The sequence below is a fragment of the Lactuca sativa genome, chromosome 8 (assembly GCF_002870075.4).
Source record: "Lactuca sativa cultivar Salinas chromosome 8, Lsat_Salinas_v11, whole genome shotgun sequence".
In the NCBI taxonomy this organism is placed as follows: domain Eukaryota; kingdom Viridiplantae; phylum Streptophyta; class Magnoliopsida; order Asterales; family Asteraceae; genus Lactuca; species Lactuca sativa.
In genome coordinates this window covers 6,495,076-6,567,164 of record NC_056630.2, presented here as the reverse complement: position 1 = coordinate 6,567,164, position 72,089 = coordinate 6,495,076, and the positions used below count along the sequence as shown (strand labels likewise).

The window sequence follows — 72,089 nt, the reverse complement described above, 5'->3', positions numbered from 1 at the left end:
ATGAGTTCTAAATGCGTTTGGACACCCATTAAGTCATAATAGCAACCTCAAATTAAATGACTTAATTTAATAGCGTAAACGGAAATGAATTTGAAAACGACGAATTTATTAATGGAAAGGGTTACAATTTTGGAAACGAACTTCGGGTTGTCACACTAAACCTTTATTTCAGTTCTTATTTGATAGATCTAGGGTTTATAGCTTTGGATATTCAATTGCATGTTTATTAGACAAACTAGATCCAAAAGCTATTAGGGTTTGCATGTACACCATATGATTGATGTATTGCTCAAAACCCATCAGTGGTATCAGAGCCTAGGGTTGTTTGTTTGATGTATTTGATACTATTATGGTCTATTCTTGCTTAAAAATCGAAAATTAGGGTTTCTGGGGGCTGGACTCGCTGAGTCCATGGCTGAACTCGACGATTCCATGCCTGACTAGACGAGTCAGCTGGTCAGAAAGAGGTAATTTCGAGATTCTGTGCTTCTTTGGCTGTGGGATAGTTACCAAAACGTTTTTTATTGATATATATCAGATTTTTATGATATTGGGTGATTATCTTTGCCAAAGTAAAAGATAACTTCATATTAATTAAATAATTATTTCCTTATATGATTAGATTTAATTATTTGAATTATTTGGTGAATTATCTTGCAAGAGATTGGACTAGGTCAAATTAGATAACTACAAATTAGTTGTTAATTGCCTTATTTGAATTTTGTGATCTAGAATATTCTTGATAAAGTTTGGAAAAGTTTCAAATTTTCCCCTTTAGGTTTTATAGTTTAAATTTGAACTTAAAAGTTTTTGTTTTTGAAATTTAAATAAGTTAAACCCTAATGTTTTGAAAAGTGTCAAAACTTGCCCTCAAGTTTTGGATTTTAAAATTAATTAAAAGTCTTAATTTGAAATTTTAAATTCTAAAACCCTAGTAATTTGAAAAGTTCAAATCACACCCTTATGGTTTTATTAATTAATTAAAGTGTATAATTAAAAGAGATTTAATAAACCCATAAAGTTTTGGTTTACATTTAAATAAATTAAAAGTATAATTTGCTAAATTAGACCACTTAGTATTTTAAAAGTGTGAAATACACCCTATACTATATATAACATTAAAAGTCTAATATTATATATATGTATGAGTAAAAAGTCAGTCTTAACGTTAGTAGGCCTCATTCACGAAGCTGGTCTATAAGGAGTGTTTAAGGAAATTGCGTATAAAATGACGATTGAATGGGTATCCACTCTTACCCACCGCACTCTTGACTAGTGGCGGGTCGTTAGCCGAATGGGTAGGATAGGACAGAAACCTTCCATTATAAGTATAATGAAGTACAAAGTAACTAAATGCTTATACAAATTCCCAAATCATAGTTACTTTAGGCAAAATGTGAAATTGTATGCTAATCCATGGATTACACTCCGTACCCTTGTCAAAGGTTAGTGGAGCGTGTATGGTTAATTGGCACACTAATTTTGGGATGACATTGGTAGCGAAGGTTTTTCGGATGCTTATCATAGATCAATGGAGCGCGTGTAGCTAACCGTCACATTGATTAGGTGATAGTAGCATTGGGTGCACCACGTGATTCGTATGGTTATTCACACCTTATTTGTGATCCTCGACATCCCAATCACAAATAGTAGGGCATAATAGAGATTAAACATGCCATTAAAAAGTTTAATGAATCTCAAAAGATCTAGAAGTTTCAATTCATTTAAAATTTAAACTTCCTTTTCATTTTTCATGGTGGAAATTGGTAAATCGTCATTTACCTACCTTCAAATATTCTGCGACTAGATTACTGCACCCCTCTTCTAGGTTGTAGAATATTGTGTTAGATCTTAGCCTTAATAACTCATTTGGGTGTTTTATTAAGGACTTAATCAACTTAACTTGAATTTTCTCCCGTTTTGTAGACGTCAAGTTCTGACAATCATGGTCTTCCCAAATCCCTTGGAACAAGTTTTCCAAATGAAGATGATGTTCCACGATATGACCGAGGAACAAGAGATCATGCTTCACTTCCTCCACCTCCTCCAATTGTTCTCCCTAAACCACAAGTTCGAAGGCTTGAAAAGTTCAAGCTCACTCAAGCCCTTTTGGCAAGTAAACACGAAGATGGGAAACCTGTGTGTGAACACATATTAGAGATGAAGTCACACATTGATAGGTTAAGGATGTTGGGTGTCGATATCTCAAAGATGTTGGTTGTTGACTGGGTTCTTCAGTCACTTCCTGAATCATATAGTAAGTTCGTAAGAGAGTACTATATGATGGAACACGACGTGACCCTAATTGTTCTCACTTATTTGCTTATAGCTGCTGAATCAGCAATGATTTGGCGTGCTGGTCAAGCAAATTTATCTGGTGAATCAAACTCCCAAACTTCAATGGACACTGGAAATATTGGAAGTGCAGAAAGAACTAAGTCTGTGATTGTCCGATGTGTTGTGCCAAAGGAGTCCATTTGCTTTTATTGCCAAGAGAATGGGCATTGGAGACGAAGCTACCCAAACTACCTGAAAGATCTAAGAGATGGGAGAGTCAAGACGTATGGCTCTGCTTCAGGTAAAATCCATTAACTAACTCTTTTAAGTTCTTATTCTAGATTCTTAATACATGATGTGATAAGATTACATTTTGATGTTTTGTAGGATCGAAAAAAAGAGAGGAAGCTTAAGGGAAGAAGTGAGCTGAATCTAATCGTGAAGAAATGGATTTCGATTGCATTGCTTGAAGATTGGATTCTTGAGCTACTACCTGGAGTTAGAATAGATTTCTAAGAAATATGTAATAACATGGTTTTTCAATCGAATTGCATCGTAAGGACAATTTTTTCCGCAATAAAATGAATTTTGATTTTATCTTATTTATTTATCCTTGCAATGGCATGTATGAAAAATTGATGTTTGATGGTTTCTATTATTAGCAATAAAGGATTTGATTCTTAATTATGTTATTTGTGGAAATGTCCAAATAGGGAGAGCTTCTCATCACCCAAGTTTCAATTGGACAAAAACTTGGAATCATACAACTTGGTTACGTGATGAATGAGAGACTTCATACTTGGAAATTAGACTAATTCTTTGACAAAGTGTCAAGTGAAGGACTAGGAGATCAAGTACACTAGGTTGTGTGTTGATCAAGTCCACCACAAGAATAACAAAAATATTCATCATGATTTACTAAAGTTTAGTAAATATGATTATACTTATAAGATTAAGTGTAATTCTGAGTTGATTGAAAGAGTTTCAATGAATAGTAGAACGAATAAAGAAGGACCAATTAGGTAGAAAGTTAAAAGTTTCTCCATTCTAAGAAGAAGGGAGAGTACCTTTTATTGTGAGTCTTAGTACATTTGTATGTCTAAGAAGAGGAATTAGGAATACGGAAATGGTTAAATCAAGAAGTCAATCATACTTCGTTCCAATATCGAATCTTAGATTCATACTCCAAGATTGTGAATTGAGTGACAAGTCTTTAGTAGGTTTATAAAACTCGACAAATGTGGAATTGGAAAAATTCTTCTTATTCCTGCACATTTGAAATTGGTAAGTTGTATTGTCTTGGATAAGACAAAGACCAACTAGAACCAATTATGAGAAGTGTTTTGTCTTGATAAGAACTACACTAACTCTTGAATATTTGTTTTGTCTAGAAAAGTTTTCTGACAAGAAGATCATATATGTCAAGAGGTCAGTGAGAGTTTTAATGATATTGAAAAAGGTTTCAAGAACAAATCAAGAATAAACCTTATTAATCATCACTAGCACACGACTTGAGGTTTACAGCATATCGTGTTGACATTATTTTGTTTATGTGCCATTCCAATTGAGTTAATTATGTATGTGAGTTCTATGAGTTCTCATTTGAATGCATAAAGACAAAGCGCCTTAATCGATGGAAATTACAAAGGATAAGTTGCTAAACTACTTGGAAGACATGGTGGGCACTCGTGTTACCATAAGGCTAGAAATCAAGAAAGTTTAGTCCATATGAGTTTGGATTTGTTGCAAACTTGGTTTTGGCAAATTCACATGGATAGGAACACATACACCATAAAATCTAAGTGTCATAAGATTCCCTCCTTCATGAAAATGACTGTGAGGAAATGCTTTCACTAAGAGAGATTTTAAGAAGATAGCAATTGTAAAAATTGTATTCTCAAATTCGATTATGGTTACGACATCCCTTTCCATAGTTTGAATTGTGAGATTTGTCAATTAGTCTAACATTTGGGACTTATTGATATAAGTTCTTAATTGTTTAGACACACATATGTGTTATCTAAGGCAAAGGTGTTTAAGTTTAAGAAGCTTAGATAAAGGCTTATCGAACCATCTGGTATTAGAAATATGAACTTCATAAATTCAATAGGCACCGTTTTCTGGAAGTTCAGTTGTTTTCTGAATACATGTCAAAGCTAGTGGGAGCGGGAGCATAAGTGTTATGCTTATTTGATAGTAATCATCATGATAGTGGGAGCATGAGTGTTATGCTTGTATGATTATTATGGCAAGTATTGCAAGTTAGCAATATTAATTATAGAAAACAAAGATTCAATTTGCAAGGTTGCATGGGTTGAAAAGTTGTTTTGCTATAATTAAGGGAGAGAATATTATACTTCGTTTCAAAATCTAAAGCTTAGATTGAGAATTTTTAATATTTTAGTCAAAGGATACATAGCGTGTTCTTAAATTTCGATTATGATTACGGCATCCCTCTTCATAGTTCGAATTGTGAGAACGTGACACATAAAATATTATGGCAGAAGATTGATAAAGTATCATATCTTTATGTAAGACATTATGCATCGTGTCCCATACGCTTCAGGTATAGGATCGATTGCAAATGCTATAATATTTGACCATTCTAAAATTTTCCAAATGTCTAGCGCATTAAGAGGGAAAAAGGACTAGAATCGGTTTTGACTAAAATAATTAAACAACTATCAAAGGACGATCCAAAGTTCGCTGATGATTGGTCGCTTGTGAGTAATTGGAAGTAAGGTATTGGATGGACCATATCGACATTATTATGAATAGAAAAAGATTCTACTAAGAATGAGTTGTCTTATGGCAAATATGGAAATGTTTCCATATTGGGTGTTGGATATTGAGAGTCTTTGTCTAGATTAGAAAATTTTATGCAAGCAGGATGTTCAATGGAATGTACTTTGAATGTGAGACTTCACGTCTATGGAGTTGTCTTGTAACAATTTCCGATAGAGTACTTTGTAATTTCATTGGCCAAGTCTTGGTGACTTTTGTGCTATGACTTTGCGAAAGGATCGTTACATAAAATGTTAGAATCTAGCATATTCTAGTAGTGGCAAGAACCTTGTGTTCTAACACTAATGATAGGGATTGGGAATTGTGAAATGAGCATCATTAAAAAAGTTTTTCAATTGATCTATTTCACAAAGTAAGGACCATAGGAAACATAGTGTGCATGCTTTGTGCATGGGACAACTATTGTTGTAGTTTGAGTAATAAGTTGATTTTCTGAAACAGTAAACGATAAATAATGAGTAATCAATATGCTGGTTAAATAGAAGTGTTTTATTTACTCTCACAAGTTTGGGGCCATATAGGATTAAGTATTATTGTTGTGTTTCAGTTTGCATGTTTTGACTTCCAGAATAACTGGGTTATTTGAACCTCCATTGTCGATCATACGTTGGAAGTAGGTATGAAAGAAGACTGTCATGAATCTGTCTGTAGATTGTCTAAAGTGTTTAAACATAGCACAAGTTTGCTGCAGGGTTCATGAGTGCTTTGATAAGACTAGAGTATTGGATTAAACCCACGCTCATTTGGATCACTTCATGGATTTATCACGGGTGATTAGTGAGACGATAATATTGTATATTCTTGAAACCGAGACGTGTGAGTTGTTATTTCTTGGTCGGTTGCACATTGATAATAAGTAAACGCACCAGTAACTTGGTGTCATAAAACTTATTGTTGTGTGTGATTCGATCAGTAAATGCAAGCAAGCATTTGGTCCCCTCGATGATTTAGTGATGACACCTAAGCGCTTGGCCAAGCCGGGACTAAGTTGATATGTTCAATTATAGTTTGTTGTCAGTCGTCATAAATTGGATGTCGGGATACAATATAGAGAGAATGATTGAAATTCATGTCTTATGTCAATACGATATCTTGAGAATGGGGGAATATATGATCCCTTATCCAAAGGACACACTATCTGATAAGATCAAAGTTGACAACGGCTTTTGAAAGCTACGATTGTTGATCAGGTTCTGAAGTCATACAGAAAATAGTTATTAGACTTATCTAAGTGGGAGACTGTTGGATTAGTGTCTAAGTCCATAACTATTTTGGTATGTACTTGACCCGATTATGAGCATGGTCCTTTTGGGTTGCCTTCACCATAGCAATATGTAGGATGAATTAAGGAGAGAAAGGTTTAATTATCATCTATTAATATATTATGAGAATAATATATTAAAGGAGAAATCATATTGTTTAATTAATATTAGTCAAGAATTAATTGATAATTAATTATGTAGCTAAAAGAGATTAATTAAACTTAAGAGACTGGAATTGTAATTATAAGATAATTGCGAGAGTGGGCTAATGGACTCCATAGAGTGGAGTGGACGAAATTTATGGGGGGAAGCCTATAAGGTTTCATCCATGACTTTAAGGAAAGAGATCCATGGGCTACTTAGGGCCTAAGCAGTCAGATTAGGGTTTCCTAGTTGAAAACCCTAATAGCCTACATGTATATATAGATCCCTAAGGCCCCAAAAATGTGGTAAGGAGTTCCTCTAGGGTTTCTAGACGTTTTGGGCAGCCTCCTCTCTTCTCCTATTCATCCAAGTTGCTTAGTGGTGTTTGTGACTCCATTAGAGGTGCAACACTTGAGGCACTAAGCTTTCTAAAGCCAATCAAAGCAAGGAACAGGGCCGGTCCGTTGGGTTTCAATGCCCAGGGCAAAATAAATAAATCATGCCCCTATATTTTAAGATATATATAAAAAATAGTTATGAACAAAATAAATGAAATATAATAACTAAAGAACAAAATAGCTAGCAAATAATTAGCAATTAAATATGTTATTTTGTTTTAGACAATATTTATCAACATACCCACTTTGGTTCCAACCATTGTAAAACAACCTACCTCATGTACCTTTAAATAGATTGACAATTCCAAAATCTAATAGGTTGATGTATTAGATCAGAAAGAGAAGCAAATGTAACTGATAAAGAAGTAAACTTAATGTCGCACTTGACTTTGCCAACTTTGAAGAACATATGATTTAAAATATTCTCTTTAAGTGTAAAAGTAATATTGGTTTGTAAAACCTGGTTTCCATTTGGATACAAATATTGTCTCAAAGTTTAAACATGTAAATAAAAACACTGATATGATTTCCAGTCAATGAGTTAAGGGATCTTACCAAATATAACAACTGGAATAGTTTTATAAATGGAAAACACATATATTGTAATCTGATTAGGTACACTGTCTATAAGTGCATAGTTAGTTTAAGTTAGTTAGGTTATAAATATTAAAATTAGTGGGTACTTTTGTGCACATCAAGTTTTTGGCGCCGTTGCCGGGGAACGGCACGTTTATTAGTTTATTTAGTTGCATTAAATTAATCGACCCCTTTTTGTGGAATAAAATCTGCAAAAAAGGAGGTTAACTGGTTATTTATTTTTGCTTATTATCTTAGCTTAGTTGATGAGCATATAACAAAAAAAAATTGTTTTCTGTTTCTGTCACAGAATTCACGACGTGAGTTTTAATAAACTCACGACGTGAAAGCTGTGATTTCAGTTTTTTAGTATTTTCTTATTTTAGTTCAGTTTTACGTTTTTAGTTTAGCAAATTGCAGGAGTTCATGACCAGAGGCTCAAACACACCCTTGGTGCTACCACTTGAAGATCCCGAGTCTGCAATTCACAAGAAAAAGGCGCCCTTACAAGAATTGAAGTCAGCTTTTTCAAGGAAGTCAGGAAAGAAGACAAGAGAGTCAAGTTCATCCGCGAGGCACAAGAGCAAATTTGAGCACTTGGACCAAACACCCGTCCAAACCGAGTCCGAATACGATACTGAGCCGAAATTTGAAGAACACACGAGCGAACCCGAGAACGAGCCAAGGAACGAGATGGCAGCAATTGAAGAGATGTCCATGGGAGCTTACATGAAGCGGATCCAAGAAGATATGGGTATCGGCTTAGTCCAACCCGCAATACCTGCCACTGCCACATTCGAGTTGAAAGGGCACATCTTGACTGCACTGAAGGATATCCCATTTTTCGGGAAAAATCATGAGGATGCTTTTAAGCATCTAGATGAAGTCAACGACATTGTGGATTACTTCAATGTCCCAAATGTCAACAGAAACACAATCTTGCTTAGGATGCTTCCCATCACTTTCAAAGGAGCTGCTAAGGAGTGGTTAAAGTCACTTCCACCGGGTACAATTACCACTTGGGCTCAAATGCGTGAGCAATTCCTGGACCAGTTTTGCCCGCCATCCAAGATAGCCAAACTCAAGAAGGTGATAGCCAACTTTGAGCAACAGCCGGGGAAGTCATTATACGAAGCATGGGAGCGGTACAAGGGCTTGCTCAGAAATTGCCCTCAGCATGATCTAAATGTGCAACAAGAGATGTCAATCTTCTATGATGGGGTCAACGTTATGACAAGACAACTCCATGATTCTCAAGGACCTTTGACAAAGAAAAATCCAAGGGAGGTTAAGGAGCTGATTGAAGAATTCGTGAAGCACTCTCGCAAATACCACAACCCTAGGCAATATGGAATCAAAAGCAGTGGAGGGTCCCAAACTGAAGAAATAGCAGCTGTGATGTCTATGCTGAATAATTTGGACCGAAGGATAACACAAATGGACCAGTCAATACATGCCATAAGAGTGGGTTGCGATAGATGTAGTGGTCCACACTTGACCAAAGATTGCAATTTAGATGAGTTTGGGAACAGAAAAACTCAAGTGTGCTACTCAAGCAGGGATAAGTTTGATGAGGATTGGAGGAAACCGAAGAAGGAGTGGTTGCCATATGAAGAGTATAAGAAGCAAAAAGAAGAGAAGTATAGGCAGACAGGTCGAGGCTTTTATCAAAAGGAGCAGCCACCAGCCGAGAAGAAACCCGATCTAGAGACTATATTGATGAAGTTTATGGAAGCTTCGGAAAAAAGACACGATGCCACTGATTCTGCTATTAATGAACAACAAAATTTAATTAAGAATCAGCAAGCCTCCATCCATAACCTTGAAGTTCAAGTTGGTCAACTAGCCACTCTAGTTCATGAGAAGTTATCCCCGAAAAATACCGAAACAAAGACCCAATCTCATGTAATGGCCATAGACACCGAAGAAGAAGCCATCTTTGAGTTCCTGGAGGCATTGGAAGAAGAACCACAACAGCCCGATCCAAAGATGAAGAAGACTAAACTCGAAAATCATGAAGCTGCAGAGTTCCAGAATTCACGACGTGAACCTTGTATGTTCACGACGTGGGCCCGTCATGAACAGAAAAATTATGTAGTTGGTTCGGTTTATCAGCCGCCTTTGCCTTTTCCTTCCCAAGCGAACCTTAGTCCACTGGAGAGAGAGCATAGAGAGTTTGTCAAGCATGTGAAGGGGATTCCGATTAATACTCCCTTTGTCGAGTCCTTATCCAAAACTCCCGAGCATCAAAAATTACTGTAAGATTTGATAGACACTCACAAGCAATTAAAGAAGCAGTCTAAGGTGGTTCTAAGTGAAGAAAGCTCACAAGCTTTGTTGGGAGAGACACCAGAGAAGATGGGGGATCCTGGATGCCTCACTCTTCTGTGTGAGTTTGGTAATAAATTGAAGGTTAATGCTTTAGCCGATTCTGGGGCTAGCATTAATTTGATGCCTTTTTCATTTTATAAAAAATTGGAAATTCAGAAGATGAAGGCTACAAAAATGACGATTCACATGGCGAACCGTTCAGTGACACACCCCCGGGGCATAGTGGATGATATTTTGGTAAAAACTGGAAAATTTGTTTTTCCAATAGATTTTGTAGTAATGGATATGAAGGAAGATCCCGATGTTCCAATTATCCTTGGTTGTCCATTGCTTAACACTGCTGGAACTTTGGTTGATATCCGCGAGTCTAAGCTCACCTTGAGAGTTGGAGATGAAAAAGAAGATTTTGGGATAGAAGATGGATTCCCAAAGGAACATGTTCAAGAAGAGGTGTTCACAATTAACAAAGACAATGAACTAGAAGAACTTGAGAAGCTTATGGAAGAAGAGATCAAGGCAGTTCATCAAGTCAAAAGAACAAAACCTAAAGCATCTGTTCCATTTTTGGTTGAAGTCATAGCCTACAAAAGTCCACCTTCTTGGGTGAGCAAAGAGGACGAGGAGATGACAAGTGATGAAGAGGAGGTCACTTCAAGAGTGACAAAGCCGGTGGTGAAAGAGGAGGAGGATGCGATGGGGTGCAAGGAAGAAACTAAGGGCACAAAACGCAAGCTTGAAGAAGAGGTGAAAGTTAAAAAAGAAAATTCAAAGAAGGCATACGAAAGGCGAGTTCAAGCTTACAAGAGGAGATTTAAGGAACAAAAGATCCTAGTGGTGGATTCTTCCGAGGACTCAACGTAGGAGGCACGGAGTCCAGCTCAAGACTCCAAGAAAAAGAAGTGCTTCTTGGGAGGCAACCCGAGTTTGGTTTGCAAATTTTTTTTCTTTTTCTTTTTGCATTTTAGTTTTAAAAACTAAGATCAAGTCATCCAACTCTATTAGAACATAATGTAGGGACCTTAAAATGGAAGAAGTAATAATTGAGAACTTAGTTCAAAGTCAAAAATTGATTTTTCTCTTCCAGACTTAGTTCATGACGTGAATTGTGAATGAACCGGACACATAATCCATGATATGGCTTAGCCCATTAGACTAGTAAGCCTAAGATCAGTCCGTGAGTACATGGCCGAAACTTAAGCCCAGACACTATTCATGACGTGAATTTTCAAAAGTACGGGACCACAAAATAAACCAGTTAACCCTTCAATTGTTTATTCTTCACGAAGTGGAAGCAGAAATTGGTCCCCCCTTGGTCCCCATTGCTGCGATTTTAGCCGACAACTCCACTAATCTTCCTTGTGCTTACGTAATACTTCCAACAAAGGTAATAATTATTGGTTATTAAGTTCAATTTTTGCCCTAATAGATGAACTTAGGGTTAGGGTTTGTTAATTGAGTGAAATGACGAAATTTATTCGTTAAAATAACCTTTGAATGTTCATACTAAGTATTTGGAAGTAGTATAGGAGTAAAACCCATGGATATTTTGACTGGATTTTTCCCTGATTGTTACAATTCTGCCTTCTGGGATTGCGAATTCACGACGTGAATCTTACAGGATTCACGACGTGAATTCTGGGGCTGAACATAATTCATTTTCCTCTATGTTTAATTTGTGGATATTTGTTTTGGTTGTTTTTTCCTTGTTTTTGCAGGAATGGCTCCAAGAAGAGAGGTTCCAGCTGGGGTTGCGGGTTTGCACCCGTTTTACAATTTTCCCGCAACAACGCCCCGTGATGTTTTGACCCGTTTGAACAACAGATTGGGATGGATTCACAACAGGGAAATTGCAGTTGCTCCAATAGTCAATTGGACAAGATTGAGGGAAGTAGGGCTCGTAGACCGGGTGGGCCCGTTTACCTGATCTGGTTGGCAGAATTTGTTTCGGGTGCAAGAGCAGGTCTACAAGGAGTTTTGTGTCGAGTTTTTCGCAACGATGACATTTCAAGAAACGATTCAAGATCCACATTGGCCACAAGCGTTGGTATTTAGATTGGGGGGTGAGTACCGGGAGTGCAGCCTGGTTGAGTTTGCTTGGAGAGTAGGATTGTATGATCGACAGGAGGCTATGACTCCCGAGTTTGGCATGTTTTTGAGTGGGGCTGCTAGAGGATATGCGGAGGGTGTCACGGGGTATTCTTTTTGGCATAACATTGCCTCCGGGATGTTTAATTCCAGAGTATCTCCCGAGAGCAGTATTCGGTCCCCGATCCATCGTTTACTCCACCGGTTCATCACCTATTCCATCAACCATAAGAGGCATGGCGACAAAGTGACTAAGCAGAACTTATTTTTCTTATGGTGCATCTTACAGCCTGGTGTCTGTTGCAACATCCCGTATTTTCTAGCCGGTTTTCTGGCCGGGTCTGCCGCGAGTTCGCGCCCTGGGAGCCCTATTTGTGGGGGGCATTTTGTTACTTGTTTGGCCCGTTCTTATCATTTAGTTGTTCCCGATATTACTAGATCCATGACGTGTGTGGACGAGCATGACTTTGGTATGGGATATTTGGAAACTATGCGGGTGGTCAGAAATTTTGGATCGCATTGGGGCATAGTTCCATCAGATGTTAAGGGTGATGATGAGGATGATCAGCCAGCCGACCAACCTACGCTAGAGCCGAGACCGAGGCGCAGGAACGTGAGAGGAAGGGGAGACCGCGGGCAGCCGATACACCCACCTGCTTCCATGGTTGGTGCACCTTTTGGGAGGGATATGGTTGGTTACTTTGACCAGTTATCGTTGAGTGTGAATTGGATAGGCGGCACTATGGAGTGTAACATCCAAAATTTCAAAACAATTAAAACTTTTCAAAATCACCCATTTTTTTAACATTGTTGCAAAAAGGTTTTCAATAATTTATTAAACAGAGTAATTTCCCAGGTTCATATCATAAAACACCAACACGTGGAACGGTACGATCACGCCCTTGCCTTGTTACAGACTCTTGAGAACCTGAAACACAAAACCACAACTATAAGCCCGAAAGCTTAGTGAGATACCCCCAGAATACCAACCACATATACGCCTTCCGGCCCATAACATATCGCCTTCCGGCCCATAACATATCGCCTTCCGGCCCATAACATATTGCCTTCCGGCCCATAAGCATAAGATGCATATATAACATAACAAATAATCGTATAGCAGTTCATAGACAACAATCGATCAACAGATCACATATCATAGCATTACTCTAAACAAGATACCGGTCTAGCCGGTCACTAGCATAACATTACCCTATGAATCAGTCAACATACTAAATGCATACATACGCCTTTCCAGGCCATGACCTTCCGGTCCTCATAGCAATGCCTTCCGGCCCATAACATGTAATGCCTTCCGACCTATATCATAACAATGACAACTACCCGGATTTCCATCCGATAAAAAGGGTCGGCTTTGGTGCCATAAACCCTAGCGATATAGTGAGGATAACTCACCTCGAAACTGCCGACTGAACAGATAGCTCAAGCTGCTCCGATCACTGATACGATCTCCACCTCTGGACAGTCACCAATGCACTGAACTCAAACAATAACAAAAATTACCAAAATACCCCTGGAACCACTGGTAAATCCTTGGTCAAAGACAAGGTCAAGGTCAACCCCTGACTGACCCTACTCGCCGAGTCAACCCTATGACTCGCCGAGTCCCCATATTCAGAACTTCACTCAACCCGCGATCTAACTCGCCGAGTCACCCCAAGACTCGCCGAGTTCAACGACTCTGAGTCCACTCGCCCTTAACTCACCGATTCCTTAAGACACCCTTTCTACACGTCGAGTATCCCCTTTTACTCGACGAGTTCCTCCTGGAAGAATCGCGGGGCCACCCCGACTCAACTCGCTGAGTCTGAAGAACAACTCGACGAGTCCCAGTAAATCTTCAAGCTACTCGCCGAGTCTGTTCATCGGACTCGGCGAGTCCATGCCATGCAACCGCTCAAACTGCTTTCTAATGGCAGAACTGCTCCGACCATTCATAGGCCTGGCCTTCCTAGACTGGTCCATCACGTAAGGTCCTCATTTTGGTGCTTATGATACACCCCATGATTCATAACATACATATTGACCTAAGGCGTAAGGATTCCAATCCAAAACCTTCATTAATTCCCGAAATGTACAGGCATGGGACATTCTGGACCTCCAAAGGTCCCAATACAAAGTCACAATCGTTTGGGGGACTAGGGTAGCATTCAATCTAATCACAAAAGGGTTCCACAAACCCTAATTCCATAAACACATCAACATAGCAGAGCATAACTCGAATTCTTACCTGAATAATGTGCCCTCTGTGTCCCCAAATCCTCAGAACGTGACTCCCTTGCTGTTCCTTTAGCCAAGCCCTTCTCTTCCTTGCACAACAACACTTCCAAGATCAACAATGGCCCTTGAACTTTGCTCCAGATGCACCCAATCGATTTAGGGTTCTTCCCAGAAGGCTAAAATGAACAATGACGGCCAATAAGTGCCTCTTATACGTCCCAAACCTGAACGGTTAGGGTTTTCGCTAAACAGCGCAGACTCGCCGAGTCCATATCTGGACTCGTCGAGTCCAGTTGCGAACCCGCGACCCGGTCTGCGATCCTACTCGGCGAGTCTAGGCTCCAACTCGCCGAGTCCCCTCTTAAAACACCCCAGAAACATAATTATTACAATACTTGAAATTTCGGGCTGTTACATGGAGACTGTTGTCCGACATCTTGGGGTGGAGCAGCCGCCTCATTTAGGGTATCATTACCCGATTTGCCCACGATGGTCGGAGTATGGTGGACGCGGAGGTGATGGAGTTGGACCCAGTGGAGCACATGAGGAAGAGGAGGACGATTGATCGTTATTTATTTTTATTTTAGTTTGTTTTTAGTTTGTTTTTATGGGATTGTAAGAACTACTTTGAATATTATGTTACTTTTATTCTCCGTTGTTGGTTGTTTCTCAGAAATTGCTAGGAGCGCCTTGAGAGGATAGCGAGTTATGAATGCGTACGTTTTTAGCCGGGAGTGTTTAACGCCAAGAGTCGAGACCCATATTTTCAAAAAAAGTGTGGGGTGAGTCAAGAGAGTGGAGAGTCAGCAAAAAGAGTCATAACCTGATGAATTTAGAAGAGTCTTAATACATTAAGACATTAGAAGAAGAATTGGCAATGTTTTTCTGATTGCCCGGTTTTCACGACGTGAACTTTTATTATTCACGTCGTGATGCATTTATCAGGAGGTTCTCATAATACGCTTGGTTTCAATCTCACGTCGTGAATTGTCTCACACTCACGTCGTGAATATGAGATTTTTACAATTTCAAGGCCCTTGACATTTTCGTCTTTTATGGGTTGATGCTATTCTTCTTGTCGAAGATATTCAAGATTATTTTGGCTCATTTTTATCACCATACAATGTCGCGTATGCTTTCCCACATTGGTCATACTACTTTTGGAGATTTACACCACATTTGAAGACGATTGAAGGCTCGATTTCCTGTTTTGCCAGTATACTCCTTATTTCGCAAGTTCAAGATCCAAGTTTCTATTTTTGGAGTCCATATTCAAGATGCACGTTTTTCCACACTTTTGGAGATGTTCACACCACTATCCCAGGGGAGTCTGTTCCTTTTTCTCCCTTTTCTTTAATTTTGATTTATTTTTATGCATACAATGAGGGCATTGTATGAAATAAGTGTGGGGTAGGGGTAGAAAAAGTAAATAGCTAGATAATGATAGAATTTGATAGTAAAATTGAAATTTTGAAAATTGAAATTTTTAATAATTGAATCTAGTAATAATAATTTGAACTGTAGTTGCTAGTGTTATGTGGGATGATCCGATAAAAGTTCAAATGTTTAGTTGAGCCAATATACGTTATAGTGCATTTGTGGCCTCCCTTATTTTAGTGAAATCATGGAACAAAAAACATAACCCCGCTTGGTTTGAGGGATGCAATATGTTTAGCAGCCTAAACCTGAAATGTATCCAGGAAAATTATTATCGTTAGCCAATAAAGGTTGAGGTTGAGCGCCTCTGCTTAAGCATGTAGGTTTTGAGTGAAAAAAGTGAGGTACATGTAAAAAAAAGAGAATTACGAGTAAAGTTTGAAGAATTTTGGAGCAAATAAAGTGAAGATCAAAAGATCAAAATTCCAAGAAATTTCAAAAAGTTGAAGATACCAAAAATCAAACAACAAAGGTGGTGAATTCAAAGAAATCAAAGATCAAATTATCAAGGAAGTGAAGAATTCCAAAAGAGCTCCATAGTGGTATCGTAGATTGTAATTCTTGATTATGTATGCTTAGGTTGCTCAACTAAAAATACCTTGAGGATAAGGAGGTTTTCTGCGGATGGATTCGGAGGGTTGCATAAAATGAGCATTGTTCGGAAAAAGTGGGCGAGTGTTTATGAAGATTGTGACTATTTAAAGTATGGGGGGGTACTCTAGGAAAATTTTAGACACAAATGCATGCATTGAGGTCTTGGCATAATGGCTGAGTTGGAGTCGAATTGTTCTATGTGATGTTAGTAATCAAGGGTTAAGTTTAAATTTGCTTGAGGGCAAGCAAAGTCTAAGTGTGGGGTATTTTGATATTGCCATATTTATACTTAATTTTAGGCAATATTTAAGTACATTTTTATTAAAAAGTTGGTAATTTGTTTAGAATAATGGTACTTATGAGCTTAAATGTTATTTACAGCCAAAAAGAAGACATTTTGAAGAAATGGGACTAAAAACGTTAAAGAAAGAAACTTTGGGAATTAAAAGAGTAAAAGTGAAGTAAATCTGGAAAAAGATTATTCACGACGTGAGATTTAAAGGATTCACAATGTGAATTGTTGGTTCTAGAAGATATGTACGCGGGTGAAGGAATCCTTGACGGGCACGGTTATCTACAACTCACGACGTGAATTTATGGATATCAGCAACTATATAAATCCTTGACAATTACGAATAGAGAAAACTTTTGGCTGGAGAGAGGAGTTCCAGAAGACGATTTTAAGGAGAGGAAAACTATGGGAAAATACATTCAACATCAAAAATAGTGAAGGTCCATAATTTAGTTTATTTTGTTAATTAAGAACATGTTTTATTACACTTTGAATTGTGTTAGTTTGTTAGTTGCTATGATGAGCAGCTGAATCTAGCTACTCTTGTTTAGCTAGATGAAGCTTCCAACTTATGAATAGCTCAATTTTTATGGATTAAATTTAGTTGGTGAAAATTGCTCGTGTTTGATTGGTATTACCTAGCATGCTTATGTTAGTTTTTCTAATTGCTTGATTGCATGTTCTGTGTAGCTTAGTGACGATTAACTGCATGAACTTGTTCACCTAATGATTTAGTGAACATTGAATTGTTAGAGCTAGGATTGACCAATCTTAGTTAGTAATTAGAGAAAATAAGCTTAGTTGTGCTAGAGAACGTGTATTGTGACCATAATTGCATTTATATAACAAATCTTACATAGCATATTTACATTCATAATTAGTTCTGTGTTTAATTATGTGTGAACATACATGGTTTGACATGACACTAATAGAAAAACAGCCTTTTACGACGCTCATTGCACGTCGTAAAAGGCTCAGACGACGCGAAAATGCGCGTCAAGGAAGGCCCTATCATAAAGAGAGACGACGCGCATTTACGACGCTCATTTACGACGTGCAATTACGACACGCGTTTACGACATGCAACGCGTATCAAGGAAGGCTCTGTCATAAAGGAAGACGACACACATTCACGTGTCGTAACCTTACGACGTGCGTGTTAATGGCACACAATGCATATCAAGAAAGGTCATGTCATAAATGAAGATGACACACATTTTTGCGTATCATAATTTTAAATGTTTTTAAAAAATATTATTTATAGATTTACTTATTTTCAAATTAAATTTGTATTTAATGTTTCATAATAGAAAATAAAATATCATATACAAAAAAAATAGAATCCATTTACAAACGAATTAGATACAAAAAATACAATCCATTGCCCCTTTACTTATTCAAGATCAACCTACAAGTAGCTAACTAATCTATACAAATTAACCCTTGTTTCTAATCATTTTCTTAAATACTTTACAAACATAATTCATGCATAGTACCTGAACTATAGTTGCAGCCTTGTTTCTTCTTCTTCTAAACTCATCTCTTGCAACCATTGCTCTAAGCCTAGTCTGAATCGATACAACAGCTCCTTGCCAAGTATGTGAAAAATACAACCGGAGAGTGGCCTACCTTCATGATGATATTATTATAGAGATATAAAACCTTAAGCATTCCCTCAATATTATGTTCACCAAAATACAACCGACACAAGTTGTGCCTTCACATAAAACAAATAAAGTAAAGTTAAACTAAATAACACCAAATATAAACAGGACAGATAATCATACCAATCAATTATCAACCATATCTTATGTTACAACTTACAAAAGATAAGATTTATTCTTTACTTTGCCTCTGCTAAATTATATTATGTACAAAGAAAAACATAAATAACACCAAATATAAACAGGACAGATAATCATGCTTCTATACCTATACCTATACCAACGACTTTGAACAACCATTACCTAACATAGAATAAATCAATATATACAAATGATATTATCCTAAAACATATGCAACCTTCTACAAATTTTGCCATAACTTAAGAAGGTGTAAGTTGCATATGTTTTACTTTTACATTGAAAAGTAAATTAGATCAATCTATCATCAATGAAAGTTTACTGATGAAGGAAAGAAAAACAAAAAAAAGCACTAGAATGAATAGATAACAAAAGGCAACTTTTGTAATTACCTGTTGGTCAAAGATTTCAGCTCTGGCAAGTCAACAGGTAGCAGATGTGCATCTGAGGAAAATGAAAATCATCATGAGAAATGGAAAACATGACAACAATAAGGGACGGTGATATATAAAGCCCAACTCCAAAGAAGAAACATAAATCTAACATTAATATCAAAAGGTATCAAACTCTAGAAACTTCAGATTAAATAGAAGCACAGATAGAAATGCTACTTTTTGTCAAATCAGTGTAAGTAAAGAGTAAACAGAAGATAACAACACATACCAAGTGATGGAGGATTTGTAGCAAAGTGAATAGAACCTAATGTTAAACATTATGAGAAAGCAATAAGAATCATACGCCCATTAGGATCCCATGCTGCTCCCTATGTATATAGAAATTAGCACCAACTTCTGCAAAATATCATGTGGTATCTATATAAACAACTCAGAGATCAACAAGATAAACCCTAATGTTGTGTTTGTTACACATGAAAAATATACTACAACAATTTTACATGACATCTCTACATGCACCAGACCAATATTGCATATGCAAAAAAAAAAAAAACTAACCGTAACAAAGCCACTTGTTGAAGACCACAGTTCTGATGTCCATGTGTTTGTCTCCCACAGATAGAATGTTCCATCACTACATAACAAAATGATAATTACTTTAGTGCCAAAGATTTTTTTAATATGTGCTTGAATGAATATATATATTCATCCATTAAGCAAAATGACAAAATTTCCATTTGACCAAAAATGTTAAAAGACCAGACCTGGAAGGCTTCCGGTTGAAATCAATGTTCTTCAAGGCGAGAGAAAATTCTATCATTTATGATTTTTGGTTCATTTTGTTTCCTTACCTTTCTCAGTGATTTAAAGTACTCTGGTGGACTTGTTAATTCAGTCAAGGCAGCTTCTTGGAACGGTGCAGGGGCAAAATCCATACCACCTGGTGGTATGGATGGCAAGTGAGTGCTTCGAGCATAAGCTAGTTGTTATGCTATTCCGTGTGGGACTAAATAAAACAACCAATTCACCTTATTAATCAATTGATGTTACCTAATATAAAACAATTAATGAACTTACTATTAAGCAAAGAATGAAACTAACCTTATTGTACTTTATCAAGTGTTATTGTTGCATATTGAGGCCAAAATGATTCAAATCTTTCAAAATATGTAATACTTTAGCAATAATATAAAAAAAACACTAGATGAAAGTAAATCACACATGATAAAATGAAAGTCTTACTTCTTAGGCATGGCCTTCTCACTAGATTTATAACTTCATTATGTCCCTTTGATTGCAGCCTTCTAAAGAGGATCACCAACCTAAAAGCAATGGTATAAATATAAATATATATATGCCACACCTAGAAGCTAAAACAAGATATAATTTGATATTATAATTATAATAATTTATATACCAGTTAGTTTTGCCACAAAAACAAGTGCATGGCAAGAAGCAAGAATTTCCAAAGTTCGAGTCGGCATTTTTTAGTTTCTGTTTCAAGATCTTAATCGGCACTCAATCCACCGGCTCCAGAGAGAATTCCTGGAAGAAAAAAACATGAATTAGAGACTGCTAACGAAAATTTTACCATGAATGGCAGAATTATAAATACCATGTCATCAGATGTCAATGTTCCCATCTTGTCGAAAACAACATATATATACCTGCAACAGATTTACTATATGATGGAGGGCAAATTTGTCAATTAGCATCCATCAATTAACGATGTCAAAGTCGGACTAAAAGAAATGGAAGCACCTATTTATGGTGATATTAACAACTCTTTTATTAGCCTCAAAAGCTAAAATGTCAGATATTATTTCTGCAGTGACACCACCTAGTTCTGTTCCAAAATTCTTTTTTGAACTAAAAATCTAAAATGATATTTGTAATATCAGAAATAACAAGTACATGCTTACCTGGTAAAACTGGTAGACATCTTCAAGATATGCCTTGTAAAGGGTATTTATCATAATATCTCAATATGCATATCATCCAAATGCTCTGATGTAATGCACTCTGAAAAGTATGGAGCAAGTGGTGTATCCACATGTACCGGTCTATAGAGCTCATGCATATTCTGAGAAACTTCCAGGATGGCAATACTTAAGAAAAACAAAAAATAAAAATATTACAATAAGAAAAAAAATCAAGAAAATGAGTTTTAAGGATATGTTACCTATCAAACATCCCTAAAGGGTGAAATTTCTCCAATATTTCTTGAACATCTCTCTTATGTAGAGTTTCAGTAACAATGAGGACATCATTGTCAATCATGTGAACATATCTGAGGAGAAACGGAAAGATTAAGTCCCAAACAAAGATGAATATGCAAGAATGGTTGTAACATGTGGATTACAACAAAAAATAAAGTTAGAAGGTTAAATATATCTACTTACGTTATATACTATACGAAGGTTGACAAAGGCTTGGTGGCTTGTCATAACATGTGTTTATCAATCAATTTAAGAGTGCATTTTTTCTGAAATTGTGGTTGTATGCAGAGGTGAAGGTTCTACAAGAGATCAATATAAAATGATATTTTCATAAAAAAGAAAATAGGGGAAATAGACTACTTAATTTCATTTATTAAGAAGTGAAAAAAAATCCTTTAACCCGAAACATACAGACCAGAAGCAACCTGCAAGATAAGAAACGTACATTGACTTGACCAGGATCTTTGGAAGCTCATCCTAGTCAACTTAACGGTCAACTTTTCATCATCTTCAAGTTTACTTTACACAAATAAATAACCGAATAAAAACTGATCTAATTTATTTAGGAAATTATTTGAAAATTACATACTTTTTGTCCAGGTCGTTTTTAATCTGCATTCCGTAGTGTTCGTTTTTGGTTCCAAAGTTTACCATTCTGTAGGAATAAGCGCATCCAAGCTGTAATGGCATTTAGGATTTGGGAATGCAAAGGAGAAGATCTTTGAATTAAATGATCTACCGATGCATCCCAGAATCCTTGTAGAGCTTCATCAAGGTCAACATGTTTTTGCTAAATAGAAATTTAGAATATTATACAAAATGAAAAAGGGTTATGTATATAAGTAACATAATGACAAAAACAAACAAAATTCACCATTAATTTTGAATATTGAGACAGTCTAAAGGGTCATTTGTTCTATGGTGTTCTTTAATTTTGAGATTTTCTTCGATTAAAGGTTAAATGTTTGGTTGACCAGTCAAAATTGGGGTTACGGGATTTTCATTAAGATCTGTGAGCATATTCCATAGCAACGACAACATAAAACCTAACACGGACTTTGTGAGTCAACTGAATATACCTCTGAGACGTTCTTTATTTCCATAAGGTCACCGGAAAAGGATAAGAAGTGAGCCTGAGTTGCCGGCGACGGATCGATTGTAGAGATCACGTAACGAGTACCGGTGAGCGAGTGTTCTGAGTGTTCTTCAAAAGGATAATGAGCGACCATCAACTTACCTGATGGGAGGAACAACGAAGACAACTTGCACGTTGATTTTTGGAGGAGGAAAGGCTACCTATACCTTAAACGATGCTAGAATCGGACCTATATAGGGCTTCGCTAGTTCATAGATGGCGACATGGATAATTCGCAAAGCCCTTAATCTCCTTGTAAGTTTGACATAGGCATAATGTAACGATCCCTAAATCATATTCTTGTGAGTGTGACGAGACGTAAATGGTTGGCTCTTAAATGAAGGCTTGTAAAATTGATCAGCTCTTAAACTCGGTGAGGTGAGATGAGCTCGAGGTCGCCAGTGGAAAGAGTTGAGCGGAGGTCTCTGGATGTAAGAGGTGAGCGGAAGTGAGCAGATGTAATGAACTTTGCAGAGAGCATCCTTTTGTAAAACCCTAGATCCCTTATGATTTTTTTATAAGATGAACAGTACGTGCAGTCTGAGGCTAGAAGAGGCAACGATGATTGGAGGCGGTGAATGTGGGTGATGCTCGGGGTGGAGACAAGGGAGAAGAAGGCGGGGGTTTAAAAAATTTGGGGATTTCATTTTCCTCTAAGGAGACGCGCGTTTCTTAAAAAAAATATAAAAGGACATTCACAGACGATGCACATTTTAGATAAAGTGCCCTCCGTGTTTTTTTATTTTTTTACATGAGACACTAATTTAAGGGCATGCAATAATGGGCGACCTAAATACTTAAATTTTTTGAAGAGATGACACTTTTTTAATGTCACTCTCTTTTGTGTAACATAAATCAACGAGTGTCGTGGTTTGCGCGTCGTAAAAGGCTCTTTTTCTTGTAGTGTGAATTAGTTAATTATTGGTAAAGTTAGAACTAAATTACTAATACAACTAAAAACCAACTTAATAATCCGTAATCATTAGCTAGCTATAAGGAAGAAGTGGATTCAAACTAAACAAGAGTATGTTTTTACTTATTGAATTTGATTTAAGTTCATTTGATCTTGTAAAATCAAATAAAACCCCTTTTAAAATTGTTAATAATTAGGTTAATTTAATAGTAAATAGATTAATTAGTAACACCGTTCCCCGTGATCGACACCTGACTTACCCAAGCTATACTGTAATCTGATTAGGTACACTGCCTATAAGTGCATAGTTAGTTTAAGTTAGTTAGGTTATAAATATTAAAATTAGTGGGTACTTTTGTGCACATCAGTTTGCATGTACACCATAGGATTGATGTATTGCTCAAAACCCATCAGTATTCACATATGTTGTGATTTGCAGGGACTAAGAAGAAGTGAGAACGTGGAGCAGGGAAAGTTAAACTTGATCATGGGAAACAAGAAAGCTTCACCTATCACCAAGATAGGGGTTTATTCCTTATTGCTAAATAGTGGGTTTACATTAGATTTGAATAAATGTTATTATACGCTAGAAATGGCAAGAAATGTTATTTACTTTCATGCATTGTATAAACAAGGCTGTACCTTTTATTTTGATAATAATAATGGTAGTCGTAACACCCAAAATCAGGAAGGCCAAGAAAGGAAATGTAACATCCCAAGTCAGAATCAAGAGTTCAGGGGGTAAAGTGAAAATAAAGAATGGGACTCGACGAGTAGGTATTCCGACTCGCCGAGTCGGAGCGGGATTTGGTTGCAAGTTAAGTGACCAACTCGCCGAGTCAGTAGCTGGACTCAACGAGTTGGTGCTGAAGAGAGAAAAACCCTAATCCCGGGGTTGTTCCCTATATAAAGAATGTTATGTTCCTGCTTCAGCCTCTTTACCTTCCCTTTGAGTTCCAGAAACCCCAAAATTCGTGTGAGGGTTCATTATTGAGGAGATTGGGGGCTTAGAAGAGGAAATTGGTGGAAGGAGCTTGAGAAATTGGAAGTTAGCATCAAGGGCTTGTATAGATCTATGATCTACATCAATTTTGGGCACATCTCTGAGGTAAGGAGCCTTATCTTAAGCTATTTCCCTTTTTGGTTTATCCTTGGTGGTTGTTTTGGGAGTCCCTTAGCTTGTTTTGAGACCTATCTCGGATTTGGGAGTTAGATCTGGGGTTGCTGCTCCAGATCTAGACTCATGATGGCTTAAATTGTCATAAAGCTTCAGTTCTTGGGTTGTTGGTAAAGCCCCTTTTTCTAAAACCCAAGCCCTAGCATGTTTTGGGCTTATATCTCTTTGGTATCACGTAAAGTTTGCAACTTTACACGAGGGATAGCTTGTAGAAGGGTAGATCTATGGATTGGAGCCCCTGCATGGCTTGAAAAGCCTCTGAATGGATTGAGAACTGGAGATACTCGGCGAGTCACATGGGTGTACTCGAAAAGTTATATGAATTTGTGCATGAACTCGGCGAGTTGGAAGAACAACTTGGTGAGTCTGTTGAAGATGGCCTTGGACTCGGTGAGTCTGGTTATGGAACCCTAACCTTTCTGGTTAAGTTGTGAATCGGTGAGTCGGGGGACGACTCAGTGAGTGAGCAGGATGGGACTCGAAGATTCTTGGACTTGACGAGTCAGAGGGTTAACTCGGCGAGTTGAGTCGCGATAAGGGAGTTTTCAGAGCATAGGGACTCGACGAGTAGAGCCAGTCAGGAAGTTTGAATTTGAATAAGGACTTTGACTTTGACCAAGAGTTGACCAGTTGACTTCCAGGGGTATTTTGGTAACTATTGGTATTTATTGAGTTCACTTGTTTGGTGTTGACCAGTGGAAGAGTTTGTGTTGGTGGTTTGAGCAGCGTGATCTTATTTCTTCAGTCGACAGTTGCGGGTGAGTCTTCTCACCATACCAATGGGTCTAAGGCACCAAGGCCGGCCCATCTTATGTTGTTTGATATGATAGTTAGCTTCATGCTAGGTGGTATGCTAGTGATTATGTGAGATGTGATATGCTAGATGTCTTTGTGATACTTGCATGGAAGACCATTTGGGGTACCCCATGGCACAATGGTATAAGACCCTGGGGGTAGCCCACGGTATCCTTACAGGTTTATGTACGTGTTATGTGTAGACATCTATGTGATGCAGGAAATGCTATCTTGGTTATATATGGTACTTGCAGGGAAGACTCCGGGGGAAGCCCGTGGCATTGGATGTAAGACCATGTGGGGTAGCCCATGACAGTCCTAGGTGAAGACCATGTGGGGTAGCCCATGGCATTGGATGTAAGACCATGTGGGGTAGCCCATGACAGTCCTATGTAAAGACCATGTGGGGTAGCCCATGGCACTATTACAGGTTTTATGTATGCAAGGCTTATGTGATATATGGTAGCTTTTATAGCTAACAGTATATATGATATGTGTGTAGCTTTTATAGCTAACAGGATATGTGATATATGGTTTGTGTGAATGGTATGCTCTGGGAAACTCACTAAGCTTCGTGCTTACAGGTTTGTTTATGGTTTCAGGTATCATTGTTTTGGAAAGGAAGAGCTCGGGTTGATCGCAATGCACACACCTATGATTTCCGCAATGAATTATTTTGGTATAAACTCTGATAAATGATTTGATTGACTATGATTTGATTGTTTGAATTAAATGGTATCAATGTTTTAGTTATAATAAAAATGAAATTTTTACCCCTTATTTTTGGGACGTTTCAAGTTGGTATTAGAGCCTTGGTTTGAGGGATTCAGACATACTTTCAGGTGTGTCTGAACTCAGACCGAGGATCTAGAAGGTTTTTTTAAAGGAAAATGTTTTCAAGGAAAAGTTTTCTAAGAAAAGAAAGGGTGTGGTGCATGCAATCGGCCGAGCTCAAGTAAGTTTCCCCAGAATACCCAAATTTGTTATCTGTTATGATTTGGTTATGAATCTGAATATCGCATGCTAGTTAGGGCTAGGAAGGATGCCTTTGCATGCTATATGAGCTCTTAGACTTGCATGCTATTGCTGAGTAGACAACGATAGATTGGCCTGATATGTGATGTCTATAGCCTTGGGATGCTGGATGCCATGCTAGAATGAGAATGATTATTGATATTGGTAACTGCTACATGTATGTTTTAAAATTGCATACGGTTAGGATCTCATGGCCATAGAATAATTGGTGTGGCCCGTTTCCTGTTTTGTGTACAATTTGCATGCATAAGGCAACCGTTAGCGACGGTGGATGTGGACAACTTGGGTTGTGGTACGTGGGGCGGATATTCTATGATCGTTTGTGGGTCGGAGATTACTCTAGGATGAGCCTAGGATGAGATTAGTGTTAGGAGTGCGTCTGCACGAATGCTGATTGCTTTGTGCTTTGTGGAACTCTTTAGTGATGGGAGTCAGCTACTAAGTGGATGTGACGATATCAAGGAGGTAGATGACTGGCATCGTGAGGAGTTCCTCAGCAGCTGATGGCAGGGAGAGGTCGGGAACCTAGGAAAGCCTAGGATATGCTCCAGTGAGTAGTGAGGCGGTTCGGTGTGATTAGGAGCCTAGGGGAGACCTAGGAGGTGCTTAGGTGGATATTGTGCTGCTGTCTAGTAGACATTTAGTACATCAGGGAAGTAGGTGACTTAGAGGATTTGGGATGATTCCCGAGGAAAGTATGGATAGGTGTGGAAGGTAGTATTAGGCCCGTACTACTGAAAGCACAAGATCCATACTCAAATCGGGGAAACTCTCGAAGAATCCAAGAAACCTGGGAGAGGAATTCGTGGTTACGAATGGACTGTGGGGATAACTGCAGTGCAGAATGCGGATGAGCACTCAAGGGGAAGGACCAGGGTTTGGTCCTAGCTCCGGTAGAGAGCCAGTAAGCAGAAGGACTGCCAGGATTGGGAGTTCGCATTGGATCTCTTGCATCAGGCGGCAAAGATTGATGGTGCGATCTATTGCACTTACGGAGTTAAAGACTTTGTCTTAGTGATAATTGGTAACTGGTTGGGAGCATAGGTTGCTCCATCTATTGCAGATCGGACGTGGACGATTGAGCAGGTGAGTGTGCCAGGGTGCGAGACCCTGAATGTTATGATTTCTAGAGTTCGAGAGCAGGGTTTGATTAGGGTCACCTTTGGAAAAGGGGACCAGCCCGGGTGCATATAGTGGAGGATCTCAGGAGGGGGGATCCAGGAGTTTGGATAAGCTTTTGAGAGGCCAACAGGGCCGGATTCGGTGCAACACTTGCGAAAACTATGCGATGGAGCTCGTTACAAGGGATTGGATTGCCATTGGGATTGGGATGAAGTGTTTCATCATGTTTTCCGTATGGTCGAGGTAACTCAGGAGGAGATGATCAGGAGTCCTCCAGAGGTTTGCGAATATATTATTTTCGGTCATTTCCGGTGGTACCGGTAATTTATATTACTTGGGGAGTGTGATAGTTAGACCTCGGGTCGGATTTCTGCTATTGTTCGAGTTAGCAAGAGTATCAGGTGCCAGCCAGCGCACCGAGGAATCTTTAAGGATCTTTCAGATGGACGTACCTTGCGGAGTGGATTCCGCATATATTGTGATTGCTCCGAGTCATTGTCGGAGGTTGTCCGGTGATCTGGGTAGCTATAGGTGTAACAGGTTTGGCCACATCAGCAGGGAATCCCCATAGGGGGCAAGTCCGTCATATTGTCGTTGAAGGCAGATGGGGAACAAAGAAGTCAACCACTTGACGATCAGGGAGGAGCAGTGAGGGCATCGACTCCAGTTATCTCAGAATTTTCAGTATGCACGTGTCATTTTGGGTATGGCCTGGATTGGTTCCAAGGCTTATATGAGGGAAATGCACCTGAGCATTATTATGGTTTCCAAATTACTGCAGAAGGTGAAACACTTAGTTGTGATAACACACTGGTAAATCTAGATGAACCTAACAGCTACACGAAAGCCATAGCAGGCCCTGAGGCTGCTAAATGGAAAGAGGCTATGGACAGCGAGATACAGTCCATGAATGACAATCAAGTTTGGAACTTGGTTGACAATGTACCTGATCGTAAGATAGTTAGGTGCAAATGGATCTTCAAGAAGAAGACCGACATGGATGGTAATGTACACACATATAAGGCACGACTGGTTGCAAAGGGTTATTCTCAAAACCTGGGAATTGATTATGATGAGACCTTTTCACCAGTTTCCAAGATTAAGTCTATTAGGGTTTTGTTAGCCATTGTTGCATTTCATGACTATGAAATATGGCAAATGGATGTTAAAACCGCTTTCCTTAATGGAAAATTGGCTGAAGATGTTTACATGGTTCATCCAGAGAGTTTTGTCAGTACAAAGTACCCCAATAGAGTGTGTAAGATTAAGAAATCCATTTATGGATTGAAACAGGCACCTTGCAGATGGAATCTTTGCTTTGATGAGAAAGTCAAAGAATTTGGCTTTTCAAGGAGTGAAGATGAATCTCGTGTCTATATCAAGGCTAATGGGAGTATAGTCAGCTTTGTGGTACTGTATGTGGATGACATACTACTCATAGGAAATGACATCCCAACCCTGCAGGAAGTAAAGTCCTGGCTTGGGAAGTGTTTCGCTATGAAGGACCTTGGAGAAGCTGCCTATATCCTAGGGATAAGGATTTTGAGAAACAGGAGTAAAAGACTAATTGGACTTAGTCAAAGCACCTATGTGGACAAAGTGTTGAAAAGGTTCAACATGCATAACTCCAAGAAAGGTGAGTTACCTATCCAGTGTAATGCCAGACCGAGTGAAGCTCAAATTCCGAGTACAGAGGCTGAGATAGCTGAGATGAGTCAAGTACCATACGCTTCGGCTGTAGGCTCGATCATGTATGCTATGACTTGTACTCGCCCTGATGTTTCCTTTGCTTTGAGCATGGTCAGTAGATATTAGGGGAATCCTGGCAAGGCTCACTGGACAGCGGTAAAGAATATTCTCAAGTACATGCGAAGGACTAAGGACTGTGTCCTTACCCTTGGTGGGAGTGATGACTTGAGAGTTGTAGGGTATAGTGATGCTAGCTTTCAGACTAACATGGATAATTTCCGCTCTCAGTCGGGTTGGGTCTTTACCCTAAACGAAGGGTCAATTACTTGGAAAAGTTCCAAGCAGGACACAATAGTTGATTCCACTTGTGAATCAGAGTATATAGCAGCAAGCGAGGCAGAAAAGGAGGCTATATGGCAAAAGAACTTCATCGGAGACCTTGGAGTTGTACCAACTATAAAGGAACCAATGGAGATTTTCTGTGATAGCAATAGTGCGGTTGCCTTAGTCAAGGAACCAGGAGATCATGGGAGATCCATACACATTAACAGAAAATATCACTTCATCAGACATCGAATAGAAGAAGGAATCCCCGTGGCAAAGAGGGTATCATCGGATGAGAACCCAACAGATCCCCTAACGAAGGGACTGACTCGGTTTAATCATCACCAGCATGCTCGGAGCATAGGGTTGAAGGATGATATTAGTTTTAGTAGTTAGATAATCTTGAAATTTGTAAAATGTAGTTGACATTTGATGATAAATAAAAGCTGTTATTTATGAGTAAAGTGTTGCTATCTCTTGTCAATCGTTTACTATTATTTATTTTTGCATGTTTTGACTTCCAAAATAATTATGTTATGGTTTATATCATATTATTCAAACTCTCCACAGTCGGTCATATGTTGCAAGTAGATATGAATCAAGATTGTCATGGGTTGGCTTGTAGAGGTCTAAGATGTTAGACAAAGCGAGGCTACAACACTCATGAGTGCTCATAAGTTCTGAGTATTGGATTCAACCCACGCTCACTTGTATCACTTCATGTAATTTATCTTGAGTGATCGTGAGACAGTAATATCATATAAGTCTTCAAACCTAGAGATATGATTTGTTGCCTATGAGTTGGTTATGCATTGATTGCACAAAAACGCATTGGTAACTCGATGTTATAAACTGTGCTTTTGTGTGTAATTTAACAAGTAGTAGAGCAAACATATGAGTCGAAGTTTATCTGTTCCTTCTAGGATTAGAAGCAATATCTGGGGCCCTCGATGATTTTGTTTTGACCTATGTACCGGGCCCGGTCAGAACTAAATTGATTTGTTCAATTAAGTTCCATGTCAAACAAATCGGAAATAGGGCAACAAATGTTGGAAAATAAGCAAGACCATGTTCCATGTATTTGTCAGACTGATATCTAGAATAGAGGATTATATGATTACTTATCTAAAATGGTGCTTCATAGTTCAACAGAGTTTAAAGAGCTACAATTGCTGATCGGTTCCTGAAGTCATACTTGAAACTATAGTTATTAGACTTATCCAAGTGGGAGACTGTTGGATATAGTGTCTAAGTCCATAACTATATTTGGTATGTACTTGAACTGACCCGACATGGTACATTTGGGTTGCACTTCACCCGAACAATTTATGGATAATCTTTTGAGAATAGTATAAGTTATGATTTATTAATATATTATAAGTTCTAATATATTAATATAAAATCATATTATTTAATTAATATTGATCTTTAATTAATCTAGAACTAATTTAGAGATCAAAAGTATGACTAATTAAATATGGGCTCTTGTATCTATATAGTGTGGGCTAATGCTTATTTTGAATGGGCTAGGCTTGCATGGAAAGTCCATGGAGCTTTAACCCATGGATCTCATGGAAATGAAAAGACATGGGTATTAGGGTTTACATGGATGTGACTCTAATCCACCACACTATATAAAGGAGGCTTTGGTTCTTGAAATCACACTAGTTGTAGTGAGTATACTAAGAGGGCCGATTTCAAGAAGGTTGTCACTATTCTCTCAAGGTTCCAAAGTTTGTGGTGATTTGTGATTTCCATTTGAGGCATCAACACTATTGGTGCTAGGCTCTAAAACTCCAAGCAATCAACTACAACTACAATGTAAGTAATTCTACTAGCTTTATTTGATTCGAGTTCCTCATGCCATGCTAGATAGGATAAGAACCTTGGAAAAATAATTATTTGCATGTATCTTAGTCAAACATAGATCCAAGGTTTCTAGGGTTGCATGTACACCATAGGAGTGTTAGAATACTCAAAACCCATCAGTTTGGGCCATAATGGGCTTTAGGTTTCCATTTGGGCTTTTTGTGCAATTGGGTTGGGCCTTGGTTTTGGGCCAAGTAAGAAAAGGGTAAAATGATATTTTATCCTTTAGGATGTTGGTTTATGGAGTGGGCCTCTGAATTTGGGTTTTGGGTTAATTTGATTAAGTCTTGTATTTATTGTTAGTTGACGCGAGATTATCCGGTTCAGCAACTCGAGCACTCATTTGATTATCAATGGATTGAGGTGAGTTTCTTTATTGTGTTTAGTGGGTCGAAGGCACCAACGTCTCCCCAGGGTTTACTATGTTAGGATGCTAGAGTATGTGTGACTCTTGCATGTGTATGTATTGGTATGTATACCGAACGAGGCTCGATGTCGGGCGAGGCCCGATGACTATATTGTATGTTATTATCTTTGTGATTATCACATGTATAGTATGATTATATGTTTATATGTGTATCATGCAAGGTCCGATGTCAGGAGGGGCCTGGTGATTGACATATCTGTAAACCGAGTGGGGTTCAATGTCAGGCGGGGCCCAAGGCCGAGTGGGACTCGATGTCGGGCGGGGTCCGAGGCCGGGTGGTACACATCGTCGCCGACACTCCAACTGCCACCTTGGGTGGTTGTGTGCGTATGTGTCTATTAGATGGATGTTTTGTGTGTACCGGATTGCTTTGAAAATGTTTTGGGTTAGATTATAAATTACCACCATTAAAAATGGTGGATACCGCCTCCTGCTGCCATAGACCACCGCCGACCACCACTGCCCGAGGTGGCAGTGGGTGGTCCCCGACCTACTAAGCATTGAATTATCTAAACAGTTAACTTTAATCCGAGTGACACTAGTTTGTGGTTGGAAACCCTAATTAGGGTTTAGAAAACCCTGATATAAGATAGTATGAGAACTCTTGGTCTAGGCTCTCTTGCATGTTCCTTGTTTGGTTATGGGTCTAGATAGGACGATCTGTTCGAGTGGCTATATCACATTTGGTTACTTATGGTTACGCATTCTATAGAGGTTAGCTGCTAGCGGGATTGTATGTTATGAGATGTTTAGTAGGCAGTAGTGAGATGTATGATTGTTGTTTGCCTGTATTATGTGCCTACTTGATCCTGATTGTTTATATGTCGACATATTGTGTTTTGATGGGTTGAGGCGATCCTGCTTTGTGCGGTAGGCCAAGATACCCAGTGTGGGCCGGTTGTAAGCCATAGGCATGGAGGCTTGGGAGGAGCGGGAGGGTTAAGTCGGTAGGCCAACAAACCCTTGGTATTCTAACTTGATGGTTGATTGGACCTAATATGTTGGTATTCCAACTCGAGGCTCATTGGGCCAATATGCTTATGATACGAGGGTATTCCATCCTGATGATGATTGTACCCATCGTGGACATGCCTGGTATTCCAACCTGAGGCTGGTTGTGCCAGGCATGAGTGTTTGTATTGATGCTTTGTTTTGTGCGGTGGTATTTTGGGGGAAACTCACTAAGCTTTAGGCTTACAGTTTTGGGTTATGTTTCAGGTACCTCAGATGATCGTGGGAAGGTGAAGGATTGATTGTGCACCTCCTCGTGTTTTGTGTTATGATTTTGGGAAAAATATGATATTAAACATATTTTGAAAACTATGTTGTAAATAAATATGATATCTGGTTTGTTTAAAAAGTTAAATTTTTTTCATGAATTTTATGGGTGTTACAAGTTGGTATCGGAGCCTTGGTTTGAGTGAATTGGAGGAACACTCGTGTGAATCCAGTCTCAAACTAAGGAAAAAGATTTTTAAAAAAAATTTCAAATGGTTTTCAAAATAATCAAGGAGGATGAGATGTGTACGATCAGTCAGAGCCAGTAAGTAGACCCCAAATTACCACACAGTTATTTGAGATTATATTATGTTATGTTAGAACAACATGTTAGTGATAGGCTAGGGATCCTCAGGAATCGTATGATAAAATTGCCTGATATTTGATGCCTTATCTCTTGTAAAATACCTTATTGATCATTGTATGACTCTTTCGTGTGTGAACTAACTATTGAGTGAATGTGCTACGTCACATACTACATTGGTTAAATGGTCTTAGGGTGGGGGATTTGGTCCTTTTGTGCAGCTCTTTTTTGAGTCAAACCGTTGTAGGATTCAATCCTTTAGCCTAATATTGTTCAAGTTGTGTAGTATGTGATAGTGTTCATGGATAGTTATTTGGCACCAATGGAGGTTCGTGTGGCAGTTGACGGTAGGATGAGTTATGTGGGGTCAGTCGGCCAATCGCGATATGGGTAGGTTTCCTCTAAGAAGTGAGGATAGAGTGTATGAGTATGCTATAGTGCAGTGTAATGTTAGGGTTGTTGTCATGATCATCTGAGAGTCTGAGACAACTACGGGTTAGTGTGAAGGGTAGTATGGGCTCGTACTACTGAAAGTACAAGATCCGTACACGTATCAGGGAGGTCACAAACCCTAATATTTTGTTGGGAATTGGTTACCCTGGTGTTATATGTGTTTTGTATGATATCTCCCTGGTTTATTATCAGTATGGCAAGTACGAGACGATTTAAGGCTGAATTCAAATCAGGATCGGGAGAAGATGGCTAGGATGAGCCAACATCGGTTGAGGACCATGTCTGAGAGATCATTCATGAGGAAGTTGTTTCTTTTGTCTGGCGCAGATATGACGGGGTACTTTGATAACCGATATACGAAGCCTGATATATGCATATTTAGCTAAATATTTAGTATAGATTTTCATTATTTATTAGCTAATTATTTACATATTATGGACAAAAGGTACTCAATAGTGTTCAGATTGTATTTGCAGTCCAAAAGAGAAGATCAGAAGCAAAAGGAAGCAGGAGATACGATTGAAAGCTCAGGAACTGAAGAAAGAAGAAAAATGCTAAATCCTGAAGCTACTCGGCGAGTAGGGACGTCTACTCGACGAGTACACACGAAGATTCGCGAAGCTACATGTGGAGTCCTTGTCATATACAAAATCCTCAAGGGGACTCACCGAGTCGGTTGTTTACTCGACGAGTAGCCCCTGTTTTGAGATATCTATAAATAGAAGCCACAAATCCGAATGGACTCTCTCTCTGGCTTTTGGGAAGCTTACTTGGCAATTAAGGAGATTGTTGGAGATCTGAAGAACGTGAGAAGAACCCTAATCCTCAATTCTAAGAAGAATAAGGCAATTTAGGTTTAATTTTCCACTTTATCTTTGAATAGGACTATGTCTAGCTTGTTTGAATTCATTTTTTAATTCAATTTTACTACAATTATGAACTAAAACCTTTATCTTCTATTTAGGGTAGATGATTGTGAACATGGATTGATTTTATGGTTAGGATTAATTTTAATTGGTGATATCGTTTTGTTAAGCTTGTTAAAGAACCTCATATATTAACAACTATTTTCTGTTAATAAATCAGTAATTAAGTTGTATGAACATCTCTTAGTTATTAATTTCATATGATTTATGTGACCACATAGTTATATATCTAGGAATACCGAATGTGGAACTAGAATTAACTAGAAGATAGGTAAGTTAATACGTGAGCTTGTGTGATACACCATCAACAAGAGGTTAATTGAATCACCAATTCAATTAACCATTACAAGTCTTACTTAACCCGAATTAATTAACTAGAGAACTTATTAATTTAGACAACTGGCCACTGCTTGAATTAATCTGTTTTCTAAGGATTAGCAATAACGAACGTGAACCTAATCATCTCAATCGGTAGCCAATGAAAAGTTAATCCGATATATTTACCATAAAATCAACTATAAGATCAATTGATTCGAGCCTAAATAGAAGTCCTTTTATCATTGAATTTAGTTGCAATTTAATTGTTTAGCTGTTAGTTGCTTAATTAAGTTTTAGTTAAGTTTCTAGTCTTGTAAAACTAGAGAAACCCCTTCTACTTTAATATTTGTTTTAGATAATATTAGTAATTAGATTAATTTACGTTCCCTGAGTTCAATACCCTACTTATTTAGCTATACCACAATTGATAGGTCTATTGCCTTTGTGTGTTTAATTCATAATTAAAAAGTAGGATAAAACTAGTTGGTTTCACACACATCAAAGCCCAAAGAGTTTAATGGGTTCTCGGACCCGCTTGTGGCGATGAGATGGTTGTCTGACGTGGAGGGTTGTTTCTTCACGTGTTCTTGTCTAGATGACTAGAAGGTCAAGTGCGCCCGGAACCTTCTCAGGTTGGGAGCAAGGTATTGGTGGAGACTGGCGACTAGTTCTTATACTCTTGAGTAGAGGGTCGCAATGACTTGGGAACGGTTCTCGGAAATGTTCCGTGCAAGGTATGTTCCCCTAGTAGAGAGGAGAGACAGGCCTAGGAGTACCTGGATCTGAGACAGACGATTGAGTCGGTGACGGAGATCACCAAGATGTTCACTGAGAGGGTTTTGTTCAGTCTTGAGTTCGCTACTTAAGAGCAGGCTCAGATGACTCGGTATTTGAGCATGCTCAAGACGGACATTCAGCAGTTCGTGTCCACCCAACGCTATGGCTCTCTTGCTGAGATTCATGTTGTCGCGAGGAGGTGAGAGATTGAGATAGAGACCCAGGAGAGGGAGTAGTTTTATGATCCAAATTAGTCCCAGCCTGTAGCGAAGTGGTTTAAGTCCGTCGGCCAGAGTTTAGGATCAGTTGGAGGGAGGCGCAAATCTGTTGCATGTCGGTGTAGCGAGGAGGGTTATTTTGGAAGAGACTGCGGGCGGAGTGTGTGAATTTGTTTTCATTACGGTAAGGAAGGCCATATTAGAGCTCATTATTCTTTTCTCAAAGAGGTTCTGGATCCTACACCCTTATCTTAGCCGTTACCTGATGGTCGTCAGGGGTCCACTGGGGTCCCGAGGACCGAAAATTGAGTTGGTAGATCTTCCATATCATTTGTGGTAGTATTGATATGGGAAATCTTCATAAAAGTCCCAATATTTACGGAAAAGTTACAATTTAGTCCTAAGATTTTTTTTTTGAACGAAAAAGTCCCGAAAACCGACAAAAATTTACAGTTTGACCCTTTTTGACCGGTTGAAACCGGTACCAAATTAATTTGGGACTATTTCGTAAACTAATCCAAAATATTGGGACTTTTCTGTAAACAAAAAATATTAGGACTTTTCTGTAAACAAAAATATTATGACTTTTCTACAAACAGAACCATTATTATTATTATTATTATTATTATTATTATTATTATTATTATTATTATTATTATTATTATTATTAAAGAAATATAAATAAGAATACTATTTTTTGAACTTGTTAGTATTAATATTATTACTAATACATATAAATGAATTTAAGTGAAAAAAAATAATATTAACGACATTGTTTAAGGGTGAATGTGGAGGAGATGTTGATGCTTTTAGCATTGAAATCATAAATGTTTGCTTGTATATTTTTACTTTGTTATGGTCATTTCACATTTGTTGTTATTGTTTTCAATTCAGAATAATAATACGTAACAATTTAAAAGAAGTTACATATTTGTAAAATTATTTATAAATAGTTTAAGCTAGAATGATTTCTCACTTTGTATATAAAAATGTTTAAGGTGGAAGGATTATTTTTCAAATTCAACAGATCCACTACAAACATCTACATAGGTAGCCCATATCAAAATTCAAAAATATTAATTACAATATCTTGTTTAATAAAAAGTAATAGGACATGTTTTTTGGATTAATACTTTTGAATTTTGATTAACACTTTTGAATTATTCCTATTACTTTTTATTAAACAAAATATTGTAATTAATATTTTTGAATTTTGATATGGGTAACCTATGCAGATGTTTGTAGTGGATTTGTTGGATTTGGAAAGTAATTCTTCTACCTTAAACAATTTTATATACAAAGTGAGATTAAACTATTAATATGCAACTTCTTTCAAATTGTTAAGTATTAATATTCTAAATTGAAAACAATAATAACAAATATGAAATGACCATATACAAAGTAAAAATATACAAGCACACATTCACGATTTCAATGCTAAAAGCATCACCATCTCCTTCACCTCAACCCTTAAACAATGTCATTAATATTAGTTTTTCATTTAATGCATTTATATGTATTAGTAACAATATTAATAATAACAAGTTCAAAAAATAGTATTCTTATTTATATAATAATAATAATAATAATAATAATAATAATAATAATAATAATAATAATAATAATAATAATAAGGGTTCTGTTTGTAGAAAAGTCCTAATATTTTTGTTTACAGAAAAGTCCTAATATTTTTCGTTTACAGAAAAATCCCAATATTTTGGATTAGTTTATGAAATAGTCCCAAATTAATTTGGTACCGGTTTCAACCGGTCAAAAAGGGTCAAACTGCAAATTTTTGCCGGTTTTCGGGACTTTTTCGTTCAAAAAAAAAATCTTGGGACTAAAGTGTAACTTTTCCGTAAATATTGGGACTTTTCTGAAGATTTCCCTATTGATATTCATCTTTAATTTTTGTTTGTGTTTCAAAGTTCAGTTATAATCATGGATGATCAGATAAATGGAGTTATCTTATTTAGCTTTGTTTCAATTGATCTTTTGTTATGTACGGATTAATTATCCTTGTCCTTGATTGTATGCGAGTTCGAATTTGTGAATGCGGTGTGGGTTCAGATTCTCATATGTATGTGGATATCAGTGGTTGGGATCAAGTGGTAGAGTCCAAGATAGTATGGGAATCAAATGCCTATGTAGTTCTCAGTTTCTAGCATATTCCAAGTGAGGGAGAGTGGAACCTCACAGCAGGAAAAACTTGGTGTCAAGTTCAGTTCTCAGACAGATTTCTCTAACCCCATATTTGTGCGCAACTGCTAAATCTTCTGGTTTTGCGGCAAGGTCATTGTCAGCTGTTGGATTTTCCCTTCGATTCATATTAGTCTTAGTTGTGATAGCATATGCACGGAGTGTTTGTGCTTAGACCCTAAGGTGTTAGGAGCTCAGGTCGAGGGTTTGCTTGTCTGCTATCGTCTGATCAGGGGGAGCCCCAATGTTGAGAATGGATAACTTAGTTGGGCTGTCGGAGCAAAGTAAGAGTGTGGTTCAGTTTAACATGAGATCAGTTAGTTTTCATTGTAGCGATGCCCTTTTGGTTCAGGATTAGAGCGTCGACGTGTGGCCGAGAAACTCAGAGACCAATTGATTATGCGGGTTTTCATTCATCTTGTTTTTTGTAGGGGAGTGCATCTTGAAGTAGAAGCGGGAGCTGATTTCGAGGACGAAATCTAATTTAAGTGGGTGAGAATTGTAACATTTCGTTTAAATAAATAAAATAAATAAGTCAATAAATAAATAAATAAATAAGCCCTAAAACCCCCGGGATGTACTTTTTTTTATATATATTGTAACTATTCAAAAAATTTTGGTTTCCATAACTTATGAGTTTAATATAGGTTTTATGAAAAGACTCGTGACATTCCATAACTTGAAGACAAGTTATGGAGTTCATAAAACATTTATGTAAAAGACTCTTCAAGTTCCATAACTTGAGGACAAATTATTGAAGACTTAAACCCATTTAAGATGACATTTAAAAATGAGATCTTTCATTTTCCATAACTTGAGGACAAGTTAAGGATTTCACCGAAAACAATTAGATCAAAAAATTCCAACTAACAGAATCAAACAATTTGTTATAAAGTATGTAATTTCTATTACATGATACATGATATAAATCAAAATGTATCATTGAGACTAAGACCGTAAATGAACCGAACGAACACAAACAAAAGTTTGTTCATGTGCGTTCGTATAAGTTAGTAAAATAAACGAACGAACACGAACGGATAAACGAACAAGTTTTCTTGTTCACGTTCGTTCGCTTAACAAATTATTTTGTTCATGTCGGTTCGTTTATGTTGGTTCGTTTTCTGTCCGTAAACATGATAAACGGACATAAACAAACATATTTGAACATATATGGACATATACTATAGTAATGTAATGAAAAAAATGAATATCTTCTTTAATAAATGAAAGTTTTTTTTTTGCTACTTGTCATATTCTTATTCAATTTGTCAAATATCATTTTATGGTTATTTCGAATTATTTTTTTCCCACATGTCATTTTATGAGTTTTTTTTTTTATTTTATTAAATTCCACATAATATTTTAATGTAATAATTGTAATAAATGTAATAATAAATAGATATCAATTTTATTAATGTACTTATCTTTTAGTTTCAAAATTCGCAAAATTAAAGTTCATTAGTTTTTTTATTTATTTAACTTATTTGTTTAAATTTAAAAGATAAAAAACATTTACATTATAATAATTCATTATTTTTCTTAATTTATTATAAATTCAAAGTTTTCAAATATTTTGATATTTATATTTAACTTTTTTTTTTAAATTAACCTATGTAATTGATGAGTCTCACAATTAGTAAACGAATATAAATAAACTTAAACGAACAAATATAAACGAACTTAAACGGACGTTGACGAACATAAATGAACAAATGAAACCATTATTCATGTTTGTTCGTTTAACTATATGAATGAGAGTTTTTGTTCATGTTCGTTTATTTATTAAATAAACGAATATAAACAAACTTTCAGTTGAACTGTTCATCGAACGTTCAGTTCGTTTATATCCCTAACTATCTCAACTTTAGCTTCACAACTAAATAAATTTGTCTAAATCCGACACATAGCAGTTGTATAAATTAGAAATGTCATTGTGGACGTCTCGTTTATAAATTTGTCTAAATTCGACATATATCATATGTTGGGGAATTCAAAATAGGGTTATCGAAAATTTGGATCACAAACAGGAATCGTGTAAACACTTTCATTGTTTGATATTTCGATCATATATGCATTGGGTATCACGAAATCCAAACTGGGATAATTCATGAAGCAACAATTCTGATTTTAGGCACAAAATCATAATCAATTTTGATAAGATGACGAAGAAGAAGAAGTCGTCGTTTTCTTTGTGTTTCAAAATATATGCCGTTTTCCCTATCTTATCGAAACAACGGATAAATGAAAACAGTTTTCATCTTTTCAAGAATGACAATTAGTTCTTGTACTGTTTAGTAAATATAAGTGTGCATTCCTGCACCTCCTAACTTGTATTATAACTAAAACATTATTCTTGAAACATTTGTTAAGTCCATTATATTAAAATATATTTGGTGATAAAATCACCAACATCATATGATATTTTTCGGTTTCAAAATTCGTTTTTCTTTATATCGTTATAGAATGCATTTTTTTTTTCTTTATGTTGTCATAACTTTTTCATTTTACGTATTTCTCCATATAAATATGAAAATATGAGTAAATTGGAAATCGTCCTTATGGTTTGGTAAAAATTACATGTTTGGTCCCTAACAATTTTTTTGCATTCGGATCGTCCCTGTGGTTTGATTTTGTTGCGTTTTTCGTCCCTATGGTTTGGTCAAATTACATGTTTGGTCCCTAACTGTATGTATGTAAGGGACGAAAAACGCAACAAAATCAAACCACAAGGACGATCCGAATGCAAAAAAAAAGTTAGGGACCAAACTTGCAACTTTGACCAAACCATAGGGACGATTTCCGTAATTTTTAAAGTACATTGATATAAATTTATTTCAACATGACATATATCTACCATATTTTCGATTTTAAAATATATATTTTTTTATATAATTATAAAGTACTGTTTTAAGTCCACAAAAATTTAACAAATTATATCATTCTCATTGAATATAATAATTTATATATCGTACAATTTTGAAACTAATTATACTTTCCCGGTGGTTTCCTCACAGAATATATATAAGTCCTAATTTTACATACAAAAATAAAGTACTTGGTCAAATAATAATAAAAAGAATGTCTTTGGTTTGTGTGTTCCACCTTCTATCATCTTTATTCTGTTTCAAAAGACACAAATCGACATCACCATATTATTTTGTCTTTTATTCAATATTATTTGTACAACACTCAAGTATTATGTCTAATAAAAAGTATTTAACATAAGATTGAAATTAAAAGAACATATAGAACCGGGATACATATATATTTTTTCTTTTATACCGACAGTACTATATGGGCATATGGGTTATTATAAATGTTGTCAGTAACAAAACGAAATAATGCTATAATTAATACCATTAAGGTTTTAGGTTTGTATCCAACTATCCATACATGAATTAATTGGCATTTGTCTAAAGGAGTGGACTTTTTGGGCTTCAAAATTGACATATAAGCCAAAACTAATAAACGTGCTTCCCTCAATGCTATCCTCCATCTCCATCACCCTCTATCCCTTTTCTTCTTCCTTCCTGTTCCCACTTTCTCTCTCCAAACTTTTGCCATTTTCAAGCTTTTCTTGAACTCCACATACACCAGCTGAATTATTGTTGTCTTTATCTACTGGTTTAGTCAAACCTCTTAATTTAATACCCCACATTATTCTCTGCTAAATGTCCGGGTTTATTGATTTTGAACTTCCTTTTTCTCTAAATTAACCAGTAACCGAAGCTTAAAAGACACCAGCTCCTTCTATTGTTGGTGGTTCTAATCCCAATTATATCAGGTCAGAAGATAATTCTCCATTTTTATTGTCGGTTTCTGTTTGGGTAGCTCGAAATTGTGCTATTTTTTCAAAAATTTCTTAGCTTTAAACCAAATGGGATTGTTTGAAGTGCGAATGTTTTAGTCATGGGTTTTTGTTGTTTTACCCAGATATTGTAAGAAATTTAAGATACTTAAGTGTTCTTAGCACACTGTAATTGTATGGGTTCAAAGTTTTGTTCTTTTGCCTTTTTTTCGAGAATACATTGAGGTTTGTTTTAGGGGAAGATACAAACTTTTGATTCTGTTAAGGATGGGTATGTTTGTTCGTGATTCTCATTAGTTTGAAAATTTTGTTTTATGTGGAGTTTGTCGTACAAGTTATCTTAAATTTTAATGCTGCATTCTTTTGTTTAATATTTTTATCGTTTTGTTTCTTATAAACAATTAAACTTCAACAGATTCAATTCTCCAGGTCCTTTAACAACAATACCTTCATCTGACAATGTTTTATTGAATATCTTCATCTAAATTCTAACAACCAAATCGATTGTTTCATCAATTTCAGAAAAAAAACAAAAAAAACGATGGAAACACTAACCTCATCTGCTGCATCTCCGGCCAACTATGATGAGATCGCTATGCAGCAAACATTGCTATTTTCCGACAGTTTGAAGGTAATTTCATCATCTCATGTTCTTGATTCTCTGTTTTGCGTGTTGTAATGGTTGATTTTATTTCAGGATTTAAAGAATCTGAGAAAACAACTGTACGCAGCTGCTGAATACTTTGAATTATCTTACACCAATGATGACCAAAAACAACTGTGAGTAAGGAAATTACTTAAAAGCCATTGTAACTAATTTCAGCTTAAGTTTACTTGTTTGTGTTGTGTTGTAACAGAGTGGTTGAAACCTTAAAAGATTATGCAATCAAAGCTCTGGTGAACACGGTTGACCATTTAGGTGCTGTGTCATGTAAGGTCAACGACCTTTTAAGTGAAAAAGTGAATGAAGTTTCAACAACAGAGCTTCGAGTATCATCTATTCAACAGGTTCTTTTTCATTTCACATTAGGAAATAGGAATCTTGACAAAATATTGATTTCCAATTCCGTTATTAGTTATTTGATGTTGTTGTGTGTGTTACAGAGACTAAGAGTATGCCAGGGCTGTTTTGATCATGAAGGCTTAGCACAACAGTCTTCATTGATAAATATTCCAAAGTACCATAAAAGATATATCTTGCCAGGTAACAAAACCTTAATTTTTCTTTAATTGTTTTGCCGAATGATTCATTAATTTAATTGTTTTTTAAAAATTTTTACTGCTCAGTTGGAGAGACAATGCAAGGTGGTATGAGAACAAAATCGAAGTACCAAGGATGCAGTTTGGATGATGAAGACGAGTGGCACGAATTCAAGAATGGTAACAATTTTATTCGGTTTTGTTTTATATATAAAAACATTTAATATTTATAAAACTTAAAATCTTAAATCTGTTTTTTGTTACACGCAGCTGTTCGTGCTACAATCAAAGAAAAAGAAACACCACCATCTTTGGCCAGGTAAATCCTTTTTTTATTATTTAAAAATAAAAAATATTATTACATTCAGTTCATGTCTAATTATTAAAGATTAAATCAAATAAAAAAATGAAGCAAAAGACGATCCCCATCTCCTACACCCCAACAACCAGGATCGTTTGCTTTCACTGCTGCAGTCACAAGAAAAGATTTAGGTATGCACACTTTCATTTTTTTTCATTAAGTTCTACATAATGACGTCTGGATAAAGTGTAACAAATAGGTAAAGGGTTATAATCTTATGCATCAACTTGTTTTTTTTTTTTTTTTTGGCTTAACCCCTTAAGTCATTATGTTCAAGACTAAGGGGTTGTTTGATATGCCTCTTACCGGACCGGGTAGGAGGCTAGCCGAGTCAGATTCAAACTGTTTGATTCCATAATTAGAAATCTTTGATTCGGTCCTAGACATAACCCTGATTCGATCTAATTCGGTCCTAAACTATCAAACAACCTCTAAGTAAAAAAAAACAACCATGTATAACTATCCAAATGAAGTGTTTAACTCATTAAGCTCATTAAGTAACAAAGAAACATCCCCATAATTTTTTCTAAAAAGACAATTTTTTTAACTCTTCTTCATCATGAATCAGAAAAAAGATCAATTTCACCACGTAGATTTTCTCTTTTGCGTACGGGTTCTTTGTCTAGTAGGCCAACAACCCCAAATTCAAGATCGACTACTCCTACTAATCGCAGTAGGCCAACAACTCCAACCTCGGTCTCCCGACAAATGGTAATTAATAATTCGATGCAACAAATACTTTTATTGCTTTTTCTTGATTCAAATATTGTAGTGATGATGTGGACCAATCGTTCGCTCCCATGTGTAGCTTTCGGAGCCTAGGAAATCGGCTTCAATGCGTATGCATGCCGACAGAGAAACAAACAGAGAGACAGACCAGAACCAGAACCAGATTCCAAGCAAAAGTAAACGATTACTCAAGGCATTGCTTAGTAGACGCAAGTCTAAGAAAGATGACATGCTTTACACTTATTTGGATGAATATTAAAGAAAAAGACCAGGTCAAAAGTTGGCATACACATGTGCTTGTTGTAATCTTGTTTAAGTCATCAAGTGATAGATAGAATGTATTATTTTATTATTCTCGTGGACATCATTAGGTTTCTAAATTCTCATCATCATTATATAACATAATGTTTAATCAATGTTACACACAAAAAATGTCTCCGAAATCCAGATATCATAATGTTACAACAACCAAAATCCAACAAGTATAATAACACTAGATGTTTTGATGCTCAAGATCACCAAATTGTTCGATTGTTTTTGTGGCTAGAGTTAAGGCATCCATAAAGGCGCTATATGATGCACGAAGAAATCTTGCTTCAACTGCTTCAAAATGCCTATAAAGAATAAACACAATATATTTTCAACAAACACAAGCTTTTAAATCACCGAATTGGTCACAATATTTCCTATTTGTTTATATCATTTAAGTTAACTCACACTGAAAGTTTCCCATCAGACACTGACATCAGCCGCTTGACTTTATCTGGTTGGAGCTGGAAACAGGAAGATGAAAATAAAATAGTAATAATGAGCAAAATGGAATGTTTAGATTAGAAATGACATAAATGATGAAGAGATTATTATAAAAGTATACCTCCTTGTCAACAGCTAGCGTTGAATATACTATGCCAGCATTTTCATCAGACTTATAATCTACTTCCAAATCACTGTAGAGTGCAGACAAAAGCTTATAATGAGATTTTGAATACAAACTTTAACATCGTTACTTTGTGGGCGTTACATTTACATATTTGTTAAGAGGAAAACTCACCAGCTGAATTCCCATGGAGATGGAATAGTTTTTTGGGCATCTTTTTCAATCGCAGGAGCAACAGAATCCATTTTTATCTGAGAAAAAGACAAATATGTTTAGTTCTATTTACCACTTTTCAAGACATTAATGAGATTACCTAAATAGCCACCCTTTTTGCAGATAAGTGGATAACATCTTCAAAATGGGTCGAAACCACCAAAACAACTTTATTTTGGTGATTTTTGTAGATGATCCGACCCATTTCACAGATGTCATCTCCAAAATGATAGGTCCCACAGATTAGATGTAACAAAAACTCCATTTACGTCTTTTTCTTCATTTTACATAAAATAAAAAATAAAAACTGAAAATTCTCTAAAAAAAACACGGTCAAACATAACTCCCAGTTATAGTCCTAAACACCGATCTCCTTTCAAAGATCTCATTTTAAGGTATTGGAATTTTAATTTAACGATACATCATACATGTTGGTTTTATGAATGTTTAATAAAATAAGTAGCCAAATATTTATTTCTATGGCAAAAATTTAACTGAGAAATGCCATTTTCGCGGATGATATCCTCGAAAATGTTCACAGATATCTGATTTGACTTTTTTTTTTTTTTTTTTTTTATCTGCCTAAAGTCCGAAGAATATCGCATTTCAGCTAATATTTACCATAACTGACATTTACTTAAAGAGTTGAATCTAGCAATTAAATACTGAACATTCTGTATCACAAAAACAAATTACACCAAAATCCATAGAAATATGCATTATAAAAACATTAAGTTGACTTAAAAAAATAAAATTGAAATTGCACTTCTTTCTTTGATTTTAGTTAATAATTTAATTATAATCAGGTCATATCAATCGATCTGCTGTCATGTGTAAGTAAAGCAATAAAACGTCGGAATAATTGCTTACCAATTTACTGCGTTACCGGATTCTGACAAGACGACGGATACAGGAGGTGCCTACGGCGGCGTCCGAGGGAATGATTGGCCGGAAGCAGATGTGTGGAGGCCGGAGGGTTTTAGACGCACTTATTAGACTTATCAGTCTGTAAAGCCACAATAAATTGGTGATATGGATAGACTTTTAAAATGGGCCTCAATCCCTCATTCCCATCTGTTGTTTTAGGCCCAAAAGCTCAATTTTAATTTTAATTTCGTTTCTCTGAAAATTATCTTCCTCAAATATCTTCAATTATTTGATCCTAGTATCCGAGTAATTATGAAATAAAAGTTGAGTACAAATAATGGCAAAACCAGAAACATTCTTCAAACTTCAAACTCAAATTTATATACATACTTCCAACTTGAACATCCTATTTACAGACATCAGAAATGTTTCAAGATTATAAACAAACAAACACATCTATATACCAGACAAGATCTGTATATAGAACAAATCTTCAACTCTATTTACAAACATAACATTAACATGGACATGTTCAAATGTTCAATTGTTCAAACAAACCAATCAATCAACCAACAAATTCATCTGAATAACCAACCCAATGTCCAACCAAGTAAGAAACCCGCACCACCAAGACTCAAACCCAAAACAAAGCTCCCAAAAGACTTTCCATTTTTGTATCTTGATGATCCAGAGTCAGCCTTCTCCTTCTTCTTCCTCTTCCAAACCCTTTGCTGATGATACTTACTGTTCCTAGTAGCTTCCAGTTGCAATATACGAAACCATTGCTTGTAAGCAAATAGCTGTGAAGCTTGCTTCATAAACTGACTGATCATGTCTTCTTTTTCATTGTTTGCTTTTTGTGCAGCTTTTTCAGCTTCCCTTGCTCGTGTTTGAGAATGGCAAAGTGCTTCCAAAAGCTCAGCCTTGCTCAGTTCATCTTGACTCTTTTTCTCTGCTTCAAATTCCTTGATTTTTGCATATTTTTCTTCCATTTCCATGGTTTCCCATGATGGTTCCCAGAAAGAGGTGGGATTTTCTTTAGGTTGATGGTGTAACCACCATTTGGTGTCACCTGCAAGATCATATAACTTGACTCCATCACCAGGACTTTCTTCTGAAGGTAATTTAGATGAAGATGGTGAAGTTCCCTTGTAATCTTCTTGAACTATGGAACTATTAGCGTAATGAACCCACCTAGGCTTACCTTCTCCTGAATCCATTATCTCCTGAACAGAGATTTACAGAAAAATCAAACGAATAATTAGGAAATAGCACATCCGCCGCCGGTTACTAATATAATTTCTGAATCTTCAACAAATCGATATCAATTCTGCATAACTAAGTACTAGATTTGAAGTCAAATTGGAGCTATCCTACAAATCGGATAGTTAAGATTTAATCGAAAACAATCAAACCTGAAAACTTCAGAGTCGTTATAGGGTTAACCATGGAATTAAGGAACAATCAGATACAACAGCAATTGATTACTCATCTCAAGAGTTGATCCGATTAAACAAAGTAGAAATTGGCAGATAATTAATGATGAAACGAACAATAAAGAGTAATACCTGTTTAACATGAAGATGGGTAACAAGATATCGATCGATGAATCTGGTTTCTTGGTTGGTGGTCGTATTCAGCCTTCAGGTTTTTGTTTTGCTAACTGCAAGTGTGAATTACAAGACACGTCCTCCACTATTGCAAAATTTTCAAATCAAACCCTATAATACGTTTTTAACGATAATCGTCCCTCAAACAAGAACAGCTCTTCATATTGATCCTTCTATCTATTACCATTTAAGGTCTTTGTTTCCCTCAATGCAATCATCAATAATGGAATGGATATAGGTAATAAAATAAACAAAGTAATGATATAAATAATTACATTTCATTGGCATGTATAGTTGACTCGAAGATATCAAATGAATCATTAAAACATGTTATTTGTTATTAATAATAAAAAACTAAATTAAATTAAAATTAATCAATAAAGAGCAAATGTTGTTTTATAAAAAAATAAATTTTAAGCAAATAATGATAAATTGTTACATAAATTGTATATAAACATATTTCATTTCATTCGATATACATATTATATGATACCTAATTAATTAAAAAGATTATCTACAATATAAAATACTTACAAAATAAAAAGAAAAATACCATAAACTCTTTAAAGATAATAATAAATATATTTTTCATATATCTTGTAAAACTAAAAAATATCTAATTGAAGTTTTTAAAATTAAAAAAATTAATATTTGTTGATGATTATATGAATAAAAAAATTTATAATTATAATACATATAATTTCATTCTCGACATGACTTAATAATTCTTCCTGATATAATGAAAATTCCATTAAATATTTTGTAAGAAATGTTTCATTCAATTCCTTACCATTTTTTTTTCATTTTGTGATAACGTTCTATTAATTTCTGCATACCAAACGCTATCTTTGCTTTCTATTATAAGGTTTTCGCAACGTAAAGTGTCTTCTGCCTTTTAATTTAATAATATTAATACTAACCATCAAGAAACAAATATTTTGCTTATATATAGGATTGGGAAAAAATGTATATAAGAGAGCAACTTTCTGTTTAAGATAAATGTGTTATTTAATGGACCATAAACTTAAAAGATTATAAGGTGTCAATTTATGTTTAATCACGTTAGTGGCTATAGGTCTACCGAAAAAGGGGCGTAACATGAGAGAGAGCACTTCAACTAGGAGCCGGAAGAAAAACTCCAAAACAAGGCTCATAATGTTGAAAGCTATATCGAGATGAAATAACTCCAGTATATACTATATAGAATGAATTCATTATGTTTACTTAATAAATATATAAGTATAACTGTATCATATCAAATAGAGTAAATTACTGAAACCGTCCTTATGGTTTGATTAAAATTGCACGTTTGGTTCCTAACTTTTATTTTTTCTTGGATCGTCCCTATAGTTTTATTTTGTTGCGTTTTTCGTCCCTATGATTTGGTCAAAATTGCAAATTTGGTCCCTACCTTTATGTATGCAAGGGATGAAAAACGCAACAAAATCAAATCATAGGGACGATCCGAGTGCAAAAGAAAAGTTACGGACCAAACGTGCAATTTTAACCAAACCATAGGGAAGATTTCAGTAATTTACCCTATCAAATATATTGAAGCTAAAGAAATATATGGCAAACTTACACTCATACAAAACTTCATGGACTACTTTAACACATTACACATGGAACCACACCAACAAAATCCAAGAAAAATCTTACAATCGCAAATGTAACCCTCCCCAAGCCTTCTATCACAAAACCATTGCGTTGACTTTATTTTATTTCATTTCATTTAACATCAATTCTTTCATAAACTGAAAGTCAGCTGGGTTGCGTGGATGCCAAACCCAAAATTTTTGTAGCTCCTCGTTTGTTAATCTGAAAATTTTGTTTCAATTAAAGAAAAAAATCAATTCTTCCCTGTTAGAATTTTAGATCACCTGGTAGGAAAAGTCACAAGTGTCTGTATTGCAGTATTGTTAAAGGAATCTAACAGATCCCTTGCTTTTCCTTCTTGTTCATGGTTTCTTAATCTGATCATAAGGGTTTACATCCATGGTTTTGTCAAGGTAAAGTGTCACCAAGGTGCTTACAAATACAAACTGTTGAAGACAATGGCCTATATCAGTATCAGTTCTTGCATTTCTCTTGGGCTATTAATTACATCAACAAACATCTAGACTAAAGTATCTAAGCTTCTTCAAGTGTTCAATTCATACCCTCAATTAATCTTTCCACTAGCATAAATATTCTTAGCAAAACTCCCAACAAACAATGGAGTCTATCTATCTTTAAAGAAAGCTCTTGTAGATCCTGTAATCTTTGACAATTGCCTTAAAGACTTTTTGGGATTTTGTCAGAATCAGATTGTGTGGAGATTTAAGACTATTCACACAATCGGAAAAGATGAGCGGTTTCATCAGATTCATAATCCGAAAACATATGACCCTCCGATTCAAACCCATTTTCACAAACATCTTCACCGGAATTGGAATTGGCAGCAGTTTGTTTCTTATATAACCCTCGGCTCTTATCCAGAAACCCTTCCTTCATCAAACATCGAAACCTCTCCCTGATTTCAGAGATCGGGTGTTTCTGAACAAGTCGATGACGATCATATGCTTCCCGAAGAACAACCGTTTGGGTGTTGTTCTTCTTTGAGATGTAGAAAATCCCAGGATGACGCTCGAAAACCTTTGTGAATTTCTGAGGAAGATTCAATGGATTCCGGAGATTGCTCACATTCCGGCGATCAGTTTTCTTTTCAATCGTGAGATGTAAAAGTTCGTGAAATACTCCGACGATTCTCTTCTCGGAAACATCCGTCCGTCGATCCAAATGACTGGAATCGGAATATGGCGATGTGTATGGGAGCCTCTGCCATTCCTCCAACCACTTCATTGATTTCCGATTTAACCCAAATCCCCTTGGGAATCCCACATTGAAACTTAATCTACCATTTTTAACATCGTCAACTTCTGCATTCGTTTCTAATTGGGAAAGGGGAAGCTCATTGGGTGGAGATATGAGTTTTAAAGCGAGACGATTGTGGGGAAGAGGAATCAAAGAGAACATATTTTCGTATTTTGAGATGAAAGAATCGAGATAATCGTAAGGCAACCCCAAATCCCATTTCAATTGGTCGATTGTATGTAAAGGAAGAATCGTGTCTTTTGTGAGGAGAAGAAGCTTTATGATTCTATCGAGTAAATCTTTCTGATTTTGCTGGAAAACCGCCATGGATTCTTGGTTTAGTCGAATAGCATCTGGGGTTAATCTAAACCAGGGAACAAGAGTACCACCGGTGTCAGGAAGATGAAATTCATCGAAGATATTTGGGTATCTTCTCATAAAGGTGGAAACTTTGAGGTCTTCGGGAAGACCCAGTTGGCCTCTCCGCCGGCCGGAGAGACGGTAGATGGGGAGGCAACAACCAGGATCGGCTGCTATAACTGACAGGATTACCCAGGCTGCTCTGAGCTCTTTTTCACCGGTTACAACAGAATCTAGTACATTATCCTTCACCCATTTCAATTTTACGTTAACTAAACTGTATCTTTGATTATGTCTAAACCCTAGATTACTATGGTGATTGCAGGGAAATTTGCAGTTTTTCCCGAAACCCAAACTCCACCGGAGCATCTTCAGCGTATTAGACAATTTGACTAGTGATTCAAAGCAATTAACGGTTAGAGGACTTAAGAAACAAACTATGTGGGAAAAATACCTGCAGTTCTGAGATAGAGGAGTTGTCGGCGGTGCGAATTGTTGTCGATGCACCTCAGAGTCGTTTTAGGGTTAACCGTGGAATTCAAGGAACAATTCGATACAAATGCAATTGAGTAGTCATCTCAATAGTTGATTGGACTAAACAAGAATTTGGCATCGATGATGAAACGTACAAAAAAGAGCAGTACCTGCTAAACATGAAAGTGGGATGGCGATTGAGTAATCCGGTTTCATGGTGGCTGGTGGTGGTCACTGGTCATATTCTCGCTTTTGTTTTGCTAAATGTGTGAATAACAAGATTCATCCTTCCCTACTACAAAGTTCCAAATATAACCCTTTGCTACGTTTTTAGATTAAACAAGAATAGGTCTTCAAATCGATCCTTAAACAAGAATAGGTCTTCAAATCGATCCTTCTACCATTTACAGTTTAGTAGTTTACCATGATACTGTCTTTGTTAGGTGTCAAGATGTTGGACACATTTTAAAATTAATACGGTTTAGTAGTTTAGTAGTTTATATATTGACACACTTTAAAATTAATACCTTACCCGATTACAACCAAGTTAGTTGTATTGGTTGAGATCTTTAGCCTATTTAATAAATAGTTTGTCATCTTTGTTAGGTGTCAAGATGTTGGACCAACCCATATATGGACACACTTTAAAATTAATATCCGATCCGATCACAACCAAGTTCGTTGTATTGGTTGAGATCTTTAGCCTATTAATAATTAGTTTACCATCTTTGTTAGGTGTCAAGATGTTGGGCCGACCCTTATATGGACATACTTTAAAATTAATACATAACCCGATCACAACAAAGTTCGTTGTATTGGTTGGTATCTTTAGCTTATTTAATGAGTAGTTTATCATCTTTGTTAGGTATCAAGATGTTGGGCCGACCCATATATGAACACACTTTAAAATTAATACCGAGAAAATGACAAAAATAGCCAATTATACTAATTGCATTACAAAAATAGCCAAAAAAAATCGGGATTACAAAAATAGCCACCCATTTCGCAGGTGAGAAGGCCCCATCTGCGAAATGGGCATCTCATCTGCGAATGTACAAGTGCCTGAAGCACAGTTGTGCTTCAGGCACTTGTACTTTCGCAGGTGAGAATTTTTTTTTTTTTTTTAATATTTTTCGGTATAAATAGGGGTAATTTCGCAGATGGAATAGGTCCCATCTGCGAAATCCTCTGATCCTATCTGCGAAATGCTGATTTTTTTTTTTTTTTTTTTTTTTTTTTAAGGTTGACTACGAAATGAATTGGTTTGACTGCGAAATGGGCTTTGCTATATAAAAATTTTTGTAGAAAAAATATCATTTTGGTTGTTATTTGGTTTGTGATATACTCTCTATCTCTACAATTTGCTCAAAAAATGATTGAATATTTGGTTTGTCTTGTAACCGGTGGGAGATGGCAAGTTAATGGAACTAATCTGGAATACATATGTCCACAGGGAGGTATTTCTGAATTTGCTTTGATATTTTCTGAGTATATTAGTTATAGTGATTTTGTATCTATGGTAAGAAGCAAAATTGGTTTGTTAGACAAATATAGAATTAGTCTTCGTTTCCACCATCCTGAATTAAATTATTATATAGCTATAGTTGAAGACGTGGATGTTAGAATGTTGATAAACGTAATCAAATGTAGTGGAGGAAGGGCTGTGAAAGTGTTTGTGGTGGTTGATGAAGTTGAGGAGGTTAATGGGGGCGGTGAAATTGGAAACGAACTTGTTGGTAATTTATGCAGTTTTAAAGGGAGCAACGATCCGATAGGTACTTTCAATACTCCTAGTGTACCTCAGTTTCACAGTGTTGCTGAAAATGTTAATGTTAGTTATTCACCTATTCAATATGTGGATCCCGAGAATTACAAGTATGTTGGTGATGATGATGTTGGTACATATCTTAATCATGTTGGTGGTCGTTGTGATGATGTTGCCGAACAAGAAGTTAAACTTATGAATAGGCGTGTGGTAGATAAAACTAAAAAGAAAAAAAATTCAACTCAAAAAAATGAAAAAAATCATGTTTACGGGCATTATGTTGATGTTGGTGATGTATGTTTAGATATAACCGAGCTACAAAGTAATTCCGATAGAGATGAGTTGGGTGATGAAGTTAAAACTAAGTATCCCGATAACCTTTTTTACGGTATGCCCCCTGTACCAACATGGCCAGTTGATAATAATGAAGATATCCCAACACAGATGGTAGACATTAATCTTCAAAAGATTCAATGTGAGAGTATATTTAAAAACAAAGAACTTTTAAAGCGGTGTATTGGTAAAAAATGTCTTCGAGAAGGTTTCCAGACGAGGACAAGTAGATCCACCAAATCAAGGTATGAAGCTGTGTGTGTTTCGAAAAATTGTTCTTGGTTACTAAGAGCAAAAGCAATTAAAAATACTGATGGACTTTTCCAAGTGAATAAATTTGTTGATGTACACACATGTTCTTCAACATTGTTGCAACCTAATCATCGACAAGCAAACAAATATGTTTTGGGTGAATATGTTGCTGATGTTTTGGCTGAAGACTATAGTAGAGTTTATCGGGGAAAAGAAATTGTTAATGATATGAATGCTCAATTGAATATCAATATCTCATACCATCAGGCATGGCGTGCGAAACAATATGCATTGTTGTCGTTAAGGGGTACGAAAGAGGATTCTTTTACCAAACTTCCGGCGTATTGTCACAACTTGGCCAAACATAATCCGGGTACTGTCACACATATTAAAACAGATGCTGATGATCGGTTTGAGTTTTTGTACGTCGCACTCGGTTGCTCGGTTAGTATTATCATGTTCTAATTTTTTTTTAATATTTATTTTGGTGTATTTGAATAGATATACAATGTATTGTAGGTACGAGCTTTTGTCAATTTTTGTAAGCCGACCCTAGTAGTAGATGGAGCTCACCTAAAGGGCGAGTTCAAAGGTACCATGCTACTTGCAGTTACTAAGGACGGACAAAATCAAATATTACCGGTTGCATATGGTATATGCAAAAATGAGTGTACTGATTCTTGGACATGGTTTTTTCAAAAACTACGTGATTGCATAGGAAATATGCAGGAGCTTACAATTATATCTGATAGGTCTCCATCTATAGCAACATCCGTTGCCAACATTTTTCCTCACGCTCATCATGGAATATGTGGTGTCCATTTGTATTTCAACATAGTATCTAGATTCGGCAAGAGTAAGACGGTTAAAGGAATTTTTTGGGAGGCGTGTAGGGCGTACACAGTTGATGCTTTTGATGCTGCCATGGATGTTATGAAAAAGACAAAAGAACCAGTATGGGAGTACTTAAAAAGTATAAATCCAGAAACCTGGTCAAGGGCACATTTTAAAGGGAACCGATACAATCTTATGTCGTCCAACAGTGCGGAGTCTATAAATGCATTATCTAGACACGCACGTAAGGTGCCAATACTTATGTTGATTGATTTTTTTCGTGCTACAATGCAACAATGGTGGTTTCAAAGACGTAACTTTGCAGGTATTACGTAAATTTGTAATATTAATGTTTTATTAGTTTCGATGTTATTGATTTTAACTTCTTCATTTTGGCTGTTTTTTTAGCGGAAGCAACAACAACCCTTACCCCTTGGGCGGATGAAGTTGTAAAAGAAAACAAGAAAAATTTTACCAAATGGGATGTTCGCATGATCTCAAATACGAAATGCGAGGTCAAAAAGGGGGCACAAAATGTGATTGTTGATTTTCAACATATGACATGTACATGTAGGCATTGGCAACTTGATGGGATACCTTGTGGTCATGTCATAAGATGTTTAACAGTGAACAATTACCAAGACTGCTCGAGGTTTGCATTAAATGCTTACTTTACCGAAACACTGAGGAAAACATATGAGGAATCAATAAACCCTCTGCCGAAGCCATCCGAATGGGAGATCCCCGATGATTTGATGATTGTTAAGCCACCTATAATGGATAAACGTCAGCCAGGCAGGCCAAGAAACACAGACCGCATTCCATCCCAAGGCGAGGGTCCAATTATAAAAGAGTGTTCTACATGTGGTCAACTAGGACACACGAGAAATAATTGTACTGGAAGGGCGTCTGGTAGCAGAGCAGGTCACATAATTTCTACTGCAGAAATGGCATATAATATTGGTGGTTCAGCGGGTTGCTCACAAACCCATAACGCTGATTTTGATATAAAACAACCTTGAAATTAAGAGTAATGACGAGTTGTTAGCTTATTATGTATTGTAATATTTTTATTAACTCTTACAAGACATTGCTATGCTTTCATATTTTAGTTAAGTTTGTTGATTATAACAATGAATGAAGCCTTTATATTATAAAATATAGTTTGCAGATTTATTTTAACAGTTACAACATGTTATTTAAAAAAAAACAACAAACGATCCTTTGGCAAGCTAATCTGTTTCATGATAATATTACAACAACTTTATAACTAATTTTTAAACTCAGGGAACTGCAACGGGTACTTCTCTTTCTCCATCGTTATATAGTCATCCCTAATTCTCATTTTGTCTTCGAAACGATCCTTTTTTACCATAATGTGTATCAACTGCTCATCCTTCTCAGCAAGCCGTTTTTCAGTCGTTTTGATTGCCTTCTTACTCTTTTTTATCCAATCTTTATGCTCTTTGATTTTGTTTTTATTGAGGTCAATCCATTCTTCAGCTTGTTTGCATTCCGAACCTATATCATTAGCAAGTTGAGTGAGAAGTCGGGATGACTCTTTGTCCTCTTCTTGTTGTGCTTCAGCCTTCTTTAATTCTTCAAAATTTTCATGTGACATATATGACCCGGCTGAAGAGGGTGTAAAAAAAGGGTCTACCGAATCACAGTAGTAACAATCTACTTCGTTGCATGAGCAAATTTCGAATTTGTGTGAGGAACTCATAATAAAATCGATGTTGTATTAAACTGGAGCAATAAGTGGTATTTATACATACTAGACAGTAATGAGAAGTCCAAGTTTGAAATGACTAGACAGTAATGACAAGTCACTGTAGTAACCTGCACATCCCAGTGGGTCCCTTAAGTGACAAGAGATCAATGACAGTTTGACATGACAAAACACTGCATAAAGCTGAAATTCGTAGTCCAAATATAACCATTTCGCAGTCAAAGTATTATTTCATAGTCTATTTATTTATATAAATAGATGTTTAAGATCTATAAACCAAACACCCAAATCACCTAAACGAAACGAATTCCCATTATTAGAAATGTCGTCGAATGCAGCAAGTTCTTCGAATGAATTACCTGGTTCCAATTCTGAAAGGCCATGGACGACAAACGAGGTGTTACTTCTAACACGGTGCTGGCTAAGTGTTAAGGATGGTGAACCGTTACTTGCTCCCCCGCATTGCCTAATTGGTGATGAATGGAGTCGCATCACATCTTTGTTTAACCATGAGATGGGAGAAGGGCAAAAAAGAGAAAAATCAGATGTTGTTACTAAGTGGACGGATGTAAAGGAGGAAGTGACATGGTTCAATCGAGCATGTAGTTATGCGAAACGTAACAATGTTCGTTGTCGTGACGAAGAAGAGTTCTTGGAAGTTGTTACAGAGTTTTACATCTTTGAGCATGAAGGCAGAGACTTCGAATATGAGGAAGTTTGGAAGGTTGTTAGAGATAAACAGTATTTCAAGTAGACCGCTCTAATTTGTGTTAAGAATAAGCCATGGACTTGTGTTTTACGTTAATGCTTTGTTCGTATTATGTTGTTTTTTTCATGTAATTGTTGTGATGTTTTAATGGTTCATGGAATCTTGTTACTAATGTATTCTAATATATTTTGATAACTAATGCAATGGCCATTTATTAACTCAAGTTAATCATACGAGTTTCTCACATAATAAACTAAAATATATATATATATATATATATATATATATATATATATATATATATATATATTAACTCAACTTAATCATACGAGTTTCTCACATACTAAACTAAAATATATTTTAAACATATGAAACACATACGAATTACATACGAAATACATGAAAATAACCTAGTACTCACATAATAAACTAAAATAGATTTTAAACAAACGAAATACATACGAAATACATAAGAAATACATGAAAATAACCTAGTACATGAAAATAACCTAGTACTGAAATAATAAACTAAAATAGATTTTAAACAAACGGGATATATTTCAAAATATTCCAAGGGGCTTCAAACTGGAATTCCAACCCGTTACTTAATGACTTGTATTCCTCCTTAGCAGCTTCCAAGATGACATCCTCAGTAGCATTTAGACGGGCGTCGTCAATTTTGGTATAAAGATCGTTGAATAATAGAACTTCGGTTTTCATTTCATACCATCTTGCTAAGATGTCTAGTTCGTCACGATCGTTTCTTGTAGCCATTCGGTTTGCAGCATTGAAAATATTTGTTAGACGGCTCCAAAACATTGGATCATTCAACTTGCTTGTCTCGTACACATGAATATAAGCATGTGTAAGAACCAAGAACTCTTCATTGCTCCATGATATAGAAGTCATTTGGATTGAAACAAAGAGGGTAGAATCTAAAAAACAATATTTGAACAACTATATTGGTTAATTTAATAACGTTTTGCGTGTAACTTAGGGTCAATTTATAGTAGTTTCTACACAAAATCGCAGTCCAAACTTCTAATATGTCTGCAATTCATAGTCAAAATTAACTGACGAATGCAGTGTACTATACTTATAACACAACAGATCACTGTTCGAGTTGACAATTCATCCCCGGTTGAATGACAACACAATACATTGCTGTTTGAGTTGACAACTCATTGCACCAGGAAAAGTAAGGAGTCGTTATAAATAGATTTCAATATCCGTTGTAATTGTATTCTATTACTTCCCTCCTTGCAATTATGGACTCACCACGTATATGGAGGAACGCAGAGGAGGTCGCTTTGGTTCAAGCTTGGATTACAACTGTAGAGGTGGATTTTCCACCGGGTCCCCCACAAGTTCGTGCCGGATCATTTTGGTCTCGTGTCTGTCATTTGTTTCACCATTTAATGAACCGCACTCAATATCGAAGAAGAAGAGATGTCAAAGCGAAGTTTCTGGATATGAAAATGAAGGTGAAACAATTTCAACGTATTTATAACGAGTTGGATAACGAACATGCAAATACGGATGAAGACATTCTACGACAGGTGGCTTTGGAACTATACCGCTTTCAATACGATGGTAGCGAGTTTACCCACTTAGATGCATGGAATGTTTTAAAGAATGTCCCTTATTTTTAATATGCATGTTGGTTAAGTTAATTGTTTTTCGTTATTTAAGTTGCTTGTTGTTGTATGTGTCTAGTCGTTACTATTTAATAAACGTCCATTTCTTTTAATGTATGTTGTTCCCTCAATAGCCAATATTTAGAAAGCAATAAAATAAAATCGGGGTACATAAATAACTAACACATAATACGACATAAAAAATAAACTGGGTACATGGATAACTAATACGTAACACAGCAGTAAAATAAAAACAGAGTACATAAAAAACTAATACATAATACTACATAAAACATAAATGTGCTACATGAATAACTACTGCATTGAGGGAGGTAACAGGACCACCGTTTCATTTGGTATTTCCCAATGCTCATATGATGGTATACCATTCACCAACTCAGATCCATATGCAACTCGATACACATAATTAGTGAACTTGTATTCAACCATTCTCTGAATGGACTCAGATGTACGGGTTCTTAGACATGCTATAGCGTGGCCACATGGTATACCGCTTTTTTGCCATTTACCACAACTACATACCCTTCGTTCAAGTTGTACGTTGTTGGTGGCAAAAGTGTCATGGACTTCAAATGTATCCCCATACAAACGTTTTGCATTACAATTGTAAGACTTGCTGAGACTTTTTTGAACCTTACTCTCAACGTAAGGGGTCAACCCACCAGACAACCTCCCTGTAAAATTTGATATTTTAATAAAAATAGCAGCACAATAAAAAAAACAAAACATAACAATCTCCCTTACCAGCCAGTTCGGCCCGCTCAGCATACTTTGATTTTATCGACGTGGTGGTTAACTCAATTATCGTTGTTATAGGAAACTCACGTGAGGATATAATTTGCAAAATTTCAGGGACGTCAATCGATTTAACATTGTAACGTATTTTTGGGAAAAATGCTCTTGTCCATTTTGAAATCGGTATATCGTCAAGCCAGTAAATTGGACTCATAAGCAAGGTGCAGAAAGGTGGTTGCCTACATGTACTTTGCAACCTTTCGAAACACAAGTAAAAATCATCAACGCTATATGCATTGCATGACTTCCAAAACAACGATTCGACTTCCGTATTGTTATGTCCGATAGACTCACGTATCTTTCGAGCTATATCTTTAGGACAATATCCATGATAGGAATCCGGGTAGGCACTGTCAACACCAAAGTCTATGTTATCACACATGTTGCTTATGAAACCAACCTCTGTGTCCTCACCTAAACAATCTCTTAACCTCATCATGAACCATCTCCATGATTCTTCACACTGTAAGGTTCCCAAACCAAGTGCTAAGAGTAGTGGCTCATGATTTCCATCTAAAGCCACTGCGAAGTACATTGTTGTCAGAAAGCTCCCAAGAAGGGGTAAATAACCTACATATATCAGCGGTATCATGCACCTAAGGAAGGTACGAATCTACATAAAAACGAAGACATATTAGTGTTATGTAAGAACTAATCGACATAGATTACCATGAAATATTGTATAACTCAATAAAAGAAGTATGTTATACCACGCAACCTAAAGCCACAAAACAGAATTGAAAGCGGTTGTTATCGGTTTTCTTAATGGCTGTGAAGGTATTAGGATTTGTTCTTTGAAGGTTATGCAAGAAAATTGGTAGTTGAGAAAAGGTACTTTGGCTGTGACTACTCATTTTCAATACCGATAATTGTGCTCTACAATGATCACACAAATGGAATTATAAATAGAAGATATTGTATCTCTACTGATCAAAATTCATAGTTTAACCCTTTAAATTCGTAGTTGAACTTTTATGAATTCATAGTCAAACCAGTTCATTTCATAGTCAAATTTCACTGACCGACATGACAATACTACAGAATGTACTTGTCTGCATTTCATAGTTGAACTTTTATGAATTCATAGTCAAACCAGTTCATTTCATAGTCAAATTTCACTGACCGACATGACAATACTACAGAATGTACTTGTCTGCATTTCATAGTTGAACTTTTATGAATTCATAGTCAAACCAGTTCATTTCATAGTCAAATTTCACTGACCGACATGACAATACTACAGAATGTACTTGTCTGCATTTCATAGTTGAACTTTTATGAATTCATAGTCAAACCAGTTCATTTCATAGTCAAATTTCACTGACCGACATGACAATACTACAGAATGTACTTGTCTGCATTTCATAGTTGAACTTTTATGAATTCATAGTCAAACCAGTTCATTTCATAGTCAAATTTCACTGACCGACATGACAATACTACAGAATGTACTTGTCTGCATTTCATAGTTGAACTTTTATGAATTCATAGTCAAACCAGTTTATTTCATAGTCAAAAAGAATTGTCCGTTATATGATTTATTCTATAAATGGGTGTCACTCATTATGAAAAAATTTAACTGAGAAAGTAACTCCGATTTAAAAGAATAAGAAGGCTAATGGCATACTGCAATTGTGGAGGAGAACGTATCGTTAGGATTTCGGGTACAGCTAAAAACCCAGGAAGATTGTTCTACGCTTGCCCGTATTTGGTATCATGTTCTTACCGTCATTCAAATTTAAACCCTTGTGTTTACATGACACAAATTTATTTTCTTACTGTGGATATTAAATTTAACAGGGACCAAAATGCGGGTTTATCAGTTGGGTTGATGAAGAGAAGGACCAATCTTCTATGGTAATAGCTAAAGTAGCTAACTCTAATAAGCTCTTTCAATCAGAAAATAAGAAGTTAAAGATAGCGTTGGTTTGTAGTTGGGTGTTGTTCTTGGCAGTTCTTGTTTACAAGTTGTAAGTTTTTCAATATTGTTTTTATGGTTTTGAAGTTGTTTGGTCAATAAATTGTTGTATTTGTAACGTTAAAACAAAAGTTGTGGTCGTTCTTATGTTGAATTTATTGATAAGTAATTAGTAGGTCATTAAATTGTTGTAATTGTCGTAACGTTATATTTTTTGTCATCCGTTGAGTAAACTCTAAAGATAAACTAATAATGAAATCCAACATTAATTTGTATATACATTTATATAATCCAACTACAGAGGAGCAAGACTAGACCCCCAAATAATTTTTGCCATCCGGAGACGGAACTCTAAAGCTGCGTTCTTTGGGTCAATAAGAACACGTATTGGTTGACCTGAAACCAATTGCTCCATAAACATACAAAGAAAAACACCGCAATCTCCCAAATGACTACTTTGTTGGGGAACGTTTTCTTCATAAATGAATTGCATATTCAATGGAATCCTTGGGATGTTCCTCCGCGCCCAATACTTAATCTTGTCCAAATAATTTGCCACCCGACGTTCAAATTTGGAAAAGATTCCTTCGGATTGGAATTTTTCATAAGCACCTCTACCAAGACTGTCATAAATATGCACTTCCATTGACGCTAATCGTAGTTCCCCAAATAGCCAATGATTAGGGGATGAATGAATCGGCAATAAGACCTGTATAAGGATCAGAAAATAAAATTATGTTTATTTACATCACAATACAAAAACATCACAATACAAAAACATAACAAAAAAACGATATTATTTTCAATATAAACTATTAAGTTTACCGTATCAACATCCCACCAAGCAACCATGAAGTTAGGGTATGTAGCAATACCAGCCATAAACGCCCTCCAGTCCTGTCCTTCTTCCAAAGCATGAGAAACAAAAAAATTTGGAGGCATTATTGTATGTCGGTCGCTCTCAAACCGTCTCTCCATCAAAAGTCGGTACCAAATGGTTATATGCTGCACACATGATACTTTTGTTATTGACTAAAAAACAATTAACTTTTAAAAGAATTAATTAACAATTTATTTACCGCTGACTCCAACCATCCGTCGTGTGTATGCCCAAACAATGAGCTCCAAAAATCTCTATCTAACACGAAATTAAACAAACGATGCTGCACATCGTATGAATGCAATACATAATTTTGGATGACATCCTCACCGCCTGCTACGTAAGGTTGCAGGCGCAACATGGAGAAGTCATGAGCAACACCAAAAACTGGAGGAGGAACGGGACATGTTGATTTCGTACCAACCTTCTTTTTTGTTCTTCTTTTTTGTTTCGGTGTCGTGTGCAACTAAAAACAATATTCATATGTTTAAATGTATATCTTTCAGATAATTCACATAAACATAGATAATTCACATAAACATAAAATCATCAGTTTATAAATAAAACGAATACCTCGGTGTAAGGAGTACATAAAAATTGTGATGGTTTTCGACTCCTAGGTTTATCGGGTGTAACTTCTTTGTCATCATCATCATCATGAAAATAATCTACATTTCCCGTTATTATTAGTTCGTCTTCATCCGGCACATCATCATCAAATTTGTTCCCTGCATTGTCATTCCTCTCCTCCCACTCCTACATTAAAGATAATACTTTATACTTAATAACGAAATACACATAATTTAATAAGCAATAATATCTAAATAAACAAAATATTAATATAATATTAATGTAACTATAATAACCTCTTTAACTTCACTATAATCGTTTACATCAAACACATCATCATCAAATTTGTTCCCCGCATACTGATTACTCTCCTCCAACACCTACATTAAAAATATAACTTTTTACTTAATAACGAAAGACACTTTATTAAAAAGTAATTATTAAAATCGTAAAGGTAACATCTATAACAACCTTGTCGTCTTGAGTATCACCAAAAACATTTTGAGTTGTATTGTTTTTATTCATCTCTTCATCTTGCACAACCTATATTTTCAAATATAAAATATGAACACAGGTATTCATATATGTTAATAAAATTTAATAAATAATGTAGCGTGTAACTAACCTGTTCATCATAATTTCTTTGTGACACTGTCGGGTCCTCAAAAAAAATGTCGTTCCAAAATTGGTCATTATTCACTTCTTCAACAAAAACCTCTGTAGGTTTTTGTTGATTCATAAACACATGCTGCTCCAGTGCATGTACCCGTTTCAACAACTCGTCTAGCTTGTGTTTCCCACTGCCCCGACCTCTACCATGAGAGCGACCACTGGACGACATACTAGACGAAGATTCGTCTTGTCTCCTAAAATGGTCCCGTACTGGGGATGGAACTGCTTTCCCTTCACCATATACATACTCTTGAAATGACATATAATAAAAAGATGTCATCTCACCATCACCCGGTAACATGTTTTGTCTTGGTGGTAGCCCCTCCTAAAAAATTAAGCATATTAAAAATGCATATAAAACTATAATAATCAACTTTATTAATAATAAACGAATTATTTTTAAACCTGCATCTTTGACCAAATCTTGTTCACGTCAACCCATTTCAATTTTTTTGTTCCGCTCCATCTTTTCATCCGAGGCAAGTCTTTATTTTTTCTCAATGCAAATCCACATGCACGAACAGCCGGAATCATCTCATATATCCATATCTACAATTTTGTACAATAACAGTAATAAAAGTTAAAATTAAAATAAAAAATATAACAATAAAACAATTTAAATAAAATAAAATTTTTATACCCTAATTGGAGCCGTAAATCCTGAGACGGAATACTTTAAAGTTTGACCACGCTCAGGAAGTGATAAATAATGATGTATCTTATTCCACGTATCCTCAAGGTCAACATAAGTAAAATCCCATAGATAGCTACCCCAAGCGAAGCTAACAAAACAAAAAAAAAAAAAACAAAATTGATTATTATATAAATTATAACTTTAATAAAATAGAACTTTTAACGTAAAGAAAATATACCTATTCCAGAGATCCAAATTCTCAGCCAAAAAAAACCAATCTTGTGGCACCCGATCGTTAACTTCTTTGCCCAAAAAACCTTCACACAAAATGTATATCAAACATACTCTAACTGCATCAAGGTCGTCAAGTGCTAAGAATGTTTGATTTAAAATTAAACTTTTCAAGTCGCCGATTTTCACCGAACTATTAGTATGGTCCGGAAATAGCCGTTCACGCAGTAAACATCTTTTTTTACTGCTTATTATTTTTTCCGACCCTTTTCTCCCAATGTTTTTTGGATACTCCCCAAAATTGAAGCCGGTAATCAAACAAAACTCTTCCGGCCCATAAACCATTTTGGTATTGCCTACTCGAAAATATAAACGTTTTATTCCATCTGGAGATAAAACAGGGTCCGGCCGGATCTGATGAAGGAACATTTTATAAAACAATAAAGCGTCCCCTTGTAAACGAGGGACATCAATAAAATAGCCAAAGACGGTATTTCTGAAAATAGCACGTCGGGCATCATCTAAAACTTCAAAGACTTCCCATATGTTACCGCCAGAGCCTTTTAGGTTCGCAAAGGCTTTCGTATTCATTAAACTAAAATCATGCTGCAAAAAAAAAACACAAAAACAAATTAGATAACTAAAAAATATATTTTTTTTAAATATATGATTACGAACTGCAAATACTTTCTTAATTACTAATATATATATATTTCCCCGATAAAAAACAATAACATACACATATATAAACAATTTTCCAAGTTATACAACAAATATATTTACGATAGAAAACAATATCATATATAAATATTTTCAACTTAAACATATTTTCAACTTAAACAAATTTTCAACTTAAACGATAAATATATAAACAATTTTTATCTTTCTAATTAAAACTAACATTATATAACCATATAAACAAAAAAATTTAAAAATAAAACGACAACCAAACTAACAATTTTCCAAGTTATACGACTACTTTATACAAAATTTTCAACTTATACGACAAATAAAAACAGTTTCTAACAATATATATACGACAAATTTTCAACTTATACAAATGTTATATGACAAATATATATACAAACAACTATTTTGCAGTTTCTACTAAAAAACTTACAAGATTTCAGGTTATACAACAACTAAAAAAACTACAAAAACAAATTGTAAACATTATCTACACAGTCTTTACTTGTTTCTACTTGCATTTAAACTTCAAGTATACTAAAAATATACTAAAACTATCAATCAAACACAACAAAATTACCATTTTTTAACACTAAATAATACAAAAATTGATAAAAAAAAAAAAAAACTTTAAACATTAAAAGAGTTAAAATCTAACCATATTTGCGGGATTGTTGACATAATCTTCCATTTTCTTCAAAAACTAGCCAAAATTCCGAGAGAAGCCCAAAGTTAGAGAGAGTTTTTGTGTAGAGAATGGTGAAAATGAAAAAAAAAAAAAAAAAAAACGTTTTTATACCTAAAAATCACCCATTTCGCAGATGAGAAGGCCCCATCTGCGAAATGGGCATCTCACCTGCGAAAGTACAAGTGCCTGAAGCACAACTGTGCTTCAGGCACTTGTACATTCGCAGATGAGATGCCCATTTCGCAGATGGGGCCTTCTCACCTGCGAAATGGGTGGCTATTTTTGTAATCCCGATTTTTTTTGGCTATTTTTGTAATGCAATTAGTATAATTGGCTATTTTTGTCATTTTCTCATTAATACCCGATCCGATCACAACCAAGTTCGTTGTATTGGTTGAGATCTTTAGTCTATTTAATAAGTAGTTTACCATCTTTGTTAGGTGTCAAGATGTTGAGCCGACCCATATATTGACACACTTTAAAATTAATACCCGACCCAATCATAACCAAGTTCGTTGTATTGGTTGAGATCTTTAGCCTATTTAATAAGTTTGTTGAACCGAATCCAACCCAAATCAATTCATTATGATGTATATGCTATATGATGTAATGACATCAATATAGGATATGAGCACCTACAAATGTTGTATGAAGAACATACACTATATTTAAATGATGAAGGCATGTTATCAACCTTAAACGAAATTTGTTGAGGTTGTAACCAAAAAAGCATAAATAAATTTTAGAATTCCTCTTTATTTGGATTACTTTTGTTTTTGTTTTTTAAGATCATCTTCAATCCATTTTTTTTTTTTTTTAAATCGAAATGGAATAAAAAATTTGTACATAATGTTGGGATATATACACTAAAGTTCCAATATTTTCATCGATTTGACAAGAAAGTCCTAAACTTTATTTTTTGACAGTAAAATCCAAATTACCGACAGTTTTTGACACTTTTTCCCCTTTTTTCCGGTTAGCCGGTAATTAGGATTTTTTTGTCAAAAAAATAAAATTTAGGATTTTCTTGTCAAATCAATTAGGACTTTACTGTCAAAAAAATAAAGTGTAGCACTTTCTAGTTAAATCGTTGAAAATATTGAAACTTTAGTGTAAATATCTCTTTTTTGGTTAGAAATTTAATGGTATGATACTCTTTAAGCATAAGACTAGTCGGAGTGGGCAACGCCCACTCACGTGTTTTAAGAAAAAAGAAGAAAACGACGTTAAAGGCCGTGGTGGTGGTAACGAAAAATAACGTGGAAACTAATAACGTGCAATAATGGGGAGGTGGGGCGGTGTTTACGCCGTTATAACATGCAATGACGCCCCCTTTGGCGTTGCCCACACCCAAGTGTCTAAGAGTTATTAAGGTAGTGTTTGTTTTTTCTCTGCAGATCTGTGTGACATCTTCTGTCTGCGCCGCGCAAACATTAGCCTTCGCAGACTGTTTGTTTTTTTGAAGACTGCAGACCTAAAAATATCTACGCGCCCTCTTCTTGGCGCAGATGTGAACCAGAGTCTTCTAACATGTTCAAACATCTTCTAGCCTAAAAAAACATATATATCTTTATTTTTTTAAGTTTTTTTTAATTTATATTTTTTTCCAACTTTATTAATGATAAACAATTTGAAAAAAAAAAATACAAAACTTAAAAAAAAAAACGTTTGACGATACAAACATGATATTTTTGACAAATTTATAAATAAATATTTATTACAATAATAGTCGTTGAAGTTGTTCTTATAAATATGAAAAAAAAATCATAATATAATCTTATATTTTTTGCCAAATTTTGTAAAACATTATTTAATACAGTATCGTCAATTTCTCGAGAAAATATTTATGGTACGTTTTTAATAGATTTAATTGAAAAAATCGAAGTTTATTTCCATCGATTTATGTATCAAATTTTTTGATCACTAATTATAATGTTTAGTTATAACTTTGCAACCAAAGTTGTTGGTTTTTATCAAATATATACGTTAATTCATACCATTTTTATTTTTATACAATAATACATAAAAGTTGATCTATATTCGTTAATTATTTATAACAAAGTCATAAAAATATTAAAAAATCATTCTGAAGTTTAAAAAATCAGTTTATTTAGATTTCAGTTTATTTTAGTAGTCCGCAGATGTTAAAAAAATAAACAGTCTTCTTTTTTCAGACTGCAGCCGTTTGGTCCACCTCTTCTACTGCAAAGGTCTACAGATGTGATCCGCAGACTATAGACATTTTTCCTAAGAAAAAACAAACAATGCCTAAAATATTCTCTACTTCAGCTAGATCCTATTGAAACGTTTGCTTCTTCTTAAATCATTTTTTTAATCTCAACAAATCGACATTGAAAAAAATATAGATAATCAAGAAAGAAAGAAAGAAAGAACCAGGGTTGTGTTAGTTTTTTGCAGTCCCAAAAATGGAGAAATAAGAAACCAAAAAAAAAAAAAATTGCCCTAGCCTTCTTTCCTTTCTCCACATTCACATATTTTTTACTAGGCATGTGTTGTTTGTGTTTGTATAATTTGTCCCCACTTTTTAGTTCAAGATTCCATGGCGAAGCAAGAAGAAAGTTTTACAAAGTCTTTTGATCCTTTGTCGCTCTCTCTTTTGCATATGTTTCTCCTGATCGTGATTGTGTGAGGGTAAAGATGATGATGGTAAGAAAAACAGTGGTGATGCAACAAGAATGTCCTAAACTTTATTTTTTTGACAGTAAAGTCCTAATTGACGATTTGACAAGAAAGTCTTAAACTTTATTTTTTTTTTAACAAAAAAGTCCTAATTACCGGCTAACCGGAAAAAGGGTAAAGATGTCAAAAACTGTCGGTAATTTAGACTTTAATGTTAAAAAAATAAAGTTTAAAACTTTCTTGCCAAATCGATGAAAATATTAGAACTTTACTGTATATATCTCAGTAATGTTCCATGTCTCATCACATTTCATTTCTACATCCAAAAAATATACTTTTTAGTATATTTTTAGTATATTATAGATTGTCAAAAAGCAAAATTCATTTAATAAATATGTATTCATTTTTTTACATTACAACAATTTAATATATTATGTTATCATAAGATTATAACAAAATAAATTGTTTGTATATAACTAACTTGAATTAATTATGGTTTTATTAAAATAAAATTTATTAATAAAAAAGTTACATTTATAACATTTTTAGATAAATATAACAATCTATGTGGTTATAAACGAATAGTATTACAGAGGTTAATTGTATGTTTTGTTATAATATTTGTATTTTAAGATTTATCTCAATTGTATATTTTTATAAAATATATTATTGTGTTTTGATTTTTCTAGAATATATGTAAATTTTATATGAATTTGATACATAGATATTAAATTTTGTATTTATGATTAGTTAATATTAGAAAAAACATCATAAATGGTCCCTGTGGTTTTTTTAGATTTGAAGTTTAGTCTCTGTGGTTTAAAAACATCATAGATGGTCCGTATGTTTTCAAAAAATTTAACGATTGATCCTTATTGTTAACTCCGTTAAGTTTTGCTGTTAACTGGAGGTCATTTTCGTCATTTCCCTATCATGAGACCATTTATGATGTTTTCTCTTATTTTTAAAAAATGAAATAATATACAAAGGAGTCCTTCTCTCAATGAATTTTGGTTCTCTTCTTTCTATTTCTATCCCCTCTGGTTCACCATCCTAATTTCACCACCACCACCATACTCCTTCATCTCCAGCCCTTGTTCTTCATTTTTTATTAGAAACCTGCATGAAATAGCACCCAACAATCCATGTTCATCAATTCTTCAATTTTTTTCTTACCCACTTTCAATAACTAGAATCGTTGTTAATCATTTTCGTTCTCTTACACCCATTATCGATTTCAGAGAAGGGATAATCTCTTGATTTCCTAGCGGCTGTTAAACATTTTCCATTTTGTAAGAGCAGGAACAGAGGATCCAGATCTGGAACCCCGCATCTCCCTTATCCAGGGAAAACAAAAGCAAAACCCTCCCCTCTAATGAATAGGAAACAAAAGAACGATGACAATTGAGATTGAACATATGGATTATACAAAATCAAACCTGTATACACACACTCTTTCTCTCTGTTCAAAATCAAACTTGTAAACACACTCTTCTTTGGGTATCTCGTTAATGGTGTTTGCGAAGTAATTTTTATCAAAACCCATTCTCAATCTTGGTAGAGAACCAACCCGCGTCTCCTTTCAACCTCAATTTGGGTAAAAAAAAATGAAGGTTTTGGCCATGGCTTCTTTATAAAATAACTTTCGATCTTCTTCCATTTTCCTTAATTTCTAGCCCTCAAGGATATGTGGCAAGAGAAAGGCACAATAGAAAGATTTCGAGGAGAGAATAGGTCGTGTTGAATTAGGTGTCTAAGCTCATAACTATAATTGGTACATACTTGACCCGATAATAGCATGGTCCATTTGTGTTGTAACACTCTTGAACAATTTGATAGGATGGATATTTGAGGAAGAGGTTGTTGTGATTTATTAATATATTATAAGTATAATATATTAATTGAAAAATCACATTATTTAATTAGTATTGATCAAGAATTAATTTGATATTAATTTAGTGATCAAAAGAAACTAATTAAAGATACAGGGACTGATTACGTAAATCAGTAATACTTCTAGTTGGACTCATGACTCATGTTGATTAGATTTGGACTAAACCTATGTGAGATTCCAAGAAGGTTTGGCCCAGAAGGCCTAAGAAATAAGAAGAGTCATTAGGATTTGCATGGTTGTAATCCTAAGCTATAAAAGAAGTCCCTAACACCCTAAAATCACCCCCCTGCACACTAGAGTTATAGCTAGTCGATTTTGATCTCCCAAACCTCTCACTCAAGTCCATTCTTTTGTTCTTGGTTTTTTATAAGACATTTGAGGCATCACACTTACGGTGCTAGGATCCTAAAGTTCAAAGACAAGCAAGCTACTACACAAGGTAATCATCTAACTGTTTTTTATGATTCAAATGTTACTTTGCATGCTTGTTTAGGCTTTATGCTTTGGAAAAACAATGTTGCATGTATAATTAGAGAAAACTTAGATCCAAAGCATTATGGTTGTATGTGCTTCATAGGAATGTTAGAGTACATAAAATCCATCAGTGGTATCATAGCCATGGGTGTTTTCTATTATATTGATGCAATTGTGTGACTTTCAAAAAGCTGAAAAATAACAATTCTGGATTTTGCCAAGGCCTACTCGACAAGTCCATCTATGAACTTGACGAGTAGGTGCCTTATGAAGATGAACTCATCGAGTTCATTAGTGCACTCGACAAGTTGCTTCATCATACGACAAAATTTCTGAGTTTTTGACCTGTTTTTTTATTATGATCATTACCACAAACTGTTTTGGTTCATAAAATTTGATTTTACTAGTATGGTAATGTTTATCCCCATCCAAAAACATGAAGGTTGTCAAATTTTAAGATAATTACTTGATTTTGTGAAAAACTAATTATTTGTCAAATTTGAAGTTATCTTGTAATATGAATCAAATTAGGTCAAATTGGTAAATAATGAATTATGTGATTATTAGATTAGTTAAATTTGATCTATGTGTTTCTTGAAAAATTTCATAACTTGTCCTCAAGTTATGGAATATGAAAAAGTCCTTAGTCATGAAACTATTAACTCTTGTAAGTTATAAAATTCAAGAGATCTTGAAAGGTTTCATAACTTGTCCTTAAGTTTGGAATTGGAAAGGTCTCATTCATGGAACTTTAAAATCCATAAGTTATGGAAATCAAAAGTTTTGACAAGTTACAAAACTTGCCCTCAAGTTTTGGAACTTGAAGAGTCTCATTTATGAATTTTAATCCCAAGCCCAAGAATTTTATAAAATTTAAAATTCAACCCTTATATTATTATAATATTAAGAGTTTAATACACACACACATACACACACACACACACACATATATATATATATATATATGTATGTATAAGACAGGTCAGTCTTACCGTTAGTAGGCCTCATTCACGAAGCCAGTCTATAAGGGGGTATAAGGTTACTGCCTATAAAATGGTGGTTTAATGGGTGTCCACTCTCACCCACCGCTTCCTTGACTGTTGGAGGGTCATTAGCCGAATAGGTAGGATAGGACATTAATTCTCATTAATAAGTATAGTGATAATTATTAAAGTAACTAAACTTTTATAATTCCCAATCTTAGTTACTTTAGGAAAAATGTGAAAATGGTGCTATTCCTTGAATTTCATTTTACACCTTGTTAAGTCGTTAGTGGAGTGTGTGTGGTTAACCGACACACTAATTTGGGATTGACAATGTATGACAAAGGGTAGCTTGATGTTAATCATGGATCAATGGAGTGTGTGTGGTTAACCGGCACATTGAATAGGTGATTTGTAACATTAAGTGTACCAAACTAATTTGCATGGTTATTCACACCTTGTTTGTGATCATCGACATCCCAGTTACAAACTTGAAGGGCAAAATCGAGATTTAAACATGCCATTGAAAAGATCAATGAATCTTAAAAGAATCTAGGAATTTCAATTC

The 72,089-nt window shown here is 35.5% G+C and overlaps 6 protein-coding genes, 1 non-coding gene and 1 pseudogene across 7 annotated transcripts; 1 reads left to right on the top strand and 7 right to left on the bottom strand.

Moving 5' to 3' along the window:
* Window positions 1–8,539: 8,539 nt before the first annotated feature.
* Window positions 8,540–8,646, bottom strand: LOC111877000 (small nucleolar RNA R71). The gene has a single exon (XR_002845210.2). It is a non-coding gene; the product is annotated as a small nucleolar RNA R71 (small nucleolar RNA).
* An 11,633-nt stretch (window positions 8,647–20,279) lies between these two features.
* Window positions 20,280–22,087, bottom strand: LOC111876743 (V-type proton ATPase subunit d1-like; annotated as a pseudogene).
* A 19,202-nt stretch (window positions 22,088–41,289) lies between these two features.
* On the top strand, window positions 41,290–44,267 carry LOC111876148 (protein ABIL2). The gene is made up of 10 exons (XM_023872678.3): window positions 41,290–41,604; window positions 42,151–42,259; window positions 42,326–42,408; window positions 42,486–42,636; window positions 42,733–42,832; window positions 42,916–43,008; window positions 43,099–43,147; window positions 43,241–43,320; window positions 43,758–43,900; window positions 43,998–44,267. Exons 2-10 carry the CDS (start codon window positions 42,170–42,172, stop codon window positions 44,175–44,177), a joined length of 969 nt encoding a protein of 322 aa, XP_023728446.1. The 5' UTR covers window positions 41,290–41,604; window positions 42,151–42,169; the 3' UTR covers window positions 44,178–44,267.
* An 18-nt stretch (window positions 44,268–44,285) lies between these two features.
* On the bottom strand, window positions 44,286–46,036 carry LOC111876158 (uncharacterized). The gene is made up of 5 exons (XM_023872688.3): window positions 45,879–46,036; window positions 44,970–45,046; window positions 44,793–44,865; window positions 44,636–44,691; window positions 44,286–44,532 (listed from the first exon to the last, which is right to left on the bottom strand). The coding sequence occupies exons 2-5, from the start codon at window positions 45,038–45,040 to the stop codon at window positions 44,412–44,414; spliced, it is 321 nt and encodes a 106-aa protein (XP_023728456.1). The 5' UTR covers window positions 45,041–45,046; window positions 45,879–46,036; the 3' UTR covers window positions 44,286–44,411.
* A 177-nt stretch (window positions 46,037–46,213) lies between these two features.
* Window positions 46,214–47,597, bottom strand: LOC111876132 (uncharacterized). Its single transcript, XM_023872667.3, has 2 exons — window positions 47,444–47,597; window positions 46,214–47,101 (listed from the first exon to the last, which is right to left on the bottom strand). Exon 2 carries the CDS (start codon window positions 47,093–47,095, stop codon window positions 46,454–46,456), a length of 642 nt encoding a protein of 213 aa, XP_023728435.1. The 5' UTR covers window positions 47,096–47,101; window positions 47,444–47,597; the 3' UTR covers window positions 46,214–46,453.
* A 1,472-nt stretch (window positions 47,598–49,069) lies between these two features.
* On the bottom strand, window positions 49,070–51,484 carry LOC111876116 (protein WHAT'S THIS FACTOR 9, mitochondrial). The gene has a single exon (XM_023872650.3). It carries the CDS (start codon window positions 51,065–51,067, stop codon window positions 49,811–49,813), a length of 1,257 nt encoding a protein of 418 aa, XP_023728418.1. The 5' UTR covers window positions 51,068–51,484; the 3' UTR covers window positions 49,070–49,810.
* Window positions 51,485–61,056: 9,572 nt separating this feature from the next.
* LOC111896239 (uncharacterized) lies at window positions 61,057–62,426 on the bottom strand. Its single transcript, XM_052766861.1, has 2 exons — window positions 61,994–62,426; window positions 61,057–61,877 (listed from the first exon to the last, which is right to left on the bottom strand). The coding sequence occupies exons 1-2, from the start codon at window positions 62,144–62,146 to the stop codon at window positions 61,464–61,466; spliced, it is 567 nt and encodes a 188-aa protein (XP_052622821.1). The 5' UTR covers window positions 62,147–62,426; the 3' UTR covers window positions 61,057–61,463.
* Window positions 62,427–62,850: 424 nt separating this feature from the next.
* On the bottom strand, window positions 62,851–65,604 carry LOC111918877 (uncharacterized). Its single transcript, XM_052766216.1, has 7 exons — window positions 65,501–65,604; window positions 64,163–64,761; window positions 63,931–64,072; window positions 63,696–63,839; window positions 63,244–63,615; window positions 63,090–63,161; window positions 62,851–62,998 (listed from the first exon to the last, which is right to left on the bottom strand). Exons 1-7 carry the CDS (start codon window positions 65,531–65,533, stop codon window positions 62,885–62,887), a joined length of 1,476 nt encoding a protein of 491 aa, XP_052622176.1. The 5' UTR covers window positions 65,534–65,604; the 3' UTR covers window positions 62,851–62,884.
* Window positions 65,605–72,089: the final 6,485 nt, after the last annotated feature.

Coding starts and splice junctions, on each gene's coding strand:
- LOC111918877 (XM_052766216.1), bottom strand. CDS start 65,533: ATGGAAGATTATGTCAACAATCCCGCAAATATG. Junction 64,762..65,500: donor TCAACAATCCCGCAAATATG/GTTAGATTTTAA, acceptor TTTTTTTTGCAG/CATGATTTTAGTTTAATGAA. Junction 63,162..63,243: donor AAAGAAATTATGATGAACAG/GTTAGTTACACG, acceptor TTGAAAATATAG/GTTGTGCAAGATGAAGAGAT.
- LOC111876148 (XM_023872678.3), top strand. CDS start 42,170: ATGGAAACACTAACCTCATCTGCTGCATCTCCGGCCAACTATGATGAG. Junction 43,148..43,240: donor ACACCACCATCTTTGGCCAG/GTAAATCCTTTT, acceptor AAAAAAATGAAG/CAAAAGACGATCCCCATCTC. Junction 43,901..43,997: donor CCTCGGTCTCCCGACAAATG/GTAATTAATAAT, acceptor TCCCATGTGTAG/CTTTCGGAGCCTAGGAAATC.
- LOC111896239 (XM_052766861.1), bottom strand. CDS start 62,146: ATGGAGAGACGGTTTGAGAGCGACCGACATACAATAATGCCTCCAAAT. Junction 61,878..61,993: donor CTTGGTGGGATGTTGATACG/GTAAACTTAATA, acceptor ATCCTTATACAG/GTCTTATTGCCGATTCATTC.
- LOC111876132 (XM_023872667.3), bottom strand. CDS start 47,095: ATGGATTCAGGAGAAGGTAAGCCTAGGTGGGTTCATTACGCTAATAGT.
- LOC111876158 (XM_023872688.3), bottom strand. CDS start 45,040: ATGGATTCTGTTGCTCCTGCGATTGAAAAAGATGCCCAAAAAACTATT. Junction 44,692..44,792: donor CGCTAGCTGTTGACAAGGAG/GTATACTTTTAT, acceptor TCCTGTTTCCAG/CTCCAACCAGATAAAGTCAA. Junction 44,533..44,635: donor TCTGATGGGAAACTTTCAGT/GTGAGTTAACTT, acceptor TATTCTTTATAG/GCATTTTGAAGCAGTTGAAG.
- LOC111876116 (XM_023872650.3), bottom strand. CDS start 51,067: ATGCTCCGGTGGAGTTTGGGTTTCGGGAAAAACTGCAAATTTCCCTGC.